This window comes from Peromyscus maniculatus, chromosome 1 (genome assembly GCF_049852395.1).
Source record: "Peromyscus maniculatus bairdii isolate BWxNUB_F1_BW_parent chromosome 1, HU_Pman_BW_mat_3.1, whole genome shotgun sequence".
NCBI lineage: Eukaryota > Metazoa > Chordata > Mammalia > Rodentia > Cricetidae > Peromyscus > Peromyscus maniculatus.
This window is the reverse complement of record NC_134852.1, coordinates 164,288,545-164,353,948: the sequence shown is the minus strand read 5'-3', so window position 1 is coordinate 164,353,948 and position 65,404 is coordinate 164,288,545. Positions and strand designations below refer to the sequence as shown.

General features: G+C 41.0%; 3 protein-coding genes and 2 pseudogenes across 3 annotated transcripts; 3 read left to right on the top strand and 2 right to left on the bottom strand.

The window, feature by feature from the left end:
- Positions 1-4,079: 4,079 nt before the first annotated feature.
- Positions 4,080-5,232, bottom strand: LOC102919670 (olfactory receptor 5AN1-like). The gene has a single exon (XM_006996741.3). It carries the CDS (start codon positions 5,230-5,232, stop codon positions 4,282-4,284), a length of 951 nt encoding a protein of 316 aa, XP_006996803.2. The 3' UTR covers positions 4,080-4,281.
- A 12,392-nt stretch (positions 5,233-17,624) lies between these two features.
- On the top strand, positions 17,625-19,108 carry LOC102926592 (N-acyl-aromatic-L-amino acid amidohydrolase (carboxylate-forming) pseudogene; annotated as a pseudogene).
- Positions 19,109-23,870: 4,762 nt separating this feature from the next.
- On the bottom strand, positions 23,871-40,453 carry LOC102919364 (olfactory receptor 5AN1-like). The gene is made up of 3 exons (XM_006996740.3): positions 40,385-40,453; positions 39,481-39,677; positions 23,871-25,041 (listed from the first exon to the last, which is right to left on the bottom strand). The coding sequence occupies exons 1-3, from the start codon at positions 40,451-40,453 to the stop codon at positions 24,072-24,074; spliced, it is 1,236 nt and encodes a 411-aa protein (XP_006996802.3). The 3' UTR covers positions 23,871-24,071.
- A 9,162-nt stretch (positions 40,454-49,615) lies between these two features.
- Positions 49,616-50,554, top strand: LOC102919072 (olfactory receptor 5AN1-like; annotated as a pseudogene).
- Positions 50,555-62,412: 11,858 nt separating this feature from the next.
- On the top strand, positions 62,413-63,378 carry LOC102926284 (olfactory receptor 5A1-like). The gene has a single exon (XM_006996762.4). The coding sequence runs from the start codon at positions 62,413-62,415 to the stop codon at positions 63,376-63,378; it is 966 nt and encodes a 321-aa protein (XP_006996824.1).
- The last annotated feature ends 2,026 nt before the right edge of the window (positions 63,379-65,404 follow it).

The following is a 65,404-nucleotide window of genomic DNA, read 5'->3' as shown; positions in this document are numbered from 1 at the left end:
TGGGATGGTCTGTATGTCAAATTGCTCTGATTGGTCAATAAATAAAACACTGATTGGCCAGTGGCTAGGCAGGAAGTATAGGTGGGACTAACAGAGAGGAGAAAAGAAAGAACAGGAAGGCAGAAGGAGACACTGCCAGCTGCCACCGTGACAAACAGCATGTGAAGATACTGGTAAGCCACGAGCCACGTGGCAAGGTATAGATTTATGGAAATGGATTAATTTAAGCTGTAAGAACAGTTAGCAAGAAGCCTGCCACGGCCATACAGTTTGTAAGCAATATAAGTCTCTGTGTTTACTTGGTTGGGTCTGAGCGACTGTGGGACTGGTGGGTGAAAAAGATTTGTCCAGACTGTGGGCAAGGCAGGGAAACTCTAGCTACAAATGGCACCCAATGTGTTGGCAAGAGTTTCCACCTAAAACCTGAGAAAAAAGATTCTAAAACAGAGCTAAAAACAGTTCCTAGTTGTTTCTCTCAAGTTAGTGGCAGCCTGCGTGTTTGAACAGACTATCTACTATGGCGGGTTTCTGGCATGTGCGCTCGACCTACAGTTTGTCGGGAATGAGGCCTCTGCAAGTGGCACATTAAGCTGCATCATGGATTTAGCCTTTGCTAGTACAAAACAAAAAGAGGTTTCTGAGCTACACGCTGCTTGAATAAAATCATAGACCCAAGATGGCTCCCAGAGCTGGTGGTAAATGTACCACCACCATGATAGGAAGCTGAAGTAGGTGGAACCAGCAGCCACAGCCACGTTTCAGTCTTGGAATGCTGCAGTTTAAAGCAATAGGCTCAAGGTAATATAGAAAAATAAGGCACGTAAAGATGGCTACCACATGGAGAATCTGGATTATGTTCTCTTTGATATTCATAACTGAAGAAAAATATTTGATTGCAAATGCTGTTGAGTTATGCCAAAATGTATATTTTTAAAGGTACCTTGACTTCAAAATTTGCATGTAAGGATATGTTGCTTTGGAAAGGAGGCTCTGCTTTTGTCTACACAGAAAGCCAGAGGCTATGGATTTGTTCCAGATTAAGATACATCAGGTTTAACCAGCCAAGACCCCCTGAAAGGTCTCCGATGACACCATGGCCCAGATGATCCAACATCCAGAATCATTTCAAGGCAACTGGCTCAGATGATACAGCCTCACAGACTACTCCATGACCCTTAAATTTTCTTTGTGTCCCCATAAGATACAGCTCCCCACTCCAGCAGGAAGTAGTAAGAGAAGCTACACCCAAATTCCCAAATATACCAAGCTGGCTTTGGAGATGTATAAAAGTTAAAATCTTCCTTTTTAAAAAAAGAAAAGAGGAAGTGCTGTGGGATGGTTTGTATGTCAAATTGCTCTGATTGGTCAATAAATAAAACACTGATTGGCCAGTGGCTAGGCAGGAAGTTTAGGTGGTACTAACAGAGAGAAGAAAAGAAAGAACAGAAAGGCAGAAGGAGACACTGCCAGCTGCCGCCATGACAAATAGCATGTGAAGATACCGGTAAGCTATAAGCCACATGGCAAGGTATAGATTTATGGAAATGGATTAATTTAAGCTGTAAGAACAGTTAGCAAGAAGCCTGACACAGCCATACAATTTGTAAGCAATATAAGTCTCTGTGTTTACTTGGTTGGGTCTGAGCAGCTGTGGGACTGGTGGGTGACAAAGATTTATCCAGACTGTGAGCAAGGCAGGGAAACTCTAGCTACAGGAACTAGCAACAGACCAAAGAAATTATTCCATCCAAGTCCAGCTTTCTGAACAAAGGACTTTATTAGGAAATGGTATAATTTTTTCTATAGAAAATGTATACCAAAGCATGAATAACTCTTGAGCAGCAGCATCAACAATGATTCCCCTTCTCCAGAATATTGGACTAACACGCAACTGGCTTCCTGGGGAGTTCCAGTCCCTAGACAGCCATGCATATCCTATATACTCCAGACTGAAAAACCAGCCACATGTAATGTTTTAAGAAACTGGGGGAAAGAGACTGGTGACTATAATCTCAGATAAAGGTCTTATGATGCCCTGTTTCAAGATGGACGTTTGCTTGCTCATTTTGATTGTTTGTTTGTTCACTTGTTTGTGTCATAGTCTCATTCTGTAGCCCAGGCTGGGATGGAACTATGTGGCCCAGGTTGGACTAAAGCCTGTGGAAATTCTCCTGCCTTATTTTTTCCTTCTTATTCTTTGCTTATGTATTGCATCTTGACCATGTTTTTCCCCTCCTCCCACCCATTCCAGTCTCCCCTCTTAACCTCCTTTCTTCCCCAGATCTACTCTTCCTCTGTTTCCCTTCAGAAAAGAGAAGGACTCCAAGGGATATCAACCAAACATGGCATAACAATTTACAATAAGACTGGCACAAACCCTCATCTCAAGACTGGACAAGGAAACCCATAGAAGGAAAAGGATCTGTCCCAAAAGCAGGCAAAAGAGTCAGAGACAGGCCCCTCTCCCTCTGTTAGGAGTTCCCCAAGAACACAAAATTGCTGTGGGGTGTCCTGTATGCTGTCAATCATGTTGCTATGATTGACTGATAAATAAAATGCTGATTGGCCAGTAGCCAGGCAGGAAGGATAGTGTAGGTGGGACAAGGAGAGAAGAGAATTCTGGGAGGTGGAAGGCTGAGGCAGAGAGATGCTGCCAGCTGCCATGAAGAGAAGCATGTAGTAAGATACCAGTAAGCCATGAGCCATGTGGCAAGGTATAGATTTATAGAAATGGGTTAATTTAAGATATAAGAACAGATAGCAAGAAGCCTACCATGGTCATACAGTTTATAAGCAATATGAGTCTCTGTGTGTTTACTTGGGGGCGTGAGTGGGAGAGATTTGTGCTGACTGCTGGCAGGCCGGGACACAGGAAAACTCCAGCTACACCAAACTATACAACCATAACATATAAACAGAAGACTTAGTACAGACAGGCTGCCTGATTGTCCATTCAGTCTCTGTGAGCCCCTAGGAACCTTCTTAGTTGATTCAGTGGGCAGTGTCCTTATTTCCCCTGCCTTATTAGTGATGGGATTATAGGTATAAACCACTCCCCTGGACTCTGGAAGAATTTTAACACTCTATCCTTTTCATTTCCATGGACATGTTTATCACTGTACTATTGCCAATATTTAGTTCCCATGACTGTGAACCACGGAATTGTGTAAGACAATTCTGCATCATGATGGTGAAGTTCAACTGGAGAAAAGAGCTCCCCTGCAATACTGGGAAATATCAGCTAAAATCTTTAGTTATTATACTACAACCATTACATCACTCTCTTAAAAACAAACCATGATGGGACACAAAAATGCTGAACATACATTGACAATAAGAAAGAATGCGCCACTGTGTCATAAATTGTTAATCTCAACAATGTTGAATGTCCAGTGACAATATTACAATGAATTCTCACAAGTCTTTTTAGACCAAATTTGAGCATATGCCTAAAATAGCAAATTTTATTTTGTGCAATAATCTGATTGGCTATATCAATCCAGGGCAAACTTCTGGATGCAACATGGAAGACTAAGAGAGATTAGGGTCCCATCTTCTCATACACGGCTATTGATCCATAAGATACTGCTATAGGTCATGACTTTTCAAGATGCCAGAAATCAAATCATTAGAACACCAAAGAATTGGCACTGAAGAAACCCTGTATTTTTCACCATTTTTCTTCATGATTCAAACTCCCACTTTTATGTTTGACCTATAGGTTACTAAGTGAATAGTAGTGATTTCTTTTAACAAAATCAAGCTGTTTCTTATTAGTCTTCCTCAAAGATACAATAAGGCCAACATGTGCTTTATTTCTTTCAAACAGGACGTTTTGGTGTGATTATCCTCAACTGATCAGTATCCCAGAAAATACAATGGTCAAGGCCTGGTCTTTATTACACTACATCAAGCTATTTATGAGACAAGGCTGGTAGACTCTGGGGTCAGGGAATCTGTCAAGAATCTTCTCTAAAGGTATAGGCTTGTAATTTAACAGTGTTCATTCTTGCACATGTTTCTCAACTTGATAATTCTCAAATACCTATAGATAGAATAATTAATGATGAGATGGCCATTTTTTAACAGAGAAATTATGATCCTACTGGTCCTAAGTATGATTCATTTCCAAGGCATCAAACCAATTGTTGGTTTATATTGGCATGCTGTCTGTATCAAAGTCGTCTTTATCCAAACTGCCATGGATTTTGTAGTGTTCCAGTAATGTGCACATGATTGCTGATAACAGTAACTCTGACATGACATTTTGTTGAAATTTTCTTATCTATGATCTTGGCAGCAGATTGTCTTCTTCTGCAACCTCTTCCTGGCATCTTTGATTTCCTTGTTCCTCAGACTATATATCAAAGGATTCAACATGGGAATCACCACAGTGTAGAAGACAGATGTAAACCTGTCAAAGCTGGAGGAGCCACCAGAGCTGGAACTCAAATAGACAATGATACCAGAAATATAGAAGAGGGAAACAGCTGTCAGGTGAGAAGCACAGGTGTTAAATGCCTTAGACCTGCCTTTAGCTGAAGAGATCTTCATGATTGACAAGACGATAAAGCCATAGGATAGCATAATAGCTAAGGCATTGACTATTCCAAAAAACATTGTTAATATAGCAAGCAGGACCTGAACAGAGAAAGCATCAGTGCAGGATAGATTTAACAGCTGTGATATGTCACAGAAGAAATGTCTGATGACATTAGGTCCACAGAAGTGGAGCTGCAGCAAGGCACATATCTGAGATAAGGAACCTATGAGTCCTGCTGTATAGCTTCCCAACACCATGCGAGCACAGAGGGTGGGTGACATGATTGATGAATAGAGCAGTGGGTTACAAATGGCAGCATACCTGTCATAGGCCATGGCTGTCATGAGGCAAGATTCACTCAGCCCCATAGTGGAAAAGATGAAGTATTGAACTATGCAGCCCACGTAGCTGATAGTTTGTTTTTCCTGGAAGAAGTTGGAAAGCATCTTGGGGGCTGTGGATGTGACAAAGCAGAGGTCTATAGAGGACAGATTACTGAGGAAGAAATACATGGGTGTGTGGAGGTGGGAATCCATCCTTATTAAAGCAATGAGGGACAAGTTCCAGATCAGAGTCATAATATAAATAATCAAGAATATGACAAAAAGCATTACTGTTATTCTTGGGAAGTCTGAGAATCCCAGGAGGATAAACTGAGTGATCTTGGTAATATTTCTTCCCCCAATCATTACTTTGTTGCTCATGTTCCTAATATCAGAAAGAAAATAAGACAATGCATTTGTGACAAGACAATTTTAGTGATATAGCAATTCAGTTCTGATTCCCTTTCTCTGTATTAAAAAACCACAGTGGCTTCAACACAATGACCTGGAGCACTTACTGTAGAGAGAGGACAATAGAAGTCCTTGGCTAGAAAATTGCTCTGACACTGGAACCAGTGATTCACGCACAAGTTCAGAATGCACTCAGGTGCATATCCACAGTCCGTCGGATTCTGACTGCTATTATCACTGATTGATTGTCGAAAATCATGACTGAGAGTTACACCTTGGGAGAGTGCTGCCTGGTCTACAAGTCCCTGAGATGTCTTCAGCCCTGTAGACAGTGAGACACAATGACTCCAGGCAGCTGTAGATTCAGAACCAGCATCCATGCAGATCAAACCACCCAGAAACATCAAAATCAACTGAAAAACCTTATTCCTTGGCTTTGCTTGACTTTGAGTATGCAGAGTCCAGGGACAGATATAAACTGAAGGACTTGACAGAGAAATTCCTCAAAGCAGATATTTTCTTTCTGAAAAATCTCTGGAAATATTTTTGTAATGACAATTAAAAAGTTAGGGGTCTCTGTTTCATAAGAAATAGTACTTATTACCTATCCTCAGTGAAAAAAAATGTTGTCCTTGAGAAGAAAGAGCCAGCCTGTGATAACACCTATGAAAGATTTTGGAAAGATGAGCATGAGAAAGCATCAACACTTAGATGAAAGCAATTGGACTGTTAACATCATGGCTCATTATTATCACAATGACAAACATGTAACAAAGAACAAACAGACATTTCAGAAACAAGTGGATTGATACGAATTTTCAAATGAGGAAGCTAGTAATTTAAATTACTGTGGAGTGAGCATGTCTTCATGGGCTCTGAGATCTGATTCACTGTAGGAAAATTACTAGAGGGTCCATTATATGTTGATACACTCTTGAGATGGTATGTAATCTTGTAACATAAAGTATAAAGTAAAAACATGAGCCGGGCGGTGGTGGCGCACGCCTTTAATCCCAGCACTCGGGAGGCAGAGGCAGGTGGATCTTTGTGAGTTCGAGGCCAGCCTGGGCTACCAAGTGAGCTCCAGGAAAGGCGCAAAGCTACACAGAGAAACCCTGTCTCGAAAAAAAAAAAAAAAAAAACATGAAAATAAGTGTAAACACGGGTTAAGAGAAAAATAATAAAAATTGATTGAAATATATGTTAATAGTCACAAAATATACAAAGGCGGTATACAACACCTTTTCTGTGAAAGATACCTTCTAAATCAACAAGAAATGGTCACCACAGCACTGATGAGTTCAAGGAATGCTCTCCTTATCTGGTATAAGTTTACCTTGTGTAGTTATGGTCATGTATGTGGTCTATGTCTCCCTGTCTTTGTCTCACTCTCTCTCTCTCTTTCTATATCATGCTCACATTCATAGATAAACACACAAGCACACATGTACACACACAAACATGTACACTGTGTGAATCATTTCCAAAGAAACACATTAAAACCAATTAAAAGCAAACAAAAAAGTAAGAGTGCTGTGATTTTTTATCTTCTTCCTACTCAACTGTTTCCCCAATTTTGTATATCTGCTATATTTTAATAACAATTTAAGATTTATATTCATAAAAACACAGGGAGAGGGCCAGAGAGAGAAAACCTAACATTCACTTACAGGCTGCATATCCTTTTATCATGTTAATACTTCACTACCTCAGTAGCCTTGTGTATAAATAGAGATGATGAAACTCGCCATCCTCTAGCACTGCTCAAGAAACTGAATGACATAAGGGCTTACCCGCAGAGCTCCATTAATGTTAGCAATTATTCTTCCTGCCATCACCTCCCTCTGTAAAACGCAATTAATGGCAGAACAAAGATGATATATCAAAGACCTTTGGACAATGTTAGTGCCTACAAAAATTGTCTGAGCCAGGTTTCAATAACAGTATTGAGAAATAGTTACTAGAATATCTGCTCCTGTCTCCTATTATTTTTGGAACTCCCACTCAGTCAGATTGCAGGTTCTTATTGCTGCATTTCTTTTCTCCACCAAGTGCTGTCTAGAAGACAGTGCAGTCCATGAAGGCCTGGAGGAGATTTTCTCCTTAGTGTTAAGTGTTGTGTTCACTCCCATTTGCATCCACCCACAAGTAGAGGTTGAATGCATTTCAACTGGTCCTACTCAACTCTGCATTTGAAACTCAAATATTACTCTTACTTACTTTACATTATGGTTTTATGAGCTTGGCCGTCTTTCTGTTTATTCTTAGAATAAACAATATTGTTTCTCAGTTCAGCCAAGTTATGTTTAGTAAAAGCATTTTGAAATTATAAATTCTCATGAGTAACATTCTTAAACATCAACCTAATTGGTCAATTCAATAAAAATTATTTAAATGTTTGTTACTATCACATTGCAATCTGGTGATATAGACAGGCACATGTAGTTATACTCTATATAACCCACTATTCCCAGTAAAGACTGAAAAATTGTGGACCATTACTTTACTATTAACATTTTTTCTAGACTAATTTATATAAATGTTGTGACAGAGGAAAGAAGGAACATACTCACTCCTTTTATTAGTGTTCTGTGTGTGCTCAGCATCTCCCAAGACAGTTTAAAGGAGAAAAGATTCAACTGGATAGACACAGCTTATCAATTCTGATCTAATAAGAACATGGTCAATTTAATGCAAGGTGGTGGGAATAATAAGTTAAATACATGTTGCTGAGTGAGAAAAATGGGAGTAAAAGAAACGTAAATGGAAAGTTAGACCAACACTGCCTGTGTCTGGAGTGGGTGTCTCTGATGCCTGCACCGCTAAAGCTAGTGTCTGGGGGACCGTCAGGGGACACAGGAGAGCTTTTTGAAGACTGTGAACTGTCTTGGGGAACTGTGCATGAGTACTCTGTCACGTCATAAGACTTGGTTTGTCTCTTATAACAAGAAGTCATGAGCCAAAGCTGTGCATCTGAATAGAATATAATTCTTATTATTTCCAAGATATAATCCTGGTAAGCAAAAATGCAGTGAAAAGAGTTCCAGGGAAGGTGGAAGTGGAGATACGTGGACAAGCATGCTCTGCTCTTAGGAAATCTGAAACCCAGTCAATTCTCTGTCTTATCCAGATCTCAATTTCTGGCTTTTAAACCAGTGAGGCTTTATAGATAATCTGATTTAGTCCGAACTGTCCTCATTATGTCCATTGTTATAAGTAGAAAATGGAAAGTAGATTTAAGAAATATACTTAAGAATTCAACAACCACCTCTCACCTCAGATACACACCTGGTATTTTAAACATAGCATATATTCTTTTCTATGAACACCATATAATTTGGGTAAGTACAAAGGGAAACTGAGGAAAAATATACAGGGTGTAAAAGTTAGGAGAGTGGCTAGGGGAAGGGTGGGAACATCTAACCTCATAAATCTTCTTAGATGGTGAGTCCTGTAAAAATGACAGATGTCGAGAAAGCTGATTCTAACTGCAAGGCTTACCTTCTGACATTCACACAGACTAGAAGATAGACTTCTTGCCATGTGTTGAAACTGCCAATATTCCAAATAATTTTCCAGGAGGGCCACTAGTATATTGCTAACCAATGGTTTTGGCCATTAACCTGGCTGTCTACTGGTGAGACAGTGAGAGAGAAACACCGGGGAATCCTCTTAAATGTGCTGTCGAGAGCCAACGGGAAAGGGAAAAGCCAATTATAGAAAAACTACAGTCTCTTGCTCTCTGGCATCATGGTTGTCATGGAGATTTTTCTAATAATTGCAGGCCCAGTTTGCCATGGCATCAGTTCTCAACTTCCCCTGTGATCCTATTATGACACCAGATTGTAACTTTACTGACCTTGGAGACATTTGGTCTCCAAATGACATAAAGATCTTCCAGTGCCCAAATGTTAACTTTTGGGAGACATACTTGAGCTCTGAGATGTTAAGGGATTCTTCAAACATTTTGACATCAGACGCAGAGCTGTAGAGTTTGGAATTTGCCTAGTTGGATTTTGGTCTTGCTTTGGTCCGGTATTTCCTCGCTATGCTCCCTTCCCTGTGGTTTGGAACAGTAATGTATATCCTTTATCATTATATGTTGAAAGTATGTAATCTGTTTTTTAATGTTGATTTTACAGGGGATTACAGTTAAGGGATTGCACGAATCTCAGGAGAAACTTTGAACTTTGGACTTTTAAACATTGAGACTGTTGATAGACTATGGGGACTTTTGGAGTTGGACTAAATACATTTTGAATTATATTGCTACAAGCTTATGGGATCCAAGGGGTGGAATCCATTAGTTTGAATCTAATTGGTCCCCGTAATCTCATAGGGAGTAGCACTATTAGATGGTGTGCCTCTCTTTGAGTAGTTATGGCCTTGTTGAAGAAAGCGCATCACTGTGGGGAGGGCTTTAAGGTTTCCTATGCTCAGGATACCACCCAGTGTCTCAGTTGACTTCCTGTTGCCTGCAAGATGTAGAACTCTCAGCTACTCCACCAGCATGCCTGCATGCCACATACTCCCGGTCATAATAATGGTCTGAAATTCTGAAATTGTAAGCCACCACCTCAATTAAATATTTTCCTTTATAATAAAAAGAAGTAGATTTTTCTCAAATTAGAACTAAATGAAAACATAACTTGATATTGATAAATATATACATACAATATAGAAAGCACTTTAGTTCATATAGATATGCACACACATTGTCTCAAATATCTGTTGTGGATCAATCAATACAGCACCGCTAACAGGCCTGCAGCATATCTCACAGTGAAGAAGCCAAGGCAATAAGTTATCTACCAGTTTATGACAAGAAACTGAAATTCAGGACAGAGAATGTCCTATCCCTATCAAAATCTTGACTATTGGTATTATACAGTAAAATTTGCTTTGAGGACTGGTAAGATGCTCATTCAGTGAGGGTGCTTGTATCAAGATTATGACCTGAGCTTTTGGGTGCACATGGAGGGAAGAGAGAACCGAGTCCCAAAGTAGCCCTCTGTCCTACACACCACACACACACACACACACACACACACACACACACACACACACGCACACGCACACACGCACACGCACACTCACACGCACACTCGCACACATGCACGCACACACACGCAATACACATCATTGAAAAAAGAGGGACAGAAAGATTGTAAAAGCCAGAGGATGTGAAGGACTATTTAAATGCAGTATTGTCTGGACATGACATCGCCTTGCAGTTATGAACTCATAGCAGCTTTAGTTACCTGCACAGATCAAACTAGTCAAATTCCAAGAGAGATGGAAAGGCTCAAGGAACCCACCACTAGCTGAAGAGCTTTGGTAGCTGAGGAGGCTGGGATAGCAAAACTCAGTTTCCTTCAAGGAATTGTCCCCTGAGAAGTTGCCCACACTTGACTCTACAACTATTCTTGTATAAATATCACTGAATGGACTCAGTGGCAAATACAATGAGAATGAAGGTAGACAGATTCCTTGGGGTAAGATCTAAGAGAAATTAGAGGTGGAACCAGTGGTTGATAATTTATTGTAAATATTGTGAAGCTCACAAATAATGAATAAAGAAGGGCATATGGGAAACTCTAGAGGGCAAAAATGGAAGGGAGAAATGTAATTATATTACAATCTCAAATATAAAATATCTAATGAGTCTCTGAAAGTAATTTGGAAGTGTAATGACATGGTTACTAACCGTTTTGTCCACTTCTACGCAGGATGGAAAAACAGTGCCCATTGTTGTTTACACATCATGCTTCTGTTTTAAACCAGAGACACAGAACCACAAGCTCTTGTCTGACTTGATATTACCAGCCAGAAATGACAACTCAGTTTGCACAATTACCTGTATTTTCTCCTGGTCCTTTACATTCCCTGAATATTGCAAGAATTTTCTTGGGAATTTATAAATAAACATGTTAGGGTTTTTTTCTTTTACTTTTTTGGGAGGCCCACCACTCAGCTCCCAAATAAATCATGCATGGAGGCTTATTCTTAATTAAGAATGCCCAGCCTTAGCTTGGGTTATTTCTTTTATTTTCTTTTTATTAAGAGATTTTCTATTCATTTTACATATCAACCACGGATTCCCCTGTCCTCCCTCCTCCCACCCTCCAATCTTCCCCCCCCAACCAAGCCCCCATTCCCACCTCCTCCAAGGCAAGGTCTCCACTGGGAAATCAGCAGAGCCTGGTACATTCAGTTGAGGCAGGTACAATCCCCTCTTCCCTGAACCAAGGATGAGCAAAGTGTCTCAACATAGGCACTAGGTTCCAAAAGGCCAGCTCATGCACTAAGGCCAAGTCCCAGTCTCACTGCCTGGGGGCCCCCTTAACAGTTCAAGCTAAACAACTGTCTCACTTATCCAGAGGGCCTAGTCCAGTTCCATGGGGGTTCCTCAGCTATTGGTTCACAGTTCATGTGTTTCCACAAGTTTGCCTAGTTGTCTCTGTACTTTTTCCAATCATGGTCTCGATATCTCTTGCTCATATGATCCCTCCTCTCTCTCGTCGATTGGACTCCTGGAGGTCCACCTGGGGCTTGTCTGTAGATCTCTGCATCTGCTTCCATCAGTCACGGGATGAGGGTTCTATCATGACAGGGTGTTCGGCCATCCGATCACCAGAGTAGGTCAGCTCAGGCACCCTCTCAACCATTGCCAGTAGTCTATAGTAGAGTCATCTTTGTGGATTCCTGGGGATCTCTCTAGCACTCTGATTCTTTATATTCCCACAGTGTCTTCACTTATCATGGTATCTCTTCCCTTGTTCTCCCACTCTGTTCCTGATCCAGCTAGAACCTCCCTCTCCCCTAAGCTCTCTTTCCCCTGACACTTGCCCTCTATTACCCCCCCACACACACCCAGTTTGCTCATGTAGATTTCATCCATTTCTCCATTGCTGGATGATCCCTGTGTCTTTCCTAGGGTCCTCTTTACTAGCTAACCTCCCTGGAGCTGTGAGTTTCAGTCTGGTTATCCTTTGCTTTACATCTAGTATCCACTTATGAGTGAGTACATACCATGTTTGTCTTTCTGAGTCTGAGTTACCTCATTCAGGATGATATTTTCTAGTTCCATCCATTTACCTGCAAACCTCATGATGTCATTGTTTTTCTCTGCTGAGTAGTACTCCATTGTGTATATGCTTGGGTTATTTCTTGCCAGCTTTCCTTAACTTATCCCATCTACCTTTTGCCTCTGGGCTTTTCCCATTCTCTTACTTCTGTAAATCTTTCTCTTACTCCTTGGCTTGCTGTGTAGCTGGGTGACTGGCTTCTGATGTCCTCCTCCTTCTCTGGCTACTTCTTTCTTCTCCCTCTCTCTCTCTCAGATTTCTCCTTTGATTAATTCTCTCTGCCTGCCATCCCTGCCTTGGCACAGTAACACAGCTTCACAGAATTAAACAAATGCAACATAAACAAAAGTAACCACCTTAAAATAATATTCCCCAACATAAACATACCAGATAGAAAAGGAGCTAGTAACAGACCGAAGAAATTATTCCAAGTCCATCTTTCTGAACCAATGTCTTTATTAGAAAATGGTATAATTTTCTATAAAAAAAATTTATACCAAGTGTGAGTGACTTTTCAGCAGCAGCATCAACAATGATTCCCCTTCTCCAGCATATTGGAGGAACAAGCAACTGCCTTCCTGGGGAGTTCCAGTCCCTAGACAGCCATGCACATTCTATATGCTCTAGACCAAAAAACCAACTACAAGTAATGTTCTAAGAAACTGGGGAAAAGAGACTATAATTTCAGATAAGGGTCTGCCCTGTTTCAAGATGAAGTTTCCTTGCAAATTTCAACTGGTTGTTTGTTTATTTACTTGTTTATGGCATAGTCTCATTCTGTAGCTCAGGCTGGGACGGAACTATGTGACCCAGGTTGGCCTAAAACCTGTGGAAATCCTCCTGCCTTATTTTTTTCTGTTTATTCTTCTCGTAAATATTACATCCTGATCATAGTTTTGCCCTCTCCACTAGATATACTCTTCTATTTCTCTTCAGAAAACAGCAGGCCTCCCAGGAATACAAACCAAACACAGCAGAACAGGTTACTATAAGACTGGGCATATACCCTCTGGTCAAAGCTGGACAAGGCAACCCATAGGAGGAAAGGTCCCCAAAAGAAGGCAAAAGAGTCAGAGACAGGCCCCACTCCCACTGTTAGGAGTCCCCAAGAAAACCAAGCTATACAACTATAGCATATATGCAGAGGACCTAGCTCAGACACATACAGGCTCCCTGATTGTCACTACAGTCTCTGTGAGCCACTATGAGCCCACTTAGTTGATTCTGTGGACAATATTCTTGTTCCCCCTGCCTTATTAATGCTGAAATTACAGGTGTAAACCATTCCTATTGGCTCTGGAAGAATATTAACACTCTATCCTTTTCATTTCCATCGACATGTTTATCACTGTACTATTGCAAATATTTAGTTCCCATGACTGGGAACCGAGGTATTGTGTAAGGCAATTCTGCATCATGATGGTGAAGGCCAGCTGGGGAAAACAGCTCCCTGCAATACTGGGAAACATCAGCTTAAAGTTTTAGTTATTATACTACAATCATTACATTACTCTCTTAAAAACAAGCCATGATGGGACACTAAATACTGAACATACATAGACAATAAGAAAAAATGTGCCAGTGTGTCATGAGTTGTTAATATCAGCAATTGAATGTCCAATGACTATATTACAATGAATTCTCACAACTCTTCTTAGACCAAATTTGAGCAGATGCCTGAAATATCAGTATATATTTTATGTACTGATCTGATTGGCTATATCGACCCAGGGCAAGCTTCTGGATGTAATATAGAAGAGTAAGAGAGATTAGGGTCCCATCTTCTCATGCACTGCTATTGATCCATAAGATACTGCTATAGGTCATGACTTTTCAAGATGCCAGAAATCATTAGAACACCAAAGAATTGGCACTGAAGAAACCCTGTATTTTTCACCATTTTTCTTCATGATTCAAACTCCCACTTTTATGTTTGACCTAAAGTTTATTAAGTGGCTGGTGGTGATTTCCTTTAACAAAATCAAGCTGTTTCTTATTAGTCTCCCTCAAAGGTACAATAAAGTCAACATGTGCTTTCTTTCTTTCTTTTAAAAAACATTTATTCATGCCACATACCAACCACAGATCCCCCTTTCATCCAGCCTCCCACTCCCCCAGCCTTCCCCCTCAGCCTACCCCCCCCCATTCCCCTCTTCTGAAAAGGTATGGCCTCCCATGGGGAGTCAGCAAAGTCCAGCACATTCAGCTGAGGCAGGTCCAAGCCCCTCCCCCTGTATCAAGGCTGTGCAAGGTGTGCCACCATAGGCAATGGGCTCCAAAAAGACAGTTCATGTACCAGAGATAGATCCTATTCCCACTGTCAGGGGCCCCTCAAATAGAAAGAACAAGCTACACAACTGACTCTCCCAAGCAGAGGGCCCTGTCCAGTCCCATGCGGGCTCCAGCTGTTGATCCAAAGTTCATGCATTTCCACTAGTTTCGTTGATCATCTCTATAGTTTTTCCCATCATGACCTCGATGTCCCTTGCTCATAGACTCCCTCCTCTCTCTCATCATTTGGACTCCTGGAGCTCAGCCTGGCACCCAGCCATGGATTTCTGCATCTACTTCCATCAGTCACTGGATGAGAGCTCTATGATGACAGTTAGGTTATTCAGCCATCTGATCACCAGAGTAGGCCAGTTCAGGCACCCTCTCAATTATTGCCAGTAGTCTAAGATGGGTCATCCTTGTGGATTCCTGGGAACTTCCTAGCACTCTGTTTCTCCCTATTCTTAAGATGTCTTCATTTATCATGGTATGTCTTTCCTTGTTCTCTCATTCTGTCCCTATTCCAGCTCGAACCTCCTGTTCCCCTATGTTCTCACCCCCCCATCCCTTGCCCTCAGTTACCCCCCACCCCCAGTTTGCACATGTAAATCTCATCTATTTCTCCTTTGCTGTGCGATCCATGCATCCTTCCTAAGGTCCTCCCTGCTAACTAGCTTCCCTGGAGTTGTGCATTGCCATCTGGTTTACATCTAGTATCCACTTATGAGTGAGTACATACCATGTTTGTCCTTCTGACTCTGAGTTACCTCACTCAGGATGATATTTTCTAGTCCATCCATTTACCTGCACATTTCATGATGTCATTGTTTTTACTGCTAAGTAGTACTCCATTGTGTATATGTACCACATTTTCTTTATTGGTTGAGGGGCATCTAGGTTGTTTCTAGGTTCTGGCTATTATGAATAATGCTGCTGTGAACATAGTTGAGCAAGTGTCCTTGTGGTATGATTGAGCATTCCTTGGGTATATGTGCAAGATTCTTGAGGTAGAGTGATTCCCAAATTTCTGAGAAACCACCATACTTTTTTCCAAAGTGTTTTTATAAGTTTGCACTCCCACCAACAGTGGAGGAGTGTTCCTCTTGCTCCACCTCCTCTCCAACATAAGCTGTTATGAGTGTTTTGGATCTTAGCCATTCTGACAGGTGTAAGATGGTGTCTCAGAGTCATTTTGACCTGCATTTCCCTGATGACTAAGGATGTTGAGCAATTTCTGAAATGTCTTTCAACCATTTGAGATTCTTCAATTGAGAATTCTCTGTTTAGCTCTGTAGCCCATTTTTTGATTGGACTGTTTGTTATTTTGATGTCTAGTTTCTTGAGTTCTTTATGTATTTTGGAGATCTGCCTTCTGTCAGATGTAGGGTTGGTGAAAATCTTTTCCTGCTGGGGGATGTCTTTCTGTATGTTGTGAATATGTGTTGCTCTGATTTGTTGATAAATAAAGATGCACTGGCCTGTGGCAAGGCAGCTTAGAGGCAGGCAGAAATCCAAGGGATAGACAGAAAGAGAGATAAGAAGAAGGCAAGGGAGACACCAGCCGCAGCTGAAGAAACAACATGCCATAAAACATGTGGCAACATAGATGAATAGAAATGGGTTAATTTAAGTTAAAAGAGCTAGCTGGCAAGAGGCCTGCCATAGGCCATGAAAGTGCTAATTAATATTAAGCCTCTGAGTAATTATTTTATAAGCAGCCCTGAGAAACCTTCTGATTACATTTTGGGTGACTGTCCAGGCAGCCAGCTGTCTCTGTCATTCTAGATTTTTGGAAGTTGCTTACAATGTTCTTCCTGTTTACTTAGGTAATATTATACCCCTCTGGGTTCTTTGATATAGTAGAAGACTAGATAGTTATAATTTTTCTTAGTCATGATAAAAGATGAATTAGATATGAAACTTTAGACTCACAAATATAGGATAGATGATAGAATATTTTCTTTAATTTTGCCAAATACAGATATATTGGATATTGTAACTGTAATTCTTGCTTGATAACTGTTCTATTATATGTAATTTTACTGCATTAAAGTTAAAAATGTCCTTTTTGATTAGACACAAAAGGAAGGTGCTGGGGGATATGTTTCTGTATGCTGTAAATATATGTTGCTCTGAATGGTTGATAAATAAAGTGCTGATTGGCCAGTAGCCAGGTTGGAAGTATAGGTGGGGTAAGCAGATGAGGAGAATTCTGGGAAGAGGACGGGCTAAATCAGGGGTCGCCAGCCAGACACAGAGAAAGCAAGATGACAAGGCAGAACTGAGAAAAGGTATCAAGCCATAAGGCTAAACACAGATAAGAATTATGGGTTAATTTAAGTGTAAGAGCTAGATAGTAATAAGCCTGAGCTAATGTCCAGGCAGTTATAATTAATATAAGCTTCTGAATGATTATTCTATAAGCAGACCATGGGACTGCGGGGGCTTGGAGGGACCCAAGAAACTTCCGGCAACATTTTCTCATTCTGTAAGCTGTCATTTTGTCTTATTTACCATGTCCTTTACCTTACAGAAGCTTCTCAGTTTCAGGAGGTCCCATTTATTGATTGTTGCTTTCAGTGTCTGGGCTACTGGTGTTATATTTAAGAAGTGGTCTCCAAGCACAGTGGGGACTGGGAAGGAGATGGGCAGGCAGGCAGACTGATCCTCTCTGATTTCCTCCAACACCCCCGCCACCTATGGGGTAAGGGCTTGGTGAACAGCTGCTGGGAACTGTTGACAAAAGGTTCAGTGACCCTCTGAGTGAGCCTTATGGAGGTCTCTGCCTCTCTCAGCTGACCCAGACTCCAGAAAGGGTGCTCAGGACCACACTCCACCGCCTCCAGCTCTCTGCCAAAGGACCGGTGCTCTGCTGAGAACAAAGCCTCATGGAAAGCACCTCTCGGGGTGGATCCAGGCAGGACAGGACAGCAGGCAGGCCTTGGGACCAGGCCCTGGGCTTCCTTGCCAGGCGGCAAAGCCCAATCCTTTCTGAGGACTGGGAGTCATCAGTCCAAGTCAGGAATCTCTGTGATTAATTTTCCAAGGGTGGAAGAAACTTCTTCTAAAAGCATCAAGGAAAGCCTCCTCCAAGAGAAAATCGGGGCGATCAACACCCACCCTCAAAGAAAGTTCCTGAGGCAGGACTGAGGTTCCAAGTGGAACAAAAATTTGGCTGACGGTGTCCTTGAACTTGGCTTCTGGGTACAGGTGGGACACAGCTGACACTACCACTTAGCTACCTCTTCACCTGCAGCCCCCTGTCTCAGACTCCTCAGGGCCTGGGGAGCTCACCCTACGGTCTAGCTCTGTCTCTTGTGGACTCCTGACCCACACTGGGATGGATGTGCTCCCTTCCTGTGCCCCAGGAGCCCCTGCGCCAAGTGGCTGTGACTAGGGGCACCCACGGAAATGAGATGTGTGGCGTCCACCTGGTCCGGCATTGGCTGCAGGCCCCAGGGGAGCTGCAGAGACCCAGCTTCTCTGCCATGCCAGTTCTGGCCAACCCAGCAGCCACAGCTGCCTGTCGCCGTTACATGGACCATGATCTCAGCCGCACTTTCACCCTTCCCTTTCTCAATTCCACAGCCACTCCCGATGACCCATATGAGGTGACAAGAGCCCGAGAGTTGAACGAGCTACTGGGTCCCAAGGGCACAGACCGGGCCTTTGACTTTATCCAGACCTGCACAACACCAAAGCCAACACTGGAGTCTGCCTCATCTCTGAAGCCTCCCACAACGCCCTCAACTTGCACCTGTGCCACTACCTACAGCTGCAGAACCCGGGGCTGCCCTGCCGCCTCTTGCAGTACGATCTACCAGGGATGGAGACCTACAGCTTGGAATCTGTGTCCAAGGATGGAATCTGTCTGGAGATGGGCCCCCCAGCCTCAGGCGAGCTGCGGGCCGACCTGTTCTCACGGATGAGAGCTCTGATGGCGTCCATTCTGGACTTCATCGAGCTCTACAACCAAGGCATGGCCTTTCCCGCCTTTGAGATAGACATCTACAGGAACCTGGGCAAGGTGGACTTCCCACGCACTGCGGACAGTGACTTGGATGGTACTGTGCACCCTCAGCTGCAGGACCACGACTTTGAGCCACTGAGGTCTGGTGAACCCATCTTCAAGCTGTTCAGTGGTGAGGACGTACTGTATGAGGGGAACTCCACTGGGTACCCTGTGTTCATTAATGAGGCTGCTTACTACGAGAAGCACGTGGCTTTCCTGAAATCTGAGAGGATCCGGGTCTCTGTGCCTGCCCTGCTGGAACTGACCTCCAGCTTCACCCTGGCCCCCTAACCCAAGTCATACCTGCCTGGTCTCAGTCTCCCTTTCTGAACAATCAGTCCTAAGGCATAGTTCCAAGCCCAGGGGCCACTGTCCTACACTGGGCACCACGTCCCTTGCCAGACAACCAATCTCATGATATAAATGCAATGAGCCTGGAAAAAAAAAAAAAGAAGTGGTCTCCTGTACAAATGCATTCAAAGCTACTTCCTATTTTCTCTTCTATCAGGTTCAGTGTAACTGGATTTATGTTGAGGTCTTTGATTCACTTGGACTGGAGTTTTTATATAGTAATAGATATGAATCTATTTACAATCTTCTACATGTTGATATCCAGTTTTGCCAACACCATTTGTTGAAGATATTTTCTTTTTTCCAAGGTACAGTCTTGGCTTTTTTGTCAAAAAACAGTTGTTCATAGGTGTGTGGATTAATGTCAGGGTCTTCAACTTGATTCCATTGGTCCACATGTTGGTTTTTATGCCAATACCAAGTTGTTTTTATTACTATAGCTCTATAGTAGAGCTTGAAGTCAGGGATGGTGATGCCTCCAGAGGTGGCTTTATTGTACAAAATTATTTTTGCTATCCCATGCTTTTTGTTTTTCCATATGAAGTTGAGTATTATTCTTTCCAGGTCTGTGAAGAATTGTGTTGAGATTTTGATAGGGATTGTATTGAATCTGTAGATTGCTTTTGGTAAGATTGCATTTTTATTATGTTGATTTTACCTATCATGAGCATGGGAGATCTTTCCATTTTCTGATATCTTCTTCAAATTCTTTCTTCAAAGACTTAAAGTTCTTGTCATACAGGTCTTTCATTTGCTTAGTTAGAATTACCCCAAGGTATTTTATATTATTTGTGGCTATTGTCAAGGGTAATGTTTCTCTGATTTCTTTCTCAGCCAGTTTATCATTTGTAGGGAGGAGAGATACTGGTTTGTTTGTTTGTTTTTAATTTAATCTTGTATCCTGCCACATTACTGAAGGTGTTTATCAGATGTAGGAGTTCTCTGGTAGAATTTTTGGTGTCACTTATGTATACTATCATATTGTCTGCAAATAGTGAAAGTCTGACTTCTTCCTTTCTACTTTTTATCCCCTTGATCTCCTTTTGTTGTATTATTGCTATAGCTACAATTTAGAGTACTATGTTGAATAGATATGGGAAGAGTGGACAGCCTTGTCTTGTTCCTGATTTTAGTGGAATCACTTTGAGTTTCTCTCCATTTAGTTTGATGTTGGCTGTCGACTTGCTGTAAATTGCCTTTATTATGTTTAGGTATGTTTCTTGTATTCCTGTTGTCTCCAAGACCTTTATCATGAAGCGGTGCTGGAATTTGTCAAAGGCTTTTTCAACATCAAATGAGATGATCATGTGTTTTTTTTTTCTTTTAGTTTGTTTATATGGTGTATTACATTGACAGATTTTCGTATGTTGAGCCATCCATGTATCTCTGGGATGAAGCTTACTTGATCATGGTGGACAACTTTTTTTTATGTGTTCTTGGATTTAGTTTGCCAGTATTTTATTGAGTATTTTTGCATCAATGTTCATGAGGGAGATTGGTCTGTAATTATCTTTCTTTGTTGCATCTTTGTGTGCTTTGGGTATCAGGGTAACTGTAGCCTCATAAAAAGAGTTTAACGGAATTCCTTCTGTTTCAATTGTATAAAACAGTTTGAAGAGTATTGGTACTAGCTCTTTGAAATTCTGGTAGAATTCTGTGCTGAAACCATCTGGTCCTGGGCTTTTTTTAGTTGGGAGAATTTTAATGACAGTTTCTATTTCCTTGGGGGTTATAAGTCTATTTAAATTGTTTATCTGGTCTTGATTTAAGTTTGATATGTGGTACCTATCCAGAAAATTGTCTACTTCTTTTAGATTTTCCAGTTTTGTGGAGTACAGGTTTTTGAAGTATGACCTGTTGATTCTCTAGATTTCCTCAGTGTCTGTTGTTATGTCTCCCTTTTCATTTCTGATTTTGTTAATTTGGATGTTCTCTCTTTGTCTTTTGGTTAGTTTGGATAAGGGCTTGTCTATCTTGTTGATTTTCTCAAAGAATCAACTCTTTGTTTCATTGATTCTTTGTATTGTTCTCTTTGTTTATGTTTTATTGATTTCAGCTCTCAAGTTGATTATTTCCTGGCGTCTATTTCTCTTGGGTGTGTTTGCTTCTTTTTGTTCTAGAGCTTTAAGGTGTGGTGTTAAATTGCTAGTGTGATATTTCTCCAACTTCTCTATGTGGGCACTTAGTGCTATGAATTTTCTTCTTAGCACTGCTTTTATAGTGTGCCATAAGTTTGGGTATGTAGTACATTCATTTTCATTGATTCTAGGAAATCTTTAACCTCTTTATTTCTTCCTTGACCCATTGGTGATTCAGTTGAGCATTATTCAGTTTCCATGCAGTTATAGGATTTCTGTAATTTTTGTTGTTGTTGAAATATAACATTAAGCCATGGTAGTCTGATAAAATACAGGAGGTTGTTCTAATTTTTTGTATCTGATGAGATTTGCTTTGTGACTGTGTATGTGGTCGATTTTAGAGAAGGTTCCATGGGGTGCTGAGAAGAAGGTACATTCTTTTGTGCTAGGGTGGAATGTTCTGTAGATATCTATTAAGTCCATTTGAGTCATAACATGTTAGATCCCTTATTTCTCTGTTAAGTTTCTGTCTGACAGATCTGTCCATTTCTGAGAGTGAGGTGTTGAAGTCTCCCACTATTAGTGTGTGAGGTTTGATGTGTGATTTAAGCTTTAGTAATGTTTCTTTTACATATGTGGGTGACCTTGTATTTGGGACAAAAATGTTCATAACTAAGACTTTATCTTGGAAGATTTTTCCTGTAATGAATATGTAATGTCCTTCCCGATCTCCTTTGATCAATTTTAGTCTGAAGTCTATATTTTTAGATATTAAGATACCTACACCAGCTTGCTTCTTAAGTCCATTTGATTGGAAAGTCTTTTCCCAGCCTTTTACTCTGAGGTAGTGTCTGTCTCTGAAGTTGAGGTATGTTCCTTGTATGCAGGAGAAGGATGGATCCTGTTTGTTTGTTTTTTTATCCATTCTGTTAGTCTTTGTCTTTTATAGGCAAATTGAGTCCATTGATATTAAGGGATATTAATGACCAGTGATTGTTAATTTCTGTTATCTTTTGTGGGTAGTGTGTGTGTATTTCCATTCTTTGGGATTTGCTGCTACAAGGTTATCTATTGCCTGTGTTTTCGTGAGTGCATCTAAATACCTTAGGTTGGAATTTTCCTTCTAGTACTTTTTGTAGGGCTGGATTTGTGGGTAGTTTTTTTTTTTTAATCTGGTTTTGTCTTGTGCACTCTGTCTACAGTGATTGAAAGTTTTGCTGGGTATAGTAGTCTGGGCTGGCATCCGTGGTCTCTTAATGTCTACTTTACGTCTCTCCAGGACCTTCTGACTTTCAGAATCTCCATTGAGAAGTCAGGTACTATTCTGATGGGTCTGCCTTTGTAACTCACTTGGCCTTTTTCCTTTGCTGCTCTTAATATTCTTTCTTTATTCTGTATGTTTAGTGGTTTGATTATTATGTGGCAAGGGAACTTTTTGGAGGGTCTAGTCTATTTGGTGTTCTATAAACTACTTGTATCTTCATAGGTATTTCCTTATTTAAGTTAGGGAAGTTTTCTTCTATGATTTTGTTGAATATATTTTCTGTGCTTTGAGTTGGTGTTATTCTCCTTCTTCTATCCCTATTATTCTTAGGTTTGGCCTTTTCATGGTGTCCTAGATTCCCTGGATGTTTTGTGTTATGACCTTTTTGGCTTTAGTGTTTTCTTAGACTGACAAATCTATTTCCTCTATTGTATCCTCCATGCCAGATATTCTTTCTTCCATCTCTTGTATTCTGCTGGTTATACTTGCATCTGTAGTTCATTTACTAAGATTTTCTATTTCCAGCATTCTCTCACTTTGTGTATTCTTTATTGTTTCTATTTCAATTTTCAGGTCTTGAACTGTTTTCTTGGCTTTCTTTAAGGGATTTATTGATTTCTTCCAATCGTTTTGTTTGTCTTTTCCTTTCTTTAAGGGAACTTTTCATTTCATCTTTAAAGGCCTCTATCATCTTCATAAAGTTATTTTTAAGATCTCTTTCTTCTGTTTCTTCCACGTTGTGATGTTCAGGTCTTGCTATTATGTATGTATATATATAACCACTAGGTTCTAGTGGTGCCAACTTGCTATTTACGTTGTTGTATGTATTTTTGCACTAGTGTCTACCCATCTCTTCCTCCAATAGGTGCAAGAAGTGTCTGTTTCTGAGGGAGCTGCTCTTGGTCCACTGTGTGCTGTGTATGTGTCTCAGAGGGCCACTCTTGGTCCAATCAGGGCTCTTGGTTTAATAAGGTTTGGCAGATTCTGTGTCTCATGGAGCCACTCTTGGTCCTATCAGAGCTCTTGGTCCTCTTGGTCTAATCAGAGCTCTTGGTAAAATCAGAGCTGGTGGATTCTGTGTCTTGGGGAGCCCCTGAGGTCACAGGGGCATGGGTGGGTTTGGGACAGGAAGTGGGTCTTGTAGATTGCAGGGTCCTGTCTAATGCAGGTATTGGTGAGGATGCCTGCCTGCAGGAGTCTTCTCTGCTGGCCTGCACCTGGGGCAATAATGGGTGGGAGAAGGAGACATGGGTCATGCCCAGAGGGCCTGTGTCCTAGGGCACTTTATTTCTTTCAAACTCACCTGATCAGTATCACCGAAAATACAGTGATCATGGTCTGGTCTTTATTACACTACATCAAGCTATTTATGAAAGAAGATTGGTAAACTCTGGGGTCAGGTAATCTGTCAGGAATCTTCTCTAGGGGGATAGCCTTGTAATTTAACAGTTTTCATACTTGCACAAGTTTCTCAATTTGATATTTCTCAAATACCTATAGATAGAATAATTAATGATGAGATGGCCACTTTGTAACCTGGAAATTATGACTCTACTGGTCCTAAATATAATGCATTTCCATGACATCAAACCAATTATTGGTTTATATTGGCATGCTGTCTGTATCAAAGTTGTCTTTATCCAAAGTGGCATGGACTTTGTAGTGTTCCAGTAATGTGCACATGATTGCTGATAACAGTAACTCTGACATAACATTGTGTTGAAATCTTCTTATCTATGACCTTGGCTACAGATTGTCTTCTTCTGCAACCTCTTCCTGGCATCTTTGATTTCCTTGTTCCTCAGACTATATATCAAAGGATTCAACATGGGAATCACCACAGTGTAGAAGACAGATGTAAACCTGTCAAAGCTGGAGGAGCCACCAGAGCTGGAACTCAAATAGACAATGATACCAGAAATATAGAAGAGGGAAACAGCTGTCAGGTGAGAAGCACAGGTGTTAAATGCCTTAGACCTGCCTTTAGCTGAAGTGATCTTCATGATTGACAAGACTATATAGCCATAGGATATCATGATGACTAAGGCATTTGTAAGCCCAAACAATATTGTTAATATAGCAAGCAGGACCTGTGCAAAGAAAGTATCAGTGCAGGATAGATTTAACAGCTGTGATATGTCACAGAAGAAATGTCTGATGACATTAGGTCCACAGAAGTAGAGCTGCAGCAAGGCACATATCTGAGATAAAGAACCTATGAGTCCTGCTGTATAGCTTCCCAACACCATGCGAGCACAGAGGGTGGGTGACATGATTGATGAATAGAGCAGTGGGTTACAAATGGCAGCATACCTGTCATAGGCCATGGCTGTCATGAGGCAGCATTCACACAGTGCCATTGTGGAAAAGATGAAGTATTGAACTATGCAGCCCACATAGCTGATAGTTTGTTTTTCCTGGAAGAAGTTGGAAAGCATCTTGGGGACTGTTGAGGTGATATAGCAGAGGTCTATAAAGGACAGATTACTGAGGAAGAAGTACATGGGAGTGTGGAGGTGGGAATCCATCCTTATTAAAACAAGAAGCGACAGGTTCCAGGTCAGTGTTGTAATGTAAAGGATGAGGAATATAACAAAGAACAGTGCTATGACTCGGGGGAAATCTGAGAATCCCAGGAGGATGAACTGGGTGATCTTGGTAATATTTCCTCCCCCAGTTATTACTTCTGTGCTCCTGTTCCTAAAATAAGAAAGGAAATAGGACAATGCATTGCTGACTCAAGTGACATTTCAGCATTGTCTCAATGAGAGACATCTTAGACTTGATTAAAAACTTTTTAAAACAATGCCTAAGAAATTATGTGATCACACACACATGAACATGTATACATATACACAAATAAGTATATTCATAAACTGGTATATACACACACATGTGAGTACACACACACACACACACACACACACACACACACATACATACACAGACTTGGATCATACTGTCATGATTTGTAATTCTGACACATATTTGTGGAGCAATAACATATGTCCCTAGTGAAGTTATGAAATCAGTCTTCCTATAAAATGTTCATATGAAGAACTCCAAAATAAATTTTAAGATTTCATTTCCTGACATCAGTTTAAACTTCTATTACAGTTAAAACTTATTGCTCTATTTATAATAATTTCCAAAAATTTGTTTAATACAACATTTCCAAATTGGTCTGAATCATAGTGTCATGATTTGAAATTCTGACAGATTTTGGTAGCACAGACACTTACATTCTCAGAAAAGCGTAAAATTCATCCTCCTATGGAAGTGTCACATGAGGGACTTCATAAGGACATGGGTAGTGCCCACTCTGGATCCCAACACTGCTTCATTTGTAACTGTGTTTCTTCTAGTAAACAGGACAGTCTGGAGGATTTTAGGGACTTGGCAGTTCAGTTCTGATGCCTGTTGTTCTGTACTAAACTACCCCAGCAGCTGCAAGACAATGGTCTTGAGCACTCACTGTAGAGAGACAACAGCAGAAGGCCTTGGCTATAAAGTTGTTGAGACACTAGAGGCACCCATTCATGCACAGAGTCAGCCTGCACTCAGGTGCACAGCCACTGTCCTTTAGATTCTGATTGCTAGTATCACTTATTGTCAACAATCATGACTGAGAGTTACACATTGGGAGACTGATGTCTGGTCTACAAGTCCCTGAGATGTCTTCAGTCCTGAAGATAGTGAGACACAATGACTCCAGACAGTTGTAGATTCAGAACCAGCATCCATGCACATCATCCATGCAGAAACATCAAAATCAACTGAAAAATCTTATTCTTTGGCATTTGCTTGACTTTGAGTACACAGGGTCCAGGGACAGACAGAAACTGAAGGCCCTTGACACAGAAAAGACTCAAAGCAGATATTTTCTTTCTGAAAAATCTCTGGAAATATTTTTGTAATGCAGTTTAAAAGTTAGAGGTCTCTATTTCATAATAAATAGTACTTACTACCTATATTCAGTGAAAAAAAAATGCTGTCCTTGAGAAGAAAGAGCCAGCCTGTGATAACACCTATGAAAGAGTTTGGAAAGATGAGCATGAGAAACCATTGACACTTAAGATGAATGCAACTGGACTGTTAACATCATGGCTCATTATTATCACAATGACAAACATGTAACAAAGAACAAACAGACATTTCAGAAACAAATGGATTGATACGAATTTTCAAATGAGGAAGCTAGTAATTTAAATTACTGTGGAGTGAGCATGTCTTCATGGGCTCTGAGATCTGATTCACTGTAGAAAAATTATTAGAGAATCCATTATATGTTGATAAACTCTTGGGATTGAATGTAACCATCAGATATAAAGTAAAAAACACGAAAATAAGTGGAAAACTTGGTTAAGAGAAAAAGAATAAAAACTCAATTGAAATATATGTTAGTAGTCACAAAATATACAAAGACAGTATACAACACTTTTTCTGTGAACGATATCTTCTAAATCAACAAGCAATGGTCACCACAGCACTGATGAGTTCAAGGAATGCTCTCCTTATTTGGTACAAGTTTACCTTGTATAATTACTCTCATGTATGTGTTCTATGTCTCTCTGTCTTTGACTCTCTTTTTCTATATCATGCTCACATTCATAGATAAACATAGAGGCACACAAATGCACACACGCACAAGTACACATACAAACATACACACTGTGTGAACCATTTCCAAAGAAACACATTAAAATCAATTAAAAGCCAAACAAAAAGTAAGAGTGCTGTAATTTTTATTATCTTCTTCCTACTCAACTGTGTTTCCCCAATTTTGTATATCTGCTATATGTTAATAAAAATTTAAGATTTATATCCATAATAACACAGGGAGAGAAAGAGAAGCTGACATTCATTTACAGGCTGTGTATCCCTTTATCATGTTAATACTTCACTACCTCAGTAGCCTCGTGTATAAATAGAGATGATGAAACTCACCATCCTCTAGCACTGCTCAAGAAACTGAATGACATAAGGGCTTACATGCAGAACTCCGTTAATGTTAGCAATTATTCTTCCTGCCATCACCTCCCTCTGTAAAACGCAATTAATGGCAGAACAAAGATGATATATCAAAGACCTTTGGACAATGTTAGTGCCTACAAAAATTGTCTGAGCCAGGTTTCAATAACAGTATTGAATATCTGCTCATCTCCTATTATTTTTGGAACTCCCACTCAGTCAGATTGCAGGTTCTTATTGCTGCATTTCTTTTCTCCACCAAGTGCTGTCTAGAAGACAGTGTGGTCAATGAAGGATTGGAGGAGATTCTCTCCTTAGTGTTAAGTGTTGTGTTCACTCCCATTTGCATCCACCCACAAGTAGAGGTTGAATGTATTTCAGCTGGTCCTACTCAACTCTGCATTTGAAGCTCAAGTATTACTCTTACTTACTTTACATTATGGTTTTATTAGCTTCACCACCTTTCTGTTTATTCTTGAAATAAACAATATTGTTTCTCAATTCAGCCAAGTTGAGTTAACTTTAATGAAATAATTTTGAAATTATAAACTCTCATTGGTAACATTCTTAAACATCAACCTAATTGGTCAATTCAATAAAAAAAATGATTCAAATGTCTGTCTCTGTTTCATTGCATTCTGGTAATATAGGCAGGTACATTTAGGTATATTCTATGTAACCCACTATTCCTAGTAAATTCTGAAAAATTATGGACCATTACTTTACTATTAATATTTTTCTAGACTAATTTATGTAAATGTTGTGACAGAGGGAAGAAAGAACATACTCACTCCTTTTATTAGGGTTCTGTGTGTGCTCAGCATCTCCCAAGACAGTTTAAAAGAGAAAAGATTCAACTGGATAGACACAGCTTATCCATTCTGATCTAATAAGAACATGGTCAGTTTAATGAAAGGTGGTGGGAATAATAAGTTAAATACATGTTGCTGAGTGAGAAAATGGAAGGAAAAGAAACGTAAATGAACAGTTAGACCAACACTGCCTGTGTCTGGAGTGGGCGTCTCTGATACCTGCACTGCTAAAGCTAGTGAGTGGGGGACCGCCAGGTGACACAGGAGAGCTTTTTGAAGACTGTGAACTGTCTTGGGGAACTGTGCATGAGTACTCTGTCACGTCATAAGATTTGGTTTGTCTCTTATAACAAGAAGTCATGAGCCAAAGCTGTGCATCTGAATAGAATATAATTCTTATTATTTCCAAGATATAATCCTGGTAAGCAAAAATGCAGTGAAAAGAATTCCAGGGAAGGTGGAAGTGGAGATATGTGGACAAGCATGCTCTGCTCTTAGGAAATCTGAAACCTAGTCAATTTTCTGTTTTTATCCAGATCTCAATTTCTGGCTTTTAAATCAGCAGGGCTTTATAGATAATCTGATTTGGTCTGAGCTGTCCTCATTATGTCCATTGTTATAAGTAGGAAATGGAAAGTAACAGAATTTAAGGAATGAATATACTTAAGAATTCAACAACCACTTCTCACCTCAGACACATACCTGATATTTTAACATAGCATACATTATTTTCTATGAACAGTGTATAACTTGGGTAAGTACAAAGGGAAACTGAGGAAAAATATACAGGGTGTGGGTGTTAGGAGAGTGGCTAGGGGAAGTGTGGGAAAGACTTATCCTCACAAATCTTATTGGATGGTGAGTCCTCCTGTAAAAAGGACAGACGTCGAGATAGCTGATTCTAACTACAAGGCTTACCTTCGGATCTTCACACAAACTAGAGAAAGACACAATTCTTGCCACATGTTGAAACTGCCAATAATCCAAATAATTTTCCAGGAGGGCCATTAGTATATTGCTAACCAGTGTTTTTGGCCATTAACCTGGATGTCTACTGGTGAGACAGTGAGAGAGAAACACCGGGGAATCCTCTTAAATGTGCTGTCGAGAGCCAAAGGGAAAGGGAAAAGCCAATTATAGAAAATCTACAGTCTCTTGCTCTCTGGCATCATGGTCGTCATGGAGATTTTTCTAATAATTACAGGCCCAGTTTGCCATGTGAATTAATTGATTCTTAACTTCCCCTGTGATTCTATAATGACACCAGATTGTAACTTTACTGACCTTGGAGGTATTTTGTCTGCAAAGGACATAGGTGTCTTCTAGTCCCCAAATCTTAATTTCTAGGAGTCAAACTTGAGTTCAGAGATGTTAAGGGGTACTCCAAGTTAGCACAACTAGCTGATAATATAACTTGATAGCGATAAATATTTACATACATAAAATATAGAAAGCACTCTATTTTGTATAGATATGCACACACATTCTCAAATATCTGTTGTGAATCAATCAACACAGCAGCTCTAACATTCCTGCAGCGTTTCCAATGTATGCATAAAGAATTCAAGGCAATAAGTTATCTACCGATTTATCACAAGAAACTGAAATTCAGGACAGAGAATGTCCTATCCCAATCACAACCTTGGCTGTTGGTATAATACAGTAAAACTTACTTTGAGGACTGGAAAGATGTTCATTCAGTGAGGGTGTTTGCATCAAGCTTATGACCTGAGCTTTGGGGCACACATGGTTGGAAGAGAGAACTGAGTCCCAAAGTTAGCCCTTTGACCTACACACACACACACACACACACACACACACACACACACACACACACACACACATGTAGCTAGAGTTTTCCTGCTTTGCCCACAGTCAGGACAAATCCTTGTCACCCGCCAGTCCCACAGCCGCTCAGACCCAACCAAGTAAACACAGAGACTTATATTGCTTACAAACTGTATGGCCGTGGCAGGCTTCTTGCTAACTGTTCTTTTATCTTAAATTAACCATTTCCATAAATCTATACCTTGCCACGTGGCTGGTGGCTTACCAGCATCTTCACATGCTACTGGTCATGGCGGCAGCTGCAGTGTCTCTCCGCCTCAGCCTTCCGCTTCCCAGAATTCTCCTCTCTCCTTGTCCCACCTACTTCCTGCCTGGCCACTGGCCAATCAGTGTTTTATTTATTGACCAATCAGAGCAATTTGACATACAGACCGTCCCACAGCACACACACACACACACAAATTTGAAGTATTTTGGCCATTGAATTCTGGCTTTGCCTCTTACTGGTTTGTGTCCTTGTATATATTTCCCCAAACCACAGTATTTCCATATATTAAATGGCAATAACAGTAATACCTAAACCATAAAGGAGCTCCAAAGAGAATTAAGTTAAAGATTATAAAAACTTTAAATTTCATAGTATACACCAGAACTTCTATTTATTAATGTCATGTATTTAGAAATGTGATTTAGAAATCTAACATTTGCCATAAGTCCAATCCTTCAAAATAAACACTTCATGAAAACCCTTTCATTAAGTGTGATGTAAGTGCCACGGGCAATGGATGATTACAGCAAAATAGTGTCTTCAGCAATTGACAGGAGCAATTCCAGGAGCTCGTGGGCAAATGTGACGGTCTGCACAAACCTCCACCAGATCAAGCCATACAAAAATCCCATCATGCACCCCTAGGAGAGGAGCTACTGACAGCTGCATCTCCCTAGAAAGGGAAAGTTACTTGATTGCTCCAGGATGTGGCCCCTGGACCACTCCAGTAGATGGTTCTACACTCATGCACATACAGCCAACCCAAAGTGAACTCAGTGGATTCCAAGTGGAATAAATAAAATGTGGCAGGAATAGTGGTGGAAGGGATAACGGAAAACTTAGAGGGAAAAAGGAATGAAGAGTGAACCTGATCAAAATGCATTACATAAATTATTAAATTCTCAAACAATAATAAAATAAAGCACAGACTTAAGCACCTGAGGACCTCTCCCTGAGTAAGGTCTGGCTGTGGGTCTCTGTTTCCCTCCCATCTGCTGTGGAAGGAAACTTTTCTCTGACGGTGTCTGAATAAAACACTGATCTGTAATTTTCTGAGGAACTACCATATTGATTTCCACAGTGGCTGTACAAGTTTGCACTCCCACTAGCAATGGATGAGTGTTCCCTTTATTCCACATCCTTGCCAGTATGAGCTGTCACTTGTGTTATTGATCTTAGCCATTCTGACCGGTGTAAGGTAGAATCTCTAAGTAGTTTTGATTTGCATTTCCCTGATAACTAAGAGTGTTGGACATTTAAGTGTTTCTCAGCTGTTTGAGATTGCTCTTTTGAGACTTCTTTGTTTAGTTCTGTGCCCTATTTTAATTGAATTATTTGGGGATTTGTATCTAGTTTTTTGAGTTTTTATATATTTTGGATATTAGCCCTCTGTTGTAGAGGGGGGCAAGTCTTTGTGTATGCAGATACACACTGGAGAAGCCAGTAAAAGTTATTTCTTCAATGGAATGAAGTGCTTGGCTGTTCCTCCAAGAGTTCTGGGAATGGATATAGTTTACAACTTGGTGATCCTTTTCTGTCTGATGAGCCAGGCTTTGCCCATATCTCTCAGAATTTATGCTTTACTTATCCCAGACTCTTTCCCCTCAAATACTGAATATTGTTTTTAGGCTTTAAAAAAAATCCCATCCATATAACTGATGTCTCTTGTACTTTACAACAGCCTAAGTGACTTCTATGCTATGTTAGGGCCAAGCCAATCCTGACACACACAGGTATTATATTTACCTCAGTCAATCTCTCTAGATCCTAAATTTTGGGCACTATCTCAGAGTCAACAGTAGCCATCTTTGTGAAAGAAGACAGATGTACTTTGTAAAGAATCTCGATGTAAACATGTCTTAAATTTGTTGTGCACTCTGAACTAAGTTAGTTGTTCTCAGAAAACTTTTTTCCAAAGTTGTGCACTACTGAAATATGGCTAAAGTAAATGATCTGGAATCAGACTCTAGAAGTCTTGGCCCAGAACTGTGGTGGTATTCTAATTGTACTGAAATGTGATTTTGATTGTATGTTAGTAAATAAAGTTGCCCGGGGGTCAGAGCTATTAGAGCCATAGACAGAGTGTGGCGGTGGTGGCACACTCCTTTAATCCCATAGATCTCTGTGTGTTCAGGGATACAGCCAGCATTGGAGACATATGCCTTTAAGACCTGGGGGGATGTACATACAGACAGTGACGAGGCAGTCACGTGTTTGGGTTTACAACCAATGAGAAGGCAGAATGACTATGAAACGACTTACACACAGGGAAATAGCTCTTTTTCAGGAAGCTGGGACCACGGCAAGAGGAAGGGTGAGATTTTAGCTCTGAGCTCTGACCTCTTGGCTTTCTCTTTTACATTGTTTTTGTGTTTCTTATTTAATAAGACAGTTGGTTACATCTACACAGAACCAGTAGCAAAATCAGGCTGAGTCAAATTTCATGCTTGTCTCTTCATGAATCCTTTCCCTCCCTGCTGTAAAGCCCGCAGGGACCCTCCACACTTTATCACATGTGAAGAAGGAAAAAAGTCTTTTCCCACTCTTTAGGCTGTTATTCTACCCAAATGACAGTGTCCTTAGCCTTATAGAAGCTTTTCAGTTTCATGAGGTCCCACTTATTGTTTTTTAAAGAATAAAAGAAAGACGGCATGGATTTGGATGAGTGTAGGAAGGATTACTGAGGAGTTAGGGGAGGGAAAAATCATGATCAGAATATATTGCATGAAAAAAATCTATTTAAAAAAGACTGAATTTGAGGACTAGAGAGAGATGGCTCAGTAGTTAAGACCACCTGATACTCTTTCAGATGTCTTGAGTTCAAATCCCAGCACATGGCATCTCACAACTGTCTATACTGGGATCTGATGCCCTCTCCTGGTGTGCAGGCATATATAACAGATAGCACTCATATATATATTAAAGATTGACCTTGAAATGTCATTCTACTGATCTAATATCTGACAAGTTTGGAGAAGAGCAGAGATCCAAATGCCCACTCCATGAAGGTTGGACAGCTATCCATATGAGAAAACACTACCAAGGATACAAGTCTACTTGAAAAATCACAAACAACATAAATAACCAAGACAATATGTCTCCTCCAAAAATTAACACTGTTATACTAATATTCCCAGAAAATGCAACTTAGATAACACTCAAAACAATGAATTCAAAATAACAATTATAAACACGTCCAAGGAACTCAAAGAGGATATGAAAAAATGCCAGAATGAAGAACACAAAGATACAAACACCTGAATGAAAAAGGAAAAGAATTTAAAAATGTAGAAATAGAATTTAGGAAGAAAAAATAGAACTTCTGACAAAGTAACTAACATAAAATGAAAAACATCACCTTAGTGGAAAAGGATAGACAGAAGTGTTCCAATCAAAGAAAACTAAAAAACAGGCATAGCTTTCTGATATCTGACAAAACAGACTTCAAATCGAAACTATCAGAAGAGAAAAAGATGATAACTTCATACTGATCAAGGGAAGAATCTATCAAGAGGAAATTACACTATGTACCAATCTCAGATGCACTCAGCTTTATAAAGCAAGTACTACTAGACATAAAGCAACAGATTGTCCTTAACACATTAATAGCAGATGACTTTGTTCATACCCCATTTTCACCAATGGATAGATCATCCAGGACCAAAAAAATGAACAGAGAAAGGATGAAATTAAATGATGTCATAAGTTAAACAGACCTAACCAGACATCTATAGAAAACTCTACCCAAACACTAAAGGATATACAGACTTATTCCAAGAAGCCCACAGAATGTTTTCCAGAATGAACCATGTATTAGGGCACAAAGAAAATCTTAACAAATACAGGAAAATTGAAATAATATCATTAATTCTTTTGGACCACAGTCAGATAAAGCTGGATATCAGTATCATTAGAAACTACAAAAAAAAATATATGAGGTCATGGCAACTAAGAAACACACACATTCATAACTGGGTAAAAGGAAAAATCAAGAAGGGAAAGGAAAAATTAAATGAGTTAAGTAAAAATGAAAACACAAAATATCAAAATCTGTGAGACACAGTGGAGGAAGTCCTACAAGAAAAGTTTACAGCACTTAATGCCTACATCGATAAAAAACAGGAAGGAAGGAAGGAAGGAAGGAAGGAAGGAAGGAAGGAAGGAAGGAAGGAAGGAAGGAAGGAAGGAAGGAAGGAAGAAAAGAAGAATGAAAGAAAGAAAGAAAGAAAGAAAGAAAGAAAGAAAGAAAGAAAGAAAGAAAGAAAGAAAGAAAGAAAGAAAGAAAGAAAGAAAGAAAGAAAGAAGGAAAACTCTAAAGATCTCATAGTAGTAATAACTTGATGATGTACCTATAAGCTTTGGAAAACAAGAACAAACAATATTCAAAAACAGTACATGGTAAGGGATAATCAAAATAAAGGCTGAAATCAATGAAATAGAAACAGAAAAATAATTCGTTGTAAGGAATTGCTTTTGCTCCAGGTGATGGTGGCACATGCCTGTAACCCCAGCGCTTGGGAGGTAAAGGCAGGCAGGTCTCTGAGTTTGAGGTCAGCCTGATCTACAGAGAGAGTTCCAGGACAGCCAGGGCTACACAGAGAAACCCCGTCTCACAAAACAAAACAGGAAAAAACAGAATTAGTTTTGCATTTACAGATGGAGTTGAGTTTTGTTACAAATAGTAATGACTGTAGAATAGCTTTTTTAAAATTCTTCTTCAAAAGCAACTCTTTATAATGAATTTAGTGTTACACACATCATCCAAACATTGAGAATTCTTTGAATTTAATAACCAAATTTTCTCCAAAAAAATGTTGTCCATTTTTAAAATTAGTGTCCCAGTTGCACCCTTGTAGCAACCCTCAGTTTGTTCTATGTGGCACTTACCCCATTTGAAAAGGCTTACATATGAGATCAATGCTTAGCATCTTTCTCCTCTGCTAGATGAACCCACAAGAGCTGTGTTGTTCATCACTAAATACCAAGCCCTAAAAAGAGCCTGCCCATCATAAGACAGCAGTAAGTATTGGCTGAAAGGTAGCACTCAAGTCCTTGGCTCTAGTTCCTCCCTTAGGTCACGTTTCACATCTTAGGTCCACTACTCTATCATACTATTTAAAGAGTGGCTTAGTTTAACTTCAAGTAGGCTCCAGGAGGATGTCTTTCACGTACAAACACCACTTTGTGTAAATACACGGGATATGTATACAAAGTTGTATGCCCAGAATTGCTTTAAGAGCCCCAAACTCCAAAGGTATGGAATCACCTGAAATGACTGTCTTGGGGAGAGCTAAGAGAAATGAACTTTATATTTTTGCATCTATTAGTCATTTCTCAAGGAGTAAAAGTTGAAGATAAATTCCTAGGCGCTTCTGACCCCTGTGTGCACAAGGAAAGAATGTTCTACCAACCTGAGGCCCATTTGCTCATAAAGTGATGAAGGCCAATGGCAGTGGTGATGCATACTTTCAATTCCAGCACCCTTGAGGCTGAGGCAGGTGGACCTCTGTGAGTTCGAGATCAGCCTGGACCACAGAGTGAGTTCCAAAACAGCCAAGGCTACATAGAGAAACCCTGTCTTGAAAAACCAAAACCAAAAATAAAAATAAACCCTGAAGAAAAATTTTGCACCAGGAAACTCTCACAGTTGATGTCTTAGTTACTCTTCTATTGCTGTGAGGAGACACCATGACCAAGGCAATGTACAAAAGAAAGTATTTAATTGGGACCTTGTTTAGAGCTTCAGAGATTTGATCCTTTCTCATGATGTCAGGGAGGCATCAAACAGGCAGGCAGACACTGGAGCAGTAGCTAAGAGCTCATATCCTGATCTAAAGGCAGCAGGCACAGCCTGGTGTGAACTTTCAAAACTTCAAAGTCCACCACAGGGACATACCTCACCTCACAAGGCTACACCTACTCCAACAAGGCCATACCTCCTAATCCTTCTCAAACAGGACCAGGCATTCAAACATGTGGTCCTATGGGGGACATTTTCATTCAAACCACCACAGTTGGTAAACACATTCAGAAAAGTAGCAAGTACAAAATTAAGACACAAAAGTCAGAAGTCATCCATATATAACCATCACCATACCAAAAAGGAATTAGGAAATCAATCCAATCATAGTCTCAAAAAAAATAAAATACAAAAGGTCGACCAACAGTCCAATTGAGAAATGGGCTTTAGAACTAAACAGAGAATTCTCAACAGAGGAAACCCAAATGGCTGAAAGACATTTAAGGAATTGCTCAACATCCCTAATCATCAGGGAAATGCAAATCAAAACAACTCTGAGATACCACCTTACGCCTGTCAGAGTGGCTAAGATCAAAAACACTGAAGACACTTTATGCTGGAGAGGATGTGGAACTAGGGGAACTCTCCTCCACTGCTGGTGGGAATGCAAGCTTGTGCAACCACTTTGGAAATCAATATGGTGCTTTCTTAGAAAATTGGGAATCAATCTCCCCCAAGATCCAGCTATACCACTCCTGGGCATATACCCAAGAAATGCTCAATCATACCACAAGAGCACTTGCTCAGCTATGTTCATATCAGCATTGTTTGTAATAGCCAAAACCTGGAAACAACCTAGATGCCCTTCAACTGAAGAATGGATAAATAAATTGTGGCACATATACACAATGGAATACTACTCAGCAGAGAAAAACAATGACATTATACAATTTGCAGACAAATGGATGGATCTAGAAAAAATCATCCTGAGTGAGGTAACCCAGACTCAGAAAGACAAATATGGTATGTACTCACTCATAGGAAGATGCTAGATGTGGAACAAGGATGACTGGACTGCTACTCACATCACCAGTGAGGCTACCTGAAAAACAGGACCCCAAAAAAGACACGGAAAAATAGATGAGATCTACATGAACAGCCTGGTCATGAGTGGGAACAATGAAGAGCAACGGTCGAGGGAAAGAGAGTGGGAGATCCTAGCTGGATCAAGAAAAGAGAGGGAGAACAAGGAATAGGAGACCATGGTAAATGAAGACCACATGAGAAGGGGAGGAAGCAGAGAGCTAGGGAGGCCCACGGATATCCACAAAGATACCCCCGCAAAAGACTGTTGGCAATGGTCGAGAGACGGCAGGAACTGACCTACTCTGGTGATGGGATGGCCAGACACCCTGATAGTTGTGCCATAAACCCCATCCAAGGACTGAGGAATCTGGATGCAGACATCCACGGCTGGGCCCCTGGTGGAGCACTGGGAGTCTAATTAGTGAGAAAGAAGAGGGTTTATATGAGCAAGAATTGCTGAAGCCAAGGTTGGATAAAGCACAGGGACAAATAACCAAATGAATGGAAGCACAGGATCTATGAACCAAAGGCTGAGGGGCCCCCAACTGGATCAGGCCCCCTGAATGGGTGAGGCAGTCTTTTGGCTTGATCTGTTTGGGAGGCAGCTGTGCGTTGGTGCCGGGTCCTGAGCTCATTGCATGAGTTGGCTGTTTGAATCCTGGGACTTATGCAGGGACGCTTGGCTCGGTCTGGGAGGGGGGTACTGGACCTGCCTGGACTGAGTCTACCAGGTCGACCCCGGTCCTCGGGGGAGACCTTGATCTGGAGGAGATGGGAATGGGGGGTGGGCTGGGGGGAGGGGGAGGGGGGCGAGAGGGGGAGAACAGGGGAATCTGTGGCTATTATGTTGAACTGAATGGTGTGAAATAAATTTTAAAAAAATCGTTTAAAAAAATAAAAAAATAAAATATTTTGAAATGAATCCAATCAAGAGAGTTAAATGTATGATGAAAACTTTAAGAAACTAAAGAAAGAAATAGAAAAAGACACTAGAAGATGGAAAAACCTACCATGCTTGTGATTGGTATAATTAATATTATGAAAATGGCCATCCTACAGAAGAAATCACTATACCTAATTTCAAGTTATATGACAGAGCCATAGTAGTAAGAACAGGTAGAGTAATAAAAATGACACAAAACAGACATATTTCTCAGTGGAGTAGAATTGAAAACCCCCATATAAGCCCATGTTCCTAAAGCTACCTCATTTTCTACAGACACTGGACAACTAAAGCACACACTGGAGAAAAGACAGCATATTGAACAAATGGTGTTGGTCAGACTGGACAGCTACATGTAGAAGAATGAAATGAGGTCTTTGTTGTTGATCCTGCACAAACTCAACTCCAAATGGGCTGAAGACCTCAACGTAAGACCTGATACTCTGAATCTGACAGAGGAGAGAATAGGAAACATGATTCACATTACAGGAACAGAAAAGGACATTCTGAACAGGACCTGGTGGCACAGCCATTAAGACCAGCAATTAGTAAATGTGACCTCGTGATACTAAAAAGCTTTTGTACAGCAAAAGACACCATCATGTGAGTAAAGAGCTGTCCTACAAGTGGGAAAAATCTTTACCAGCTGTGTGTACATCTGACAGAGGGTTGGAACTATAACACACAAAGAACTCAAAAGGCTAAACACCAAGAAAAAATAAAAATTGGGACATGGAACTAAACAGAATTGCCAAAAGAAGAAATACAGATAGATAACAATATTTTCTAAAATGTTCAATATCCCTCACCATCAGGAAAATGCAAGATTAAAACTACTCTGAGGTTTTAATCTTATCACAGTCAGAATGGTTGAGATAAAAAACACAAACAGCTATGATAAATGCATGCAGAGATGTGAAAAAGGGAAACACTTATTTACTGCTGGTGAGAGTTAAAATTGGTGCAACCACCATGGAGATCAGTGTTGAGGTTGCTCAAAAAGCTCAAAATAGCACGTGATCCAGCTATACCACTGCTGAGCATATACTCAAAGGACTCTATATGCTTTGAAGGATACTTGCCCATCCACGTTCATTGCTACTCTATTCCCAATAGCCAGGAAATGGAAAGAGCCAAGATGTCCATCAACTAATGAATAATAAAAATGTGTCACACATACACAATGGTATTTTATTTAGCTGTAAAGAAAAATGAAATTATGATATTTGCAGGTAAATGGATGGAGCTGTAAATAATCATTCTGTCAAGCTTCACGTGTTCTTTCTCATATAGGGGTGTTAGTTTCAAATGTTTAAACTGGATTGTCCATAGAATTCAGGAAACTAGTAAGAGTCATGGAGGAGATTTTAAATGAGGAGGGTAGCATGCAGGTGCTAAGAAAGGGGGAGGAACAACGGAAAATTAAGGGTTAAATGAAAAGAGGAGGACAGGGCAGAGGAGGGTGTGTGAGGGGATACCCAACACTAAGGACCTTTGGGAAAGGCATTTTGAAAACTACTAGTTGAATCACTTGGCGTCACTAGGCCTGGCAGGCTCCAGAGGACAAGCACAGCTCTGCCCCAGGTCTCTAGATCCAGGGTGGGAAGAATTCACCCATGAGCCAGCCCGGTGCCTCTGGTGCTGGACGCCATTATACTCTTTCAGCAGAATCACCTCACCAGTCCAGGTATCTGAATAAGTGACCTTTGTTGGAAGCTGCATAGTGGCCTGAAAGAGAAGAAAGGAACCTGCACAATATCACTAAGACTGAGTGGGAGATGAAGATCCACATTCTGGTCCAGAGCCCTGGACCTGGAAGAAAAAACACAGGCCTAGTCAGTACCTGATGAGTTCTATTATGGTAAGCAAATATATGGGGGGTTATGGAAGAGACAGAACGATAGAATGGTTTATGTCCTGTGGAGAGAGGCAGATACAAAGAGGTGAAAGCAGTGAGGAGCAGGCTGAGATGGGTGCTGTCCAGACCCGAGCTACAGCCAAGGGCCACATCTGCATCTGTGGCCCTGCTGCAGCCCTGGTCTGTGTTGACGTCCTTGGCTCCTGTTCCCACTGAAGGCCGAGAGGATAGGGCTGCACAGAGTTGGATCTGTCTCTCACTGGTGCGACACTAGGGAGAACTGACCCTACCCTTGAAGCACTGGAGAGAGCAGGTGGGTACCTTACTGGGGCATCATGACAGAGCTGACCCTGTTGGCAGGTGTGGGCGGGCTAACCCTGAGGGCATGAGAGCGGGAAGGCTGATCCTGCCTCCTTGTCTTCCATGCAGTCGTGTGGGTGAGGGAAAGATGCCCTCCCCGCTCTCCCTTCACCACGTATGGCAGATGGAAGAGATAGACCTGAGGTCATGAGAACCAGTTAGCTGGCCCAGTATCTCACTGGCTTCAGCATTAGGGAGAGCCAGCCCTGCACCTCACCTCAGCAACACTGTAGAGCTGGCCCTGCTGGTGATGGTGCAAGTGAGTCAACCCTGAGGGTGTAAGCATGGGAGAGCTGGCCCCACTTCTTATCTGTTGTGCAAGGGATAGATGATCCTTTCTTGCCCCTCACTGCCTGCAGCAGCGCCCTGCACCTCACCTGAGCACCACAGTAGAGCCTACCCTGCTGGTGGGGGCAGGGGTTAGCCTGCCCTGAGATCACAAGAGAGAGAGAGAGCTGGCACTGCACCCCCTGTCTGCCATGTGGTAGTGAAAGAGAGGGAAAGATGCCCTCTCCACCTCACCCCTTGCCACCTGCCCCCCCTGCCTCTCATCAGATGAAGCACTAGGGAGAGTGGGCCCTGCTCCTCCCCTGGGCAACAAGGAGAGATAACTGACCCCCATTGACGGAGGCATGGGTGAGCCAGCCCTAAGAACATGAGTGTGAGAGATCAGGCCCACCCCTAATCTATCATATTGTGGTGTGGGCAAGGGAGAGAAGACCCCCCCCCCCCCCGTGCCCCTCAAGGCCTATGGCAGGTGGGACAGCCATCACTGAGGTCACTAGAGTGAGAGAGCTGGTCCTGCCTCTCTCCAGCTGGGGCACTAGGCAGAGTGGCCCATACATCTTACCTAGACAACACAGTAGAGCTGGCCCTTGTGGTGCAGATGTGGGAGAACTGACCCTGAGGACATGAGAGCAGGAAAATCGACTCCACCCCTTGCTGCTTCCTTCATAGGGTGAGCTCACCAAGGGCGTGCTGGAGAGCTCACCCTGGTGCTGAAGAAGAGGGAGAGCTGTCGGGCTAACTAACCCAGCAATCACACAGGCCCAGACCAGGGTTATGAGTTGGCCCATCCCATCCTCCACCCTATCTATGCTCTGCTGGAGCAGGTGAAAGGGCTGGTCCTGAAAACCCAAAGTTACAAGATCTCCATGACACAGGACAACAACAGGATATCCAAGAGGAGTCCCAATGAGGGCCCAATATTGATGATGTAGCAAAAACCAGAGACCTCAAACCAGATCAATGACTCATTGCAATGAACATTTGCAAATAATAATATTTAGACTAAAAGACTGTGTGACTCACTGTGTCACGCTATAGCTTCCACAATGAGATTTTTTCTTCTTTTTTTTTTTAAATTATACCTTGTTTTATCCTTGGGGGCAGGAGGTTGCAAGGGTAGAGGGCAGATAGGAAGGGACAGGAAGATGAGTAGGATGTAGATGCATGATATGAAATCCACAAAGAATCAATAAAAAGTTAAGTTGAAGGAAGGAAAGGAAGGAAGGAAGGAAGGAAGAAAGAAAGAAAGAAAGAAAGAAAGAAAGAAAGAAAGAAAGAAAGAAAGAAAGAAAGAAAGAAAGAAAGAAAGAAAGAAAACAACTATCATAGAACTTAATAAAAATCTGCTCATATACACATATAGAGTTTAGACAGAGTTGCCCTGTGCTGAGGGGACAGTGCCTCTCCCACGGTGTCTAGCTTACCTTTCCATTTGTTGCTTCTTTTTCTGTGCAGAAGCTTTTTAGACCCACAGTGTGTGCCCTGCTTTTCTTGTCCCTTTGCCAAAGTATCTACCACAGGTAACTGAAGGAGGGAAGATTTGCTTTGAATGGTTGTTTCAGCACATCCTGTGGAGAAGGCAGGACAGACAGCGCATGAAGCATGGGTCACATGACAGTAGCTGACCAGCTTTGGAGCACAAGGCTAGACGGAGAGAGGTAAGTGCCAGATATAACCTGTGAAGAACTGTCCCACAATGGCCAGCATATGCCAGTGAAGTGCCCTGTCCCTAAGATTTCACAACCTTCCAAACAGCTCCAGCAGCTCAGGAGCAAGTGTTCAAACATGAACATGTGTGGGCATTTTAGGTTCAAACCCTACTGGCACACTTTGGCTTTTTAGACCTATGCTTTACTGGTACATCCAAGAAATCATTGTCAAGGAGCTGAAGTTGTTCTTAAAAATTTTCTGTTTTTCTTTTTTTTAAAATTTTTTTTATTTTACAATACAATTCAGTTCTACATATCAGCCATGGATTCCCTTGTTCTCCTCCCTCTTCTTCCCCCCAGCAAGCCCCCATTTGCACCTCCTCCAGGGCAAAGCCTTCCCCAAGGACTGAGATCAACCTGGTAGACTCAGTCCAGGCAGGTCCAGTCCCCTCCTCCCAGGCTGAGCCAAACGACCCTGCATAAGCCCCAGGTTTCAAACAGCCAACTCATGCAATGAGCACAGGACCCAGTCCCACTGCCTGGATGCCTCCCAAACAGATTAAGCCAATCAACTGTCTCACCCATTCAGAGGGCCTGATCCAGTTGGGGGCCCCTCAGCCATTGGTTCATAGTTCATGTGTTTCCATTCATTTGGCTATTTGTCCCTGTGCTTTATCCAACCTTGGTTTCAACAATTCTTGCTCATATAAACCCTCCTCTTTCTCACTAATTAGACTCCCAGAGCTCCACCCGGGGCCTAGCTGTGGATCTCTGCATCCAGATCCCTCAGTCGTTGGATGGGGTTTCTAGCATGACAATTAGGGTGTTTGGCCATCCCATCACCAGAGTAGGTCAGTTCGGGCTGTCTCTCGACCATTGCCAGCAAAAACACTGAAGACACCTTATGCTGGAGAGGATGTGGAGCTCGGGGAACTTTCCTCCACTGATGGTGTGAATGCAACCTTGTACAACCACTTTGGAAATCAATATGGCTCTTTCTTAGGAAATTGGGAATCAACTTCTCCCAAGATCCAGCTATACCACTCTTGGGCATATACCCAAGAAATGCTCAATCATACCACAAGAACACTTGCTCAGCTATGTTCATTTCAGCATTGTTTGTAATAGCCAAAACCTGGAAACAACCTAGATGCCCTTCAACTGAAGAATGGATAAATAAAATGTGGTACATATACACAATGGAATACTACTCAGCAGGGAAAAACAATGACATCATGAGGTTTGCAGGCAAATGGATGGATCTAGAAAAAATCATCCTGAGTGAGGTAACCCAGACTCAGAAAGACAAACATGGTATGTACTCACTCATAGGAGGATACTAGATGTGGAACAAGGATGACTGGACTGCTACTCACATCACCAGTGAGGCTACCTGGAAAACAGGACCCCAAGAAAGACACGGGGATCGCCCAATGATGGAGAAATGGATGAGATCTACATGAACAGCCTGGACATGAGTGGGTGTAATGAAGGGTGAGGGTCGAGGAAAGAGAGCTTGGGGAGTGGGAGATCCCAGCTGGATCAAGAACAGAGAGGGAGAACAAGGAATAGGAGACCATGGTAAATGAAGACCACATGAGAATAGGAAGAAGCAAAGTGCTAGAGAGGCCCACAGAAATCCACAAAGATGCCCCCACAAAAGATTTTCTTCTTGGAAACTCTTAGTGTCAGATTGTGAGCACCTGTGTTTACTTACCAGGGTCACGGTCACCTGATATGGACATGAAAAATTAAAACTGGCCACAGCACAACTGAGCCTGTGACCATTTTATTGAGAGCAATCAGACTTTTTATATCTTTATTAGAGACAGACTATAGTGGCAATTGCCAGAATCAATCAGTTATAGCTGCCAGAATACAATGAATTTTCCAAACCATATAGGGTACACAAAATTAATGTCTAAGACCAATTGTCCTGTCAAGCCTTCATGCTTCCTTGACTACTGACAGAACATACAGAGAAATGCAAAGCAGCTTGAATACTTCACTGCCTGAGGAAGTGCATCAGTCTCTCAGGAACTGGAAGATCAAATGTAGGAGAAAACTATGCAACAGAAGTATAAGTTCTATGTAAGCAAGAAAGTGTATCCATATCCAGTTTATTATCAATCTGTGTTACTAACTGGCTGTTCCATTTTGGAAAACACTGACTGCTGTGGGATAATGCTTTTGTACACTGATTTAATAAAATGTTAACTGGCCAGTAGCCAGACAGGAAGTATAGGTGGGGTAAGCAGATGAGAATTCTGGGAAGAGGAAGGCTGAGTCAGGAGTCGCCAGCCAGACACAGAGGAAGCAAAATGTGAAGGCAGAACTGAGAAAAGGTACCAAGCCACGTGGCTAAACATAGATAAGAATTATGGGTTAATTTAAGTGTAAGAGCTAGTCAGTAATAAGCCTGAGATAATGGCCAAACAGTTATAATTAATATAAGCTTCTGAGTGATTATTTTATAAGCAGCCACAGGACTGCAGGGGCTTAGCGGGACCAGAAAAACTTCAGGCTACTTCTGGCCTCATGTTTTTCCTTTGGAAATTAAGAGTTTATGACTAGACCTTCGCATGTGTCCTCTCCAATTTAAATAATTTTAAGAACAGCCAGAGGTTATAATCCTGGGATTATCATTAGACCATGGAAAGGGAGCATGGGTCCAGAGGGACATGGCAATGTAGGTCCTCAAACCTGTAGGGACAGCTACTCCATGACAACCAGCAGCAGAGAGCAAATGTCATGAGTGAGTTCTCACTGCAATTGGCTTTCCTCTTTCACCTCTGCTCTCCATGACACATTTAAGAAGATACCCAGTGCTGGCCATCTCTCCTGCTACACATTGGCAGTGCTTCTGTGCCCCCAAAGGCATATCTAAGAAACAGTAGGCCCACTGAAAAGTAAGCTTGATGAAGAAATAGGTGATTTCAACCTTTGACATTAACTATGGCTCCTTGAATCTCAGTAACTGGGCGGTGCTCCCCATAACACCCACAGGGATAGCATTTACTGAAAAACATCTTGTTCTTTCCTCTCCTGCTGTGGAATAATTCTTTTGTACACTATGAAGATGTTTTGCTCTTGTTAGTTTAATAAAGAGCCAACTGGCAAACAGTTAGGCAGAAAGAGGTTAGGTGGAAGAGCAGACTGAAAGAACACTGGGGAAAAGGAGAGCGGGGTCACCAGCCAGATGACGAGGAAGCAGGAGATGAACATACCATGATGAAAAAATGTACTACCATATGGTAGAGTGTAGATAAGAAATACAGGTTAATTTAAGTTGTAAGAGCTAGTTAGTAACAAGCCTAAGCTATCAGCCAATCATGTATAATTAAATAATAAGTCTCTGTGTGGTTATTTGGGAGCAGGATGGTGGGAAAGAAAACCCCACCTACACTTTCCCTCAATTCCTCACCTTCCACTTAGGACTCTTCCTTGGGTTCTTTTTCTCGTGACTCAAATTCTCTGAACTATAAAAAGAATGCTCAGAAACATAGAGGCATTACCATGAGGTAAGTGATAATGTTATATTCTAGTTATGTGTTATCTTAAGGTATGACCTTGAACTTTGTTACCCTCTTGTTTTTTCACCCATAAAATGGCAACAATAGGACCATCTAGATTTGAATAAGAAAATGTATATGAAACATGACTCAATGTAAAAGTCAGCAATTCAGAGTTTAATCAAAAGCAGTAATTTACTGAGTTTCAGGGGAATTTCCTAAGGCCAAAACATGTTTGTCTGTGTTTCCCAATTTCCCCCACCCAAAGGACACTTTTAATGTTTGCTCTTGGGGATTTTGCTTTGGAAGTCATAGTAATTTCATTTCCATTTAAATAAAGAGCGATGATTCATGACTAATGAGGAGCAAGAGACAAAAATGAGTGGTGATTATGTGTCCGAGTGCTCATGTACAAGTCGATTAGACCTGATGGAATATTCCAAACAGCTCCTGTTGTTTTTGAGCCCCAGAGTCTAGAACACAAGCCCAGGTAAAACAGGCATGGGAGATGCCCACAGCAGGCGGACAGAACTGGCCTGGTAGTCCCTTTGAAACTTCTTTGCTTGAATTCTCATTGAACAGCAGCCCAGTTTTGCCTCAGTTCACCTGATCATGTTTTCATTAGAACAAGATTGTGAAGGGTCTTGATTAACTAGACCCACGTATTGAAATCTCCAACCAGTATTTAGACTAGTGTTTACATCAATCAGTTCTTGCTTCACTCATCTGGGAAATTCCAAATTCCTGCAAAACCCTCTTCAAAGAGAGTGAGTATATTTAGATATATTTTCCTTTTTCTCCAGTGTTTCTAAATTGCTACATGAAAAACTTTAAGATAATTATGTTGTAAAAAAAAAAAAAAAGAAGAAGAAAACCACCCTCAACTTGTCAGTCTTTTTCCCCTCTGGACTAAAATGAATACCACAAGATTGGCTGCTTGTCACCAGAATGCATGAAATAGTACTGAAATTAAGTGAGCTGCCGGGTCAGGAGTTTGGCCTGATAGTGGTGATTTGGTTGATATAATCTGTCAAAGTGTACAATTAAAAGATGCCTTTATTTGATCTCATATACAGTGTGTACTGATAAATTGTGTTAGCATGACTCTAAGAGTAATTATCATTACATCACGTACTAAATTGTCACCACATCACAGGCATGTACTAAAAGGTCACACTGTATCCCACAAGTTTGTACAACTATATGTCCATTAAAAATGAAGAATTTAAAAAAAACAGTAAACAGAAAGATCCCCAATGTTCTTAAAAGCTAAATAAAAATTAAACCAAAATATGACATTCTTAGCAGCACAACCAAAAGTAGGTTTATTGGTGTACTTTCTTATCTCTGTTGGAAGCTTATTCCAAAACACTCGGCACACTTTCCTATACCAATATCTAGGCATGAGTCTCACAAAATGCTGTCTTTGATAAGATATTGCAGACTCTGAAGGCTTGCTTCAAGTTTTCCTTTCATTCATTTAAACACAGAGTGTTTTTCCAATGGTGAGAGAAGTTATTAATGTGTTTAACATGATTATTAAATTATGCTAGCATTAGTGAATGACACGTAGTGAAACATCAAAGTTACTTCCTGCATTTAATATTTGATATTATAAATTATTCATGTGGTATGTGAGTGTGTTTGAGTGTGTGTGTGAGTGTGTGTGTGTGTGTGTGTGTGTGTGTGTGTGTGTGTGTGTGTAAGACAGAGGGATGAGGAAGAGAAGGATTATATAAGAATTGTTTCTTCCTGTAAAGTAAAACACTTTGAGCACTTGTCAGTGGCTTATTTTTATATCACAGGTATTACTATATTGTCCTTTTCAAAATTAATTTGTAATTTCCTTTTCCAAATTTACTATATTTCTTGAGACAGGTTCTCACCATGTATCCCTGCTTTGCCTGGAACTCACTAAATAGATCAGGCTGGCTTCAAACTCATAGAAATCCACCAGCCTCTGCCTTCCAAGCACTGGGATTATAGATGAGTGCCAGTATTCCTGGCTCCATTTCACTGTTTTTAAGGGAAAAAAAACTATTTATTTACTTATATATTAGGTTTTTCATCTATTTAACAATGTACTTTGATCATATCCATTATCTCCTTCAAATTCCCCCTAGAGAACCTCTGCATTACTCTCCCAACTTCATGTCCTCCTTTATTTCTTGGCTATTAACAACCCCCGAGTCCAATTAGTGCTGCACTATGCACGTGGGTGTGTGGCCATCCACTAGTGGCCAGTTCCCTTAGGAGAGTGACTCTCCCTCCCTTGGGAACTGTAAGCTGCTAGGAGCTCTAACATCAAGAGATTTAAATCATATTTCCCCTAAGACTGTTTTGTTACTATGGATCTGAAATGTGTTTTCTACTTCAATGTCATATAAATGTATGTATCTATTTCATCCTTCAATAAGTTCAATATGTGAGAACTAGTAAGTTCTCACACAGAATTTGTGGAAGAGTTTTTCTTTTCTCTATTAATTTAAAATATTAACATTATACATAGAAAAATCTTATCAATATTTACATTTATTTATAAGGTATTTATTCTTTGGGTTCATGTCTGCTATTCTAAGAATGATGAGTTATCAATGTCTATAGTATGTATTGGTATCTGAAAGTATAAGTACTTTATCCATCTTTTTAAAAACATTTTGTCTGTTGTCAGTGACTGTAACCTTCATCTCAAGGGAGGGTGTGGAGTATAAACAATAGGCTTTACCAATAATGCTACTGTTAGTGAATCCTAACTCAAGAATTGCATAAAACAATAATACCTCTATGATTTTGGAAGTGAGATATTTACTTTTATCCTTTCTCTCTATAAAATTCAATCACATTATGATGTTGGCTGTCTTGTGATCTTTTCCACCCAAACCAAGCAAACTAATCAAAAGTTAATCAAGAGGGCACATGTCTTCATGACCCAAAGGAATTTCACTTGCATGGGTCAGGGTCTCAATAGGCCTCTGCTAGAGCAATTATGCCTCACTGTCCACAGGACTGACAAGAGAGAATCTAAAAAAAGAAAAAAATCAATCCCAGCATTTCTATCCAAGCAGAGCTGTCCTTCATGATTGATCATCAACTCTCAATAATGACAAACATTATCTAATGAACAATATCTACTGGTGTGTGCTGTGCACTGGCCTCCATTTTCAGCCATAACTGTCTCTGCAAACATTTAATTTAAGGATTTTTATTGTTATCATATTTTTTTGTTGATCAAGCCAAAATAAGTATATTTTAGCTAGCTACTTAGGACATCATAATATAGGGTTCAGACATTAAGAGCACTCTAAACTCTGAACTCCTTACTACAACTCATGACATTTTTCAAGAAGCAACATACACCGACATTGAGATAATCTTGGGGACACAAAATAGTGAAGTACACTCGCCTCCTTTGGAGCACTTAATGTGAAGGCTGCTGAGGAAAACTTGTGTACACGATCCCACTCCAACAAAACAAAGAATTATAAGTTATAGTATTTTCCAGTTTGGAAATTTAAATATACTTATAAAGACTGTTAGAAATTAACATAAATACGCTAAATTACTTCACTTCCTTTGTTATCAGGGTAGATTTTTTTTTCTTTTTCATTTGAGACAAAGTCTCATTATGTAGTGTTGGCTGTCCTGGAGCTAGCCTAGAACTCACAGAAATTTGCCTGCCTTTGCCTCCCCAGTGCTGGGATTGAAGACATGAACTACCACGTATGGTTCTATTTCTTTCTTATTTTTTTTAATTCTTGAAATTTTCATGCAATGTGCTTTGATGATATTCTCTTACCTCTCCCAACTCCTCTCACCGTCTTCTTGACAATTTGAGAATTTTGAGAACTGGGGTCTTTCCACAGGACAATGAAGCATTTCTTCTTTTTCAGGGATTATAGGAGAAAAAGACAGATGGTATGGAAATAGTAATGCTATGGTTTCACCTTTGTCAACTATGTACTTTCTTATCTCTTTTCTGATCTTAGGAGCACTGAGGAAATGATTGCAAGGGGAAACAGCACCAAGATCACCCAGTTCATCCTCCTGGGATTCTCAGATTTCCCCAGTATCATAACACTGCTCTTCATCATATTCCTGCTCATCTACATTACAACTCTGACCTGGAACCTGTCCCTCATTATTTTAATAAGGATGGATTCCCACCTCCACACTCCCATGTATTTCTTCCTCTGTAACCTGTCCATCATAGACCTTTGCTATGTTACCTGCACAGTCCCTAAAATGCTCTGAAACTTTTTCCAGGAAAAACAAACTATCAGTTTTATGGGTTGTATTATTCAGAATTTCATCTTTTCCACCATAGGGCTGAGTGAATCTTGTCTCATGACAGCTATGGCCTATGACAGGTATGCTGCCATTTGTAACCCACTGCTCTATTCATCAATCATGTCACCCACTCTTTGTGTTCTGATGGTGCTGGCCTCCTATATGTCTGGGCTCACTGCTTCTTTACTTCAGTTGTTTGCTTTACTTCGTCTCCACTTCTGCGGGCCTAATGTCATCAGACACTTCTTCTGTGACATGCCACAGCTGTTAGTTCTGTCTTGTACAGACACTTTCTTTCTACAAGTCCTGACTGCCATATTAACAATGATCTTTGGGTTTGTAAATGTGCTAGCTATCATGGTATCCTATGGCTATATCGTCTTGTCCATCATGAAGATCACTTCAGCTAAAGGCAGGTTCAAGGCATTCAATACCTGTGCTTCTCACCTGACAGCTGTTTCTCTATTTTACACTTCCAGTATCTTTGTCTATTTGAGTTCCAGCTCTGGTGGCTCCTCCAACTTTGACAGATTTGCATCAGTCTTCTATACTATGGTAATTCCCATGTTGAACCCTTTGATATACAGTTTGAGGAACAAGGAAATCAAAGAGTCCATGAAGAGGTTGCAGAAAAAGACAGTCTGTAGCTAAGGTCACAGAAACTGGTATTTTCAGCATATGTGTCCTGTCATAGTCAGTGTTGACCACAATGATATGCACGTGGCTAGAACACTACAAAATTCATGGGATTTGGGAAGAAGAAGTCTTATTTTGAAACAGACAATATTTCTGTATGAACGAATTAATTTGATGCCATGGAAACACATCTTTAAGGCCCATAGGGTCATGGCTTCCACATTGCACTATGACCATCACTCATTGTTCTATATGCAGGTGTTTGAGATACATCAAGTTCACAAACTTTTTGTAGAAGACTGATGATTGCTGAGTCATAGGTCTGTGCCCATAGAGAAGATTCCCCACCCCAGGGTCCCAAACCCTTGCGTCACTAGTATAATGACATCATGTTCTATAGACCAGATCAGACCACCGGCTATTCTGTGTTTCTGAACAGGTGAGGATGAACAGGTAAGGACTTCCTGTTTGGAAGATATAGAATTGTAGAGTGACTTGATTACACCTTCTAAGTAAATAAGTAAATAAATAAATATGAAACTGATGGTTTCTTTCTAAGGAAATTGCTGATAAGAATTACTAAGTTTGGAGTCATATACTTTTACCCATCAACCATAGCCGAAGAGAAAAGCAAATGGTTTTAATCAATGAGACTGATGGCATGAAAGTGCCATTTACTTAGTTTTCTGACGGCTTGTCTCTGGCATCTAGAAAAGTCACGGCCAATAACCATGTCTGAGCAACCCGAGGGAACCTGACATTTCTACTGTCCTGCACTAAAGCCAGACAGTTTGCCCTGGGGTAGCATAGCCAACTGGATTAAACACTCAGATTTATTTTGATATTTCCAGCATCTGATCAAGTTTGCTCTAAGAAGACTTGTGTGTCTTCATTGCACTAATAGTCACTAAATAATATTAGAGATTAGCTGCACCTGAAACACTAGCACATACCCGTGTGTGTTCAATATTCCCCATCCTGGTGTTCTGTGGTTCTGAGACTGATGCAATGGTTTTAGTAGAAAAACAAAAACTAGACAGACCAGGTAGCTCAGTGGATAAAGGCACTTGTCCCCAAATGTGACAACTTGAGTTCTACCCCTTGGCCCTACAAAGTGAAAGAAGAGGACAAACACTAAATACTGGCATGTGACATCCAGTCACATGTTATGACACTCCAGAAGCATGAATGAGCCAGCACACATGATTTTTAATTATAGAAATATGGACAAATGTAGTGCTCACCTCTTCTGTGATCACTCACACAAAGGAGTAATCATTTGTGCTTTACTGATCTGTCTTCGTACAGCTGATTTGGATCCCCCTGATGTAAAACTGAGCAGGGGGAGCCCTCCTGCTTGCACATCGACGCTCTCTACACCCACATGCGTAATCTATGCACAACCTCCCTGAGCTCCTGCTGTCTCATCTTTGCAGACATGAACCAACTCTTTATATCAGAGCTTCGCCTCTTCCGTCCCCCTTCCAACGCTGGCAAGGCTCATATGTAGCATGGCTGCCTCGCTGGCCCCTCTTCCCACAGGCACAGGAATAGCCACAGCAGTCACTCACAATCATGGCTTGGAACCTTTACAAGCTGCCTGTGGAAGCATCTCTCTTCAGAGCTGCCAGGCCAGATGGCTGGCTGGCATTGTCTAACTGGAAGACAGGCAGACCACAGACTTTATGGACCACATTCTAGAAGCAAAAAAGCAGCCAAGTTCTGAAATAAAACTATGAGGTTGGACTTTGCTTCAGTGCCTGCACACAGAGGAAAATCAGCTTGCATAAAGTATGGTTTGGTATTCTATGGCAGAGTCGAGTTTGTCCTAATAAAACTTCTGTCTTACAAATAAGCAATCTGGATGCTTTTTAATTTATGAAATCTTTAAGAAGAAAACTTGATCCACATGATGCAGAAAAAAGAAAGCCATACACTGACTCCCAATTCCTTTCTGAAAACTGAGCTGAGGAAGTGGCTTGCAGGGCACACCTGACCCCTGACCTTGACCCTCAGCCTGCAATGCAATCATCAGTGAGAGTCCCTCTGGGCTGAGCTGCTGCTTGGAGGAGTGTTGTGAGCCTAAGCAAGAAGATGTGGCTTCTGAGAAGGCCTGCACCTCTGGCCTGCTCTTCTGTCACCTCATGTATCCTGTGACAGATGCCACTGACAGCTGGATGTAGCTGAAGTTTTCCTGTGTCCCAGTCTGCCAGCAGTTGGGACAAATCTCTCCCACTAGCATCCCCCAAGTAAACACAGAGACTTATATTACTTATAAACTGTATGGCCGTGGCAGACTTCTTGCTATCTGTTTTTATATCTTAAATTAACCCATTTCTATTAATCTATACTTTGCCACGTGACTCGTGGCTTACCGGTACTTTACCTGTTCCTCATGGTGGTGACTGGCAGCGTCTCCCCACCTCAGCCTTTCCATGTCACAGAATTCTCCTCCTCCTTGTCCCACCTACACTATCCTTCCTGCCTGGCTACTGGCCAATCAGTGTTTTATTTATCAATCAATCATAGCAACATATATTTACAGCATACAGGACATCCCACAGCAGCTGGACAAGTTGTTTTTGAGCCTGCCTTCCACCTATTTCCCTTCTAGTTCCTGCTACAAGACAAAGCCAGTGTTCTTTCTGCATTTAACAGTTTTGGTGGTGGTGGATTTATATCTTGGGAGGCTCGAGAATTGTTCTGTATCACAGATGTCGTCTTTGGTGGTTTTCCAATGGAAGGACATGTATGAGATTTCTACCTCAGCCAGCGAAGTACTTTCATCCTAGTTTTGCAGGCATGCTGTGGCTTGACACCAGGCTTTCCAAGTGCTAGACATGAGCTCTTACTCTGATTCACTCTGCAGGTTCGCCTTCTTAATGCTAACCTGCTTTACTTTGATTTCATTAACTTATTTTAGTTAACACCACCTTAAATTTGCAGGTCATAACTGAGGCTATTTATGGGAGCCAATGTAATATTTGATTTATGTATGTATTCAGTGTGAAATGATGATATCTTAGTTACTGCTCTAGTGCTGTGAAGAGAAATGATAACCAAGACAACTCTTATAAAAGAAAGCATTTAATTAGGGGCTTGCTTGTAGTTTTAGAGTGCTAGTCCATGATCATCATGGCAGGGAGCAGACAGGCATGGTGTTAGAACAATAGCTGAGACTGCAACACCTGATCTGCAAGTGGGAGGGAGGAGAGAGGGAGGGAGAGAGAGAGAGAGAGAGAGAGAGAGAGAGAGAGAGAGAGAGAGAGAGAGAGAGAGAGAGAGAGAGACATGGGCTTTTAAATCTCAAAGCCCATCCCTAGAGACAAACTTCCTCCAGTGGGCCACACTTCCAAATCCTTCCCAAATTATCCCACTAACTGGGGACCAGCATCCAAATGTATGGGGAGTATTCCTTTCAAACTGCTATGGATGATGTTAAGGTAATGAATATATTCATTACCCACTTTTTCCTTTGGCATTCTGTGTGTGCTGCTTGGTCCAAAAGGGGCCATGGTTTAACAACTGGATTCCCAAATTGAGACATATAGAAGGTGGTGGAATCTTTGATAGGTTGGAATCTAATCAGTGATTACTAGCAGTATACCATGCAAGGGTTAGTGGACACAGTCTGTCCTTCTCTCTCTACTTCTTGGCTCAGCATGTGGGCTCCCCACCATTGCCACCCATTGGCCCCATGCCAACCCTAAAGCAATGGGACTGTGCCTAGTAACCTTCCTGTCTTTATCAGCTGATTGCCCCAAGCATCTTGTAGTAATAGATAGCTGACTAAAGAGGCATGCTTGCTGAAAGGTAAGTTTAACTCTGCCCTTCTCTCATCTCCAAAGGTGATTTTCCTCAGTCAGAGATTTTGGTAAAATTCAGAGTAGGAAAGAATGGAGTCTCATGTCCATAATCTTTCTGTGAGGTAAGTCTGTGTCTTTGGGTTTATAAAAGAAGGAGAAAAATGATTTTACAGTATGCTCTTGGTCACTTTGTTTTCAGTTACTAATCACTGGACTCGGTGTCTGGTGTCAGAATAGTGCCTAACTCCCCAAATGCACTTAATATTTGCCAAATTAAATCATTAACCATGGTATTTTAGCATAAATTTTAGTAACGACTCATACAGTCAAAACTACCATGTTACTTATACTCAGCAAATTTCCTGGCGTACTCTAAGAAAATATTAAATCAATAGTTCCCATAGGAGAAAATCTTTTGATAGCTCTAAGGTAAATGTGATTATTGCTAACTATTTAATGATTCAGCATATTTTACCAAAACAACATATTTTATTGCTATTTATATATGGAAATGCCATACTGGAACACATTACTCTACATGCTAAATTTAAAGAGATTATAAACTAGAGTTATCTTTAAGATAACTCCCTGCAAGTTATTGATCAGGAGGGTCCTAAAGCAGCCACAAAAACACAAGCTATTGCCTTTGCCCCTAGTAGTCCACCACAGCAAAATGGCAAGACTATTGCTAAATATATCTATAAGTGCCTGCGCTTACTTACCAGGGCCAAGGTCACCTGATATGGCCATGAGGGATTAAATCAGGCCAGTTGGAGGGGCCTTTGCACCACTGAGGCTATGACCATTTTATTGAGAGCAGTCAGACTTTTTATGCCTTTATCAGAAGCAGAATATAATGACAATTGCCAGGACCACTACGATTGTAGTTGCCAGGATACAGTGAAGTTTGCAAGCCATACAGGGTCCACAAGGTTAATGTCTAAGACCCACTGTCCTGTCAAGTTTCCAGGCCTCCTTGACTACTGACAGAACATACAGAGAAACACACAATGACTTGAACGCTTCACTGCCTGAGGGAGTGCATCAGTCTATCAGGAACTGGAAGGCACATTGTGCCCTAGGAGCTGTGGACTCTAACTTGAGAAACCTATGAGGCATGCCTCTCAAGGAAGCTAGGCCAGGCCAACTCTTTGGTTCCCTGCATATTTCACGCATTTCTGTTTCTACCTCAACATCATGCCTTCTCCTCCAAAATGAACTGAATTCCCTTAAACTGTAAGACAAAATATATCATTTCCCTAGCATATTGTTTCTGACAAGTATTCTATCTCTGCTACAAGAAAAGTAACAACACAGATAGTTAAGAAGAACCAAAAAAGTGTGATTGATTCCCAATATATCACCTCAAAAATTGAGGTAGCAGAACTTTCACAGGGTGGGCAGGGCTAAAAACTGAGCTTTCCACTGAAAATGTAATGCATAAAAATGTAACAGCTAGATTTCTAGGCCAGCCCTTCCACTCCTTTTGTGGTTCACACAACCTTTCTGAATGCCTATCATCACTCTGGCCAAAGATCAAACTCTCTAGCCAAGGGAATTGGACCAGACTCCATGGACCCAGGACCATGAGCTATATATACACATAGGAGGGAAAACTAAAACAGAAGGGTAAGATCATATCTACATGGTGAGGTGTTGGAGCCCACCCTTCACCATACACCTATTCTACTCTATCTCATTAGCTCTTGGGGCACTTCTTGCTGGGTTGGTGCTTCCTAGGAGACAGGAGGCTCCTATACAGAGCCAAGGCTCCCCAAGACAAAATAACTGGTTATGCCTATAGCAGGATTCCACAGATCAACCACAAATCCCTGAAGGATCAATAGCAGAAGTCCAGCCAGTCACAGGCCATGACCACAAATGTCAAGCTTCACACTTCTATCTTTAAAAGATAGACTTTATTTTAAAAAAAAAATCTATCCAAGCATTGGTGGTGCCCGCCTTTAATCACAGCACTCAGAAGGCAGTCAGGTGGATCTCTGTGAGTTTGAGGCCAGTCTAGTCTACAAAGCGAGTTCCAGGACAGTCAATGCTACACAGAGAAACGTTGTCTAGAAAAACAAACAAACAAGCAAAGACAAGTCTGGTTCCATATCAAAACTGAGGTACAGGGTCTATCCAGTGAGTATTCCTGCCCTCCCCATCCATGCCTTCTCCCCAGTGCACCAAATCTAGCCAGGCCCCACATCCTGTGTCTCAACCTACTATGCCCTTCCTTGTCTGTACCACAATTAATTTCTATTCTTCTTCCAGGACCTCCCCTACCTATGTCCCAGTGAATAGGCCCTGATCATACTGCATCCAGTCTTTCCTGTGATTTTATAAATTTTTCACATCCCTTGCTTATCTGATCTAGATCCTCTATTTTATCTTTAAGACCTAATAGTCTGTCTTCTGCTTGATTCATTCTACATATAAGTCTTTCCTTTGAGTTTTGTAATTAGGCTATTTGGGTTTTTCAATTCCATCTACATTTCAGCTTGAGTCTTCTTTGGTGTTTCTATCTCCAGAATGAATTCCATTCTCTAGTCTTGTGTTGTTTCTGTCATTTCCATTATCCTTGTGTTTGTTTAGTTGAGCATGTATTCTCCTTAAGCATTCCCCTTAATTTCACTGAGCTATTTCTTTGTGTCTTCTTTAAACTCCTTTGAAGTGTGAACCTAATTAGTCTTAGTAATAAAAACCAGCAGTCAAATATCAGAATAATAACCTGAAAGATCAGAGAAGCAAAGGAGCAGCCACTAATGATTTCTTACCTCTCCAGATCCTCAGACCAAAAGGGGGCCAAAATCCTGTCTCCATCTGCCTTATATTCCTGTCTCTACCTCCCGATTGTGCTGGGATTAAAGGCCTGAGCTTCCCAAATGCTGAGATCAAAGATTTGAGTCTCCTAAGTGCTGGGATTAAAGATGTGCACCACCACTGCCAGGCTCTATGGTTAACTAGTGGTTAACTCCACCCTATGATCTCCAGGCAAGCTTTATTTGTCAGAACACAAAATATCACATGAAACTCCTTGAATTTTTTGATGAAGTTTATGATTATTCTTTTAAATTCTATGTCCTGGAGTTCATCTAGATAATTTTCATTGGCAAGCATTTCTAGAGGACTGGTAGGTTTGGGAGAGAATATACTGGCTTAATCTTTCATGTTGTTGTTATTTCTGCCATGAGATCTGAGGATGGGGACTTCCTTTGTTACTTCTGAGTTCATTATGGATAAAGCAGGTTGGAGAAGAAAATAGGATGTGGGGGCAGACTGGGCCTATGAGTTAAAAATGGCTTGGATGAAATGAAGTAAGGTGGGCAGAGAGGACTGAGCTGGTGTACAGGACATACTTCCTATTCCAAGCCTTAAGTGTGGAGCTAGATCTGTCTGGTAAGAAAGGTTGGATATGACATGGGAGAGTCCTGTGGTCTGGGCTATGGAGGCTCTGGCCTAAGCCTGACTCTAGCAGTGAAGACAGGGAAGGCCAGACTAGGCTAGTATACTGGGGACCCTAGCTCAGTCTGATGGGTTGCAGAAAAGATGTGAACAGCAGGTCAGGGGCACTTATTAGACTAGACCCTAGAGGGGATTGGGAAGCCTGGGTACCTAGTAGGGTGGTGGAGGCGGCCCAGAATGGACCTGTGAATGGTTGCAGGTATGGCAGATCCTGGCAGAAGCCTAGAGGTTGAATTTGACATAGGCGGGGTGCAGACCCTAAACAATAGTTTAAAATACTATCTTGTGGGCTAGAGAGATGACTCAGAGGTTAAGAGCACTGGCTGCTCTTCCAGTGGTCCTGAGTTCATATCCCCAGCAATCACATGGTGGCTCACAACCATCTGTAATAAGATCTGATGCCTTCCTCTGGCATGCAAGTATACATGCAGAGCACTCATATGCATAAAATATAAATAAAATTTAAAATATTGTCTTGTCACACACATCTAAGTCAAAGGTTTTAAAGGGATGAATGAAGATAAAATAGGAGCTAGATGACAGTCACATGCAGAAATGGTCATCTTATGTATCTGAATAGACTGGTTTTCTCCAGAGTCTGAGTGGTCACTCTTACTCCCTCTGAGATGCTCTTCCCAGATACTGCCCGGTGTTTTCCTGAAGGAAAAATCAGAACCTGGGGACCAATAGACATCAACTTAAACCTTGTTGGTATTTTAGTACAACGGATTGACCATTTTTCTTCCTATACAGTTAAATAGAGAAGATAGCAAGGTCAGATAGAGCGAAGAGGAAGGGATCTGTCTTGGTGTGTTCTTTGGGGACCTTCAATACTATTTGTCTTTTCAAAGTTTCCTAAACACATTACCTAATTCTTTCTCTTTCTCTCTTCATTTCTGCCATTATGCTCCTTCTGTCTTTTCTTTATTCTTTAAAGCAGGCAGCTACACAAACATGAGGGGAAAGAAGAGATCTATTTGTCACTTTTTTTTTCATTCCCAAATACCTGTGACATCTTTTTGAATATGTCCCATCCATGTAGTCCCATTTAAAAGTGAAGAAAATTGGTCTAGGATAAGAAAATAGAGAGTCTGAGAATCCATTGCAAGGAGTCTGACTCGGAGCTGCACAGAGAAGTAGTGACGGCTTCTATGGAAAACTGGCGTAGTATCTAACAAGGTTAGGCATGGCCTCTATATGAGATCCAGGACTCTTTCAGGATGAAAGGAAGATTTGTTGATTTCAAAACGTCTCAAAAGATGAACACACTCCCAAGAGGGTGTGGAGTCTGAGCAGGGGACTACCTCCTAAAGCTGGTCTCTCTTCTATGACCCAGGAGACGCATTATTTATGGTTTGTGTGGTTTTAATTGGTTTCCTTTGGTGGGAGTTGTGCATTCAGTTCTTTTCTTACATGTGACCTAGAAAATTCACAAGTACTTGAGACCCTCTTGCTCCACAGCTGGACCATGGCTGAAGAAGGCGGAGGGAGTCAACCTTGCTAACAATAAACCATGTGCTCAACTGGAAGTAGTGAAGAAATGAGATTCTCCCAGAGCCTAAAAGTGGAAACATTTATTGGTCACTTCAGAATACCTGTGTGCACCACAAAGTAGAAGGACTTGGATCACAAGGAAGTAAATCTTTCTAAGGTGAGTCCCTTCGCCTCCGTAACAAGGTGTGTCAAGGGGCTCAGATCCAGGTACAATTTTACAGATTTACAAATAGCTTTGTCTCATCCTCCGTCAATGCAAGGTTGTATTGCTTTTGTGTAGCTTTTAAACACAGACGTTAGATCTGTAGAAGGTTGACCTGAATATGTAGGCTGTGTGACCACACATTAGCATGTGGAGAATGGGGACCAGATGGGAGGTCTGCAAAGCCTTTCCTCATTCAGTTGATGCTGAGGTCTGCAAACACAGACTCAGAGGTGTGGGTTGATGTTGAAGCACCTAATCTACCTGATTTCTTTCATTCCCAGCACTCGGGAGGCAGAGCCAGGCGGATCTCTGTAAGTTCGAGGCCAGCCTGATCTACTGAGTGAGATCCAGGTAAGGTGCAAAGCTACACAGAGAAACCCTGTCTCAGAAAAACCAAAAAAAAAAAAAAAAAAAAAGCATTAACTTTGTAAAAGCTATTGTTCCCTAATCGATCAAATCTAGTATAATTTGATGAACATTCTAGATTTGAAGTCAGAAAGCATCTCCTGCTTTGGTTGTTTGTTAAGATTGCTTTCCCACGTAGGGTAGGGATAATCAGCAGCAATTCAGTAAAAATCTCAAAAGGCTGGAAGAAAGACTTTTAATGTTTTCATAATACAGAAATGATAAATACTTGAAAAGATAAATATGTTTAGCCTGCTTTAAAGGTTGTAAAATGCAAACATGTACACAAAAATGTTTTTTTACATGGTCATGTCATTAGGGGTTTGTTTTTTTGTTTGTTTGTTTGTTTGTTTGTTTCTGTTACAAACATTATCTTTTATTCCATGACCAGATTAGGGAGATGGCTCAGCTGTGATGTGCTTGCCATGTAAGCATGAGAATATGAATTAGGATCCTCGGCACCATGTAAAAAGCCAAGTGTTTGACATGCACCTGTAACCTAGTATTGAGGAGGCAGAGATAGGTGGATCCTTTGAGTTCTCTGGCCAGTCAGCCCAGCCAAATTTAAGAAGTCCAGGTTCAGGAAGAGCCTTCTCTCAAAAATTAAGATAGAGAGTAAATGAGATAGACACTCGATGATGATCTGTATTCTCTACATGCATATACACACATGTGTACATGTGCACACACGAGATGCATGACCAGCATTGAGGGATATTTATTTTGGAGACAAGATCTCACTGTGTTGTATCTGTTGGTCTATAACCTGTGAACTCAAGCAGTCCTCTACCTTATCCTCGTGAGTGGTGTGGCTACTGGCATGCACCAACAGACCGGGCTATGAAGAACTTCTCAACTATGAAAATACTTAACTAGGATTAGCAAAAAGAAGAAGGGTGGAGAGGGGGAGAAAGAAATGAAAAGAGGAATTAATGTCATGCTTGGGGCTTTACAATTAGTCCTATCTGCATTGTTCCTAACAGACAAAGTTTTTCATATTTTGTTTCGGACAAAAGTTGGCTTAGTCATATTTTTTTTTCAGTGTCAGCTAAGTAAATACTATGGAGCGCTGTCAGTCAAATATCTTAAAGGAAAAGAGGGTATCAGAGATACTACTTTTTGATGTCATCTTTCATTTTCCTTCTCTTTCAATTTTCTGAACAAGCAAAAGTGGAGGTTGACCCCAATGAGGAAGGAAAATTTCTCACAAAAAAAAAAAGTGAGAAAAAACTGAGGGGAAAGGCCAAGATAAGTTTTATCTGAAACAAAAAAAGAAATACTAAGCCTTTTTCATTAGTAGGAGGCAACTGAAAACAAGGCTTAGTTAGAAATAGCAATCCCTAGTGGATGAAGAAACAATATGGCAAGGTAAAGGTACCTCTGAGATTAGCAATACCATGGCAGGTTTAACCCAGATCTCTGTGGTTTTTTTCAGCCGTTTTCTCTCTCAGAGTTCCTTGGGTGAATGCTCAGCAGGTGCAACTATGGAAAACTGGGAATTTCAGGTCATCCATTACTAGAGTCATTTTGAAAAGTAATGTATTACCTTGTAGTTCTTCTTCCTCAAAGAGGATAAATTACCCTCCCTTTCATGGAGAAATGTTTATGAAAAATATATTATGGTTGTCCGTGTGTGTGTGTGTGTGTGTGTGTGTGTGTGTGTGTGTGTGTGTGTGTGTTCTCTGTATATGTTTATGTGGATATGTGCATGTGTGTTTGAAAATGTGTGTAGAGGCCAAGAATTAGACATCAGGTATCTTGATGGCTCTCCACTTTGGTTTTTCATCTGTTTGTTTTTTGTTGTCTTGTTTTGTAGTTTGTTTTGGAGACGGGGTCTCTCACTGAATATTGTCATCAATGGCTAGACTGGATAATCAGCTGCTAAATCTCCCTGTCTGCACTGGCCCGCATCCACCCAGCACTGAAGTACAAATGTACTCTACCAGCCCCTGGCTTCTACATGGGTGCTGGGACCTGCATCAAGACTCGGGTCTTCATGCTTGAGTAACATGCACTAATGGACCCATCTCCTCAGCCTTAGTTGTCCTGTTCCTGACGGCACGTTCAATGACCTTCTCATTGCTCTGTGCATTTGCACAACAGTGTCTCTGAAATAAGTTCTGTTGATAAGGAGACATTTGGAAAGATAGTCTTAACACCTAAAAGTCTTCCACGTTCTCCCTTTCTGCCTGCATCTAGTGTGTAATAGCCCACAGGAATGTGTGTCTTCTTCATACTACATGGAGTCTCTAGATTATAATTATGCCTCCACAGAGACATTTTTACATCTTATGTGGTCACAGACTTTTTATAAGAGGCTTTGAATTACCAAGCTCACCAAAAACATTGCTTTCCATGCAACAGTTCTTAAATAAGATCAAAGCAGGGATTGCTATACTTTACTGAGAAACAATGAGGCTCAACATTCTCAGATGGGATGGGGATTTGGAAGATGACTAATAAAATAATCTCCCTTTCTCACCTTTCCTCAGCAGGTGATGCCAAGCAGATCTGTGTCAGGAGATGAAAACCACACCTCTGTGGACATGTTTGTCCTCCTGGGGCTCCTGAACCAAACAGAACTGCAGCTCATCCTTTTTCCAGTCTTCCTAGGGACCTATCTCATGACTCTGATTTGGAACCTGGCCCTCATAATCCTCATCAGGATGGACTCTCACCTGCAAACACCCATGTACTTTTTTCTCAGTTTCTTGTCACTTATAGATATCTGCTATTCTTCTTCCATCAGCCCAAGGATGCTTTCAGACTTCTTAAAAGCTGAGAAAAAAATTTCCTTCATTGCCTGTGCCACTCAGTATTTTGTTTTGGCCTGGATGGGTATGTCTGAGTGCTGCTTGCTGGCTGCCATGGCCTATGACAGGTATGTGGCCATTGGTAGTCCTCTGCAGTACTCAGCCATCATGGTCCCAAGCCTTTGCTGGAGGATGGTGGCTGGTGTCTGTGGGAGTGGTTTCCTTAGTAGCCTTGTTCAAACAGTTACTTGTTTTAATCTCTACTACTGTGGACCAAATGTCATTCACCATTTCTTCTGTGACATGCCTCAGATCCTTCCCTTGTCTTGTTCTGATCCCTTCATCAGCCAGTTGGTTCTTTTCCTGGCAGCTGTTTTTGTTGGGTTTGGCTCTTTCCTTGTTATCCTCTTATCCTATGTCTTCATTGCAGTTTCTATCCTGAAAATTGCCTCGCTCAAAGAGTGTATCAAGGCCTTCAAGACCTGTAGCTCCCACCTGGCAACAGTGACCCTCTTCTATGGCACAGTCCTCTCTGTGTACCTACACCACAGCTCTCAGCACTCCACAAAACAGGACAAGGTGCTTTCTGTGGTCTATGCCATCCTCATCCCCATGTTAAACCCTCTGATCTACAGTCTGAGGAATACAGAGATCAAGGGGGCCCTCAAGAGAATGATGAAGAAGGCAGCACATCGACCTCAGAAAGAGTAGCATCTGGGCAGGTACCATCCCCAAGAGGAAGGCAGAAGTAAGAACATGGAGGACACCTTCTGTAGACCTTTCATATTAACACCTGGGAATTGTAATAACCTGGCTTCCTTGACTCCTGGTGTTACTGTGTTAGCTGTTTCCAGGTGGTCTGTCTAAGACAATGTCATTGAAACTGAACACAGTTTTAAAAATTTGCTTTTCAGTGTCTTCTGGTTATGACAAGACCTTTGCTCTCATGAGCTCAGCACCTATGGTTGCCTATACAAGGCCTAATCAACAATATCAAGCCAATCAACATGTTAGCACAGCTAGAAAGGGAGCACACAAGCCCTCACCCCTAAGGTGAGGAAATATTTAACAGTTGATGACTGTTATAGGATGGAGAGTTATTTTTAAAGGGGATGGTCTTCACAGTTGGGTGGCTGTCTACCTGTGCATATATAGGTAGCACTAACTGGACTCAGTGGGTTTTTTTAATGGAGGGCATGAAATTGAAAGGGGAATGTGATGATGATGGGAAGGATAGGAAGGTGGTAGGAGGTAGATATGAGCAAAGCACACTACATGAATTTATGAAATCCCCAAATATTTTTAAAAAAGAAAAAAGTCGCTGGTATTAGTAACTAGGTCCCAGATAGATAAAACCTTAACATCACAGCGATTTTTAGAACAAAGTGTGTTTTAAGAGCTAGTACACATACAGAGATGGCAAGAACCAGGAGTGAACACAGCTCTTTCATTTCTTCACTGGTTGTAGTGGTTTTAATTTAGCAATTTTTACATTGCAGTAAGCATAAAGCTGCATGATGCATGAAATAACTCTATGGAAATTGAAAATTAGTTGAAATAAAATTTTTTTATAATATTAGGCCCAAGCAGAAATGCAGAATGAGAATAAATGAATGATAAAGACAGAAGGGGAAGGGAGAGAGGGAAGGAATAAAGGGAGTGAAGGAGAGAAATAGGGGAAGAAGAGGAAGAAGAAAAGGGGAGAAAGGGAGAGGAGGGGAAGGCAAGGGAGAGAGTAGAATGGGAGAGAAGGGAAAAGAAGAGAGAAGAGGAAAGAAAGGAAAAATTAGAAGAGGAGAGGAGACATCGTGTGGACATACAATGTTCTTAGGCTACTTCTCAAATAAATAATCCTTTCCCTCTGATTTGAAGAAGCTTCATTGAAGCAGTAAGATCAAAAGTTCAAGGTCACACTCAGCTATGTATTGGGTTTTAGGTCAGCCTGGGCTACATGACCCTAAATAAATAAATAATAAGGCATGGTCGTATTTGTATGTAACATCTTTAAAAGGGAGAGAGAGAAAATAAAGGAAATAAAGGAAGAAAATATCAAATACAGATAGATTAAAAAAATAAAACAATGGATATGGAGGTGGGGTATGCCGAGGAGGGAATGGGAGATACAGATTAAAGAATTGAATTCAAAGTAGGAAATTGGCTTGAACAAATCCTAAGATCTAATGTACACCATGGAGATATGAGTATAAGGAGTATATTGCATTAAGGGTTTCATTTCTGTTGCATAATTCCCTCAGCTGGTTAAAGGGAAGAAGCAATCACCCCTGCGAAGCAGATGTAGGATCATTTCCCATGTATGTGTGAGGAAAGCAAGACATCAAGGAACACAAAAGGGCTTATTCATGACAGAGCCACAGCTTGTGATTCAAACTATGAGAGCTGATAGTGGGCGATTTGAGCTGAGTTCTGACTCCGGCACTTAGAGCTATGTGACTTTGAACAGATAATCTCTCAAAGCCCAAGTATCCTTACCTAATGTGAGACTAAGAGCAGTAACTAATTAGCAGAGTAGCTCTTTAGTGGGAATTAACTTAAATAAATACTAAGCAGTAAGTTACATCACAAAGATGTAGTAAACAGTCCAGTGGGGACAACAGCAGACAAACCAGTAGGACAGAATGCAGAGACCAGAGTTAAACCCTGGCACGTCCACTCATCTGGTGTGCACCAAGAGCTTCAGGAAGACATGACAAACAACCAGCTCCTCGACACAGGGTAC

What these genes read in the sequence shown, in the direction of transcription:
- LOC102919670 (XM_006996741.3), bottom strand. Translation starts at nt 5,232, where the DNA reads ATGATTGGGGGAAGAAATATTACCAAGATCACTCAGTTTATCCTCCTG.
- LOC102919364 (XM_006996740.3), bottom strand. Translation starts at nt 40,453, where the DNA reads ATGCTTACACCCTCAGGGTTGACTCACTTGCACCATCACCAGCAGGGC. An exon ending in AGCTCTACAGTGTTGCTGAG is followed by an intron (nt 39,678 to 40,384) that starts GTGAGGTGCAGG and finishes CTTCTCTTTCAG; the next exon opens with GCCACTATGCAGCTTCCAAC. An exon ending in GCCAGGCCTAGTGACGCCAA is followed by an intron (nt 25,042 to 39,480) that starts GTGATTCAACTA and finishes TTCTTATTTTAG; the next exon opens with GAACAGGAGCACAGAAGTAA.
- LOC102926284 (XM_006996762.4), top strand. Translation starts at nt 62,413, where the DNA reads ATGCCAAGCAGATCTGTGTCAGGAGATGAAAACCACACCTCTGTGGAC.